The 56,437-nt window shown below is 37.6% G+C and overlaps 7 protein-coding genes and 1 pseudogene across 10 annotated transcripts in view; 4 read left to right on the top strand and 4 right to left on the bottom strand.

Annotated features, from left to right (window-relative positions):
* Positions 1-3,333: 3,333 nt before the first annotated feature.
* On the bottom strand, positions 3,334-15,857 carry LOC107595275 (interferon-induced very large GTPase 1-like). 2 transcript variants are annotated; one of them, XM_016285624.1, is made up of 6 exons: positions 15,791-15,857; positions 9,652-9,712; positions 9,381-9,486; positions 8,720-8,977; positions 8,348-8,608; positions 3,334-8,228 (listed from the first exon to the last, which is right to left on the bottom strand). In XM_016285624.1, the coding sequence occupies exons 2-6, from the start codon at positions 9,673-9,675 to the stop codon at positions 3,547-3,549; spliced, it is 5,331 nt and encodes a 1,776-aa protein (XP_016141110.1). In that variant the 5' UTR covers positions 9,676-9,712; positions 15,791-15,857; the 3' UTR covers positions 3,334-3,546. The 2 variants fall into 2 exon arrangements, with proteins under 2 accessions (XP_016141110.1, XP_016141109.1); XM_016285623.1 differs by lacking the exon at positions 15,791-15,857 and having other exon boundaries at positions 9,652-10,054.
* LOC107595320 (tyrosine-protein phosphatase Lar-like) lies at positions 9,843-12,995 on the bottom strand. The gene is made up of 5 exons (XM_016285690.1): positions 11,980-12,995; positions 11,709-11,814; positions 10,247-10,504; positions 10,097-10,135; positions 9,843-9,991 (listed from the first exon to the last, which is right to left on the bottom strand). The coding sequence occupies exons 1-5, from the start codon at positions 12,070-12,072 to the stop codon at positions 9,843-9,845; spliced, it is 645 nt and encodes a 214-aa protein (XP_016141176.1). The 5' UTR covers positions 12,073-12,995.
* A 3,226-nt stretch (positions 15,858-19,083) lies between the features above and the next one.
* Positions 19,084-20,315, top strand: LOC107595321 (endonuclease domain-containing 1 protein-like; annotated as a pseudogene).
* Positions 20,316-21,693: 1,378 nt separating this feature from the next.
* LOC107595334 (endonuclease domain-containing 1 protein-like) lies at positions 21,694-23,182 on the top strand. Its single transcript, XM_016285703.1, has 2 exons — positions 21,694-22,011; positions 22,601-23,182. Exons 1-2 carry the CDS (start codon positions 21,694-21,696, stop codon positions 23,180-23,182), a joined length of 900 nt encoding a protein of 299 aa, XP_016141189.1.
* Positions 23,183-24,034: 852 nt separating this feature from the next.
* LOC107595335 (ufm1-specific protease 1-like) lies at positions 24,035-25,134 on the bottom strand. Its single transcript, XM_016285704.1, has one exon. It carries the CDS (start codon positions 24,841-24,843, stop codon positions 24,091-24,093), a length of 753 nt encoding a protein of 250 aa, XP_016141190.1. The 5' UTR covers positions 24,844-25,134; the 3' UTR covers positions 24,035-24,090.
* Positions 25,135-34,430: 9,296 nt separating this feature from the next.
* On the top strand, positions 34,431-45,305 carry LOC107595276 (erythropoietin). The gene is made up of 5 exons (XM_016285625.1): positions 34,431-34,505; positions 39,438-39,568; positions 40,193-40,279; positions 40,409-40,573; positions 44,906-45,305. The coding sequence occupies exons 1-5, from the start codon at positions 34,490-34,492 to the stop codon at positions 45,056-45,058; spliced, it is 552 nt and encodes a 183-aa protein (XP_016141111.1). The 5' UTR covers positions 34,431-34,489; the 3' UTR covers positions 45,059-45,305.
* A 2,646-nt stretch (positions 45,306-47,951) lies between these two features.
* Positions 47,952-49,242, bottom strand: LOC107595279 (ribonuclease P protein subunit p20-like). Its single transcript, XM_016285629.1, has 2 exons — positions 49,101-49,242; positions 47,952-48,456 (listed from the first exon to the last, which is right to left on the bottom strand). Exon 2 carries the CDS (start codon positions 48,434-48,436, stop codon positions 47,990-47,992), a length of 447 nt encoding a protein of 148 aa, XP_016141115.1. The 5' UTR covers positions 48,437-48,456; positions 49,101-49,242; the 3' UTR covers positions 47,952-47,989.
* LOC107595277 (N6-adenosine-methyltransferase subunit METTL3) overlaps positions 48,493-56,437 on the top strand; it is a 10,157-nt gene continuing 2,212 nt past the window's right edge. Inside the window, exons 1-12 of one of the 3 annotated variants that reach the window (XM_016285628.1) lie at positions 48,493-48,578; positions 49,529-49,644; positions 49,966-50,153; positions 50,384-50,839; positions 50,928-51,103; positions 51,344-51,557; positions 53,052-53,239; positions 53,562-53,600; positions 53,699-53,807; positions 55,131-55,196; positions 56,031-56,143; positions 56,280-56,424. In XM_016285628.1, the coding sequence (XP_016141114.1) occupies positions 49,542-49,644; positions 49,966-50,153; positions 50,384-50,839; positions 50,928-51,103; positions 51,344-51,557; positions 53,052-53,239; positions 53,562-53,600; positions 53,699-53,807; positions 55,131-55,196; positions 56,031-56,143; positions 56,280-56,391 (1,764 nt within the window). In that variant the 5' untranslated portion in view covers positions 48,493-48,578; positions 49,529-49,541 and the 3' untranslated portion in view covers positions 56,392-56,424. Of the gene's footprint in view, positions 48,579-48,780; positions 48,932-49,528; positions 49,645-49,965; positions 50,154-50,383; positions 50,840-50,927; positions 51,104-51,343; positions 51,558-53,051; positions 53,240-53,561; positions 53,601-53,698; positions 53,808-55,130; positions 55,197-56,030; positions 56,144-56,279; positions 56,425-56,437 lie in introns of those variants that run through there. The other 2 variants (XM_016285627.1, XM_016285626.1) reach the window with 2 other exon arrangements.

Below are 56,437 nucleotides of genomic sequence, written 5' to 3' on the forward strand. Positions count from 1 at the left end.
GTTTTTGACAACCAAATTTAATAAGCATCTTTTTTGTGTATTTGTGCGTGTGCACACATAAAGAGTGTGTTTTCTAGGCAATAGCTAGGTGTCCTGTACATTTGTGTTAATGTGAATGTGTGAGATAAGAGACTATGAGACGGAGAGGCACAACAGGAGAGAGAAATGCAGACTTCTTAGTTTGTTCAATCCTCATAACACAGAAATCTCCTTCCTCTGTGGCCCTCTACCATTCAGGAAAACCTACCTGGCCATTTTACATACAAAATAGTTAGGAATAGGCTGGAAGCACTGCTAATATGTTTACGCCCACATCTCTACATATCTCACATCTGTCTGCACTGCACACTTGACCTTTTTGACAAGGTTATGACAAGCACAGCAAATAGTGGTGGTGGCAAACCAGATCTATATATGGACAAATCTTACAGATTGTTTCTTCAGAATACATGTTCAGGTTAAAGAACGAATGGCTCAGAATCACTGGACAGTAACTGCGGGATAAACATGATCACTTACGTTCTCTTCATGCCTTGTTAGTCATATTTTTCTGCCACTGCTGTGTGTCACGGGAGGATGACGGTTTGTCTCACTGTTGGCTCCGTTTGCCAGTGTATTGTGAGATGCCCAGGACCATCACGATGGAGCAAGAACTAACGCCAGAATGCTGCACAATGTACTAAACATGAACAGACTCTAATAGCATTGCTAAGCAAACATGCTGGAGTTTCAGTCATGAAAACAGAACTTTCTTCTGCGGTGTGGACTGAAAACAACAACAACTGGACAATAAACACACTTCAGTTGCAGATACATTCTGGAGATCTGAGAGTGTAGGTTGGACCTGTGGATATGTACCATCTGTGGACTTTTGTGTGGTTGTAGGTATAACTGAACTCCGTTTTAAACAAACTATAAGGAGTTGACTAGAGCTACGTACAAAACAACCTCAGTTCTAATAATACTGTTTTAAGAGATGAGTTCAGACTCTTTTGTTATTTCTCTTGTTTGATTTTGTACGCTCAACCACTAGAGTGTGATGTTGTGGTACATACAGAATAAAAACTCTACATCCATTACGAGCCATTCATTGGGTATTCAGTTAGGGGTACAGTGAGAGAAGGATAAATAGAAATTAACTGTACATTTTTAAGTGTAAGAACGAATCAACTGAAAATATTTGTAAATATTCAGTTACTTGTTTAATGTTTTGTTTTTTTCTGGTCTAATGAAATCTGAAATACTTTGTGACCAGGACAACAGGTGCAAGTTCTAATTGTGCCACCAGCAAAATTGATGAATCTCATTTGTTAAATTCACTTTCTGCTGCTTCATTTAGTTTTGAGATCTGTGGATGGAGATGATGTATTGCTCTTATATTTGAGCATAAAGAGATTGTGTATTATGTAGCTTACCAATATCACTTGAATCATCAGCTAGTCATATTTCTGCACAAGTATGATTAGCTGGTCGTTTTAGATACAAAGTCTGCCAGTTTTCAAAAATCTTTGATATGGAGATGGACTGGAATGTCCAGTTTATTTAAGCAAAGGAAGCACTGGAAACCATGGAGGTTATGAGAAGTCTTTCATCTACCATGAACTTGTAGCATTGAATTCTTACCAAAAGGTGGTAGAGATTTCATGAAACATCTGAAATAGGGGAAACGTATTGTTTTATGGTCAGATTTGTACACTTAAGTATACATTTTATTATTTTTGAAGGAATTAAGCATCTAGCGAAATAATACCAAATTAAAGATGGCATAAAGAGCGCGCAAGGATCTCAATATGTCAAGGCTGATGGTTTAAAGAAAACTGAATAAATGAAGCACATGTTATTCCACTAAGAAAATAATTTTTACTGGGTCCTAAAGCAAATTTACACCTGTTGCCCTGTTTTACTATACATGTTCAGAATCAGAACGCCACACTTGATGAAAAATAAACATAATAATGGGATTTTTTTAAAAGTAAAGTAAAAATATATAATTAAGGTGATGATATTTCTCTTTATTTAGAAGTTATTACACACTGTATGCTGTGACTCTGGGGAACATTAAAGAAATGCATAGCCAGACATCAGACTCTGTTTCCTTTTAATCAAACTACCAGTCATTTAAGTGACTCATTTGATTGGAAGTAATACTTGGATTAACTGCAATAAATTGCTATACCTGGTGTATTTCCCAACAACAACTTTGATGGAAATGTCCTCTTTGACCAACAAGCATTACTGTACATATTAGTCTTGCTTTCATTAACAGAATTGTCAACACTATCAAGAGATCAACATGTTCTATCCATCACTGGTGATTCACTTGTGTGCAAATAAGAAGCAAGGTTATTAGGAAAATGTTATTATAATAATCATTAAAGAAATTCATAGCTAGACATCAAACTGTTTATTGAGTTAAACTATTGATGTAGTCCACAGATTCTGAACAAAAAATTTTATTTTAGTGATTTGAAAAAAATCTTATACTAGGCCATTAAACAAAATATGTAATTTACTAGAGGTTCTGACATGTTCTTTGTTTCAGTCTATTTAAAGTCTATTTAAAATCCAAAATGAATCTGTTTTTGAACAGTTTGATTGAATGAATGATTCAGACTCGTCTCGTCTAAAAACTATATGCTTCCCTGAACATTCAAAGTACACCAGTGTGACCGTAAGCTACATAACCTGGGTTGCCGTAACGGGGGGGAGGTTATGATGATTCCAAGGGCCCAATTAGGTTCAAACACTGAATATGAGGGAGAGGGGGCCCGGAATGCGATTTTTACAGAGGGGGCCTCTCCCACCCCAGAACGCCATCACGGAGGGTGTCTGAGTCAATATGCTGTTCAGGGAGCCCAGAAACCATAGCGACGCCCCTGTATATAACAAAGGGTTAATAGAAATACAGTAGCTGAATCATTGTCATTTAGGAATCAGAAGTCAAAGTGTTTGGATTGAGATCAGGATCTTTTAACAAATAATTGTGCAGTTCAGTGCATAGGATAACACATATAACATTTGCATTTATTTATTTAGCCACCACCTAATTGGTTACATCAAGTATTCAAAAACGGCAATAAATTAATACCAATACATACATATTTAAAACAATATTTTTTTTATTAATGGTTTAGAATTCTGCTTCCAAGAATCACAAAGGTATTAATCAAGTATATATTTTCTGTAGTATATCATTATAAAGAGATACATTTGATTAAAGTTGATTATTTTGACCAAAAAAAAAAACAGGAAAATAAGAACATATTTTCACCAAATAACAAACTTGCAAAAAATGATAACTAACCTATAAAACATTTCACCATTGTACTGTATTTTGCACATTGCAATATGGCATTTTTCTTTCATGTAGTTAAACTGTCTTTCACATTGATTAACTCATATTCATTACCAATTCCTATATGCAAGTATTATTGTTGGTTACTGGAACACAGCTGAAACCATTTGGAAGTAATCAATGGCATTTTTCAATCAATGTGAGAGTGCTGCCAAATCACTGAATCTACGGTTGTGATAGAAAATAATCGTTTATTTGATGCTAAAAGACTCTTTTAAACTGTTCTCTGCTTGCTGCTTGGTGATGGATTTCCAGGTTAAGGGTATGTCAGCAGGACGAGCATTGTTTTCTTCAGCAAACATAGTGTTGAACCGGGCCATCACGTATTTCCAGTAATCTGAGGCCTGTATGCTAGCATCAGCTGGGATGTGCCAGTCAGGAAAGATTTCTCTGTATCTTTTGTAAGGATGAGGATTATAGTTAGTCTGGAAACACTTAAAATTTACTTCACTGTGGACATATGTTGAGCAGATATTAGTCACTAATTTGTTATTGTTTTCATATATATATCTGCCAAGTCCCTGAGGTCTGTGAACTGAAGCACAGTGATCAGTGTGGGCTTCTCCACCAGCCTCACAAGGAGCACTGCAGAATGGACACTGTTGCCCACATCCAAACACACGCTTGAAGAGCTCATCCTGGGGTTTCATTTTGAGCATGCAGAGTTTACCCTGTATGTCGACTTTCTTCAGTTGTTCCATCATTGTGTGTTCCATCTCCTCTACAGATTTGGTTAGCCAGCATGCAAATGGCTCTTGAGAAGCATTGTTAAAGACCATTACTGTTTCTAGAGCATCTTTGGGAATTATTAGCTTTTGTCCAAGCTTCCTGCATATGCAATGTATGAATCCTTTGATGCCATCTTCATTTGTTTCATTCTGTGCCATTTTGACAGCTTCTAGTATCTCCTTGGTGATTCCTCTAAGGTGGCGCTCCTCCAACTCAGACACTTCGTGGTGATTCGAAAACTGTTTGGTGATTTGATCTAATATCCAGCCCTTAACAAAACCTTCATAGGATCTAATGTATTTCACATACTGTTCAAACTTATCTTCATTCACAAGTTGCTTTAAGAGTGAGTACTGGAAAAATGCACGAGTGCTGAATTGAAATGCATTTTTTCCCTGAAGCATTTTGTCAACGATGTCTGGGCCCAGGGATCTGTAGATGAATGTCTCAACTGCAGGAATCAAGCACAGTGTGGTGAATTCTTCAGCCTTTCTCTGACACTGATCGCGATCATGGAACAGGTCCTTGAAATCATCACGATATTTGTCTTTATACTGATCAAGGCATCTACGTGGGTCATTCTCCTTGATGAAACGGTCATGCATGTCTTGAAATGCTCTTGCAGAAAACCCACAAATGTACAATTTCAAGGACAGTTCAAATTCAACTGAAAACCCCATATTCTTGTTGGACTTCAATCTGTTATCAGTTATGTGTAGGATCTCCTGGATGTAAGCATCATGGTAATCCGAAGTCTTGTCCAAAACTAACTGAGAGCATGTCTGAATGATATTATCTGCCAAATCCTGTAGTTTCATTGCAGAATTGTCATTCATTATGCGTTTAAACAACCTTTTGAGAAAGATTTCATTGGTGGCTTTGAACACCCCTGTTCCATAATTCATCAGATTCACTGTAATTAATTGTTCAGCAACAGAACTCCCCTTCTGTTTCATGTTTTCTCGAAGTTGCCAGAAAACAGAATCAAATATATTTCTTTGCTTCAATCCAGTAAACGACAGCTCATTTATGGTTTTTTGCCATATTTGTTCAAAAAAACTGTCAAGCTGCTTGTCAGTTATATGGGCATCACACTTTGAGCTGTTGTTTTTGCGTAACTCCTCCAGTAGGCCCAGCACTTTTTTCTCCATTGTATCAGTGAATGTTTTCTTGATGTTATCCAGATTGTTCATTCCTCTCCTAATGCCCACTGTTGCCTCAAGCTGTGTCAGCAATGAGCTCTCGGTTTCCCTCCTGAGAGATTTTACACTGCTCACAAAGTCTTCTTTGTACTTTTCCACAAGATAGACATGGCCCTCTGTTTGTTCAAAGTATTTGGAAAGGTTTTCCATTGTGATCTTTTCCAAGGTGTCAAGCTTTGTGACAGCTTCTTGTTTCAGTTTGCATAAAAGATCTTTCAGATCTGACTTGTCTGATTTCAGTTTGACTGTCTCAAAATTTGACACTCTGGTTTCAGCTACTGTTAACCAAGAGTGCATATGCTTCTTGAAAGACCATTCCCATTTATGAAATTCTGTGCACAGTCTCATGTATGCATCAGCCACCAAGCTGTTCCTGAAGCTAAATATGAAATTTTCATATTTGACTGCATTCCACAAGCTTTTTGTCCACTCCAAAAATTCTGATATGTTGTTTCCAGACGTTTTTTGTTTGCATTTTCCAATTACATCAATCATGTTCTTTTTAAGGTCATAGATAGCCTCAGAGTAGCCAGCGTTTACTGGTGCCATTGGAGGATTTCCATGCCACAGTCCAGGGATATACCAATTGCAAGTCTCCGGGTCATACTCCATCACATCAGTAAACATTTTATAGTCCTCCTTGTTCTCCATTTTAGCTGCAGCCTCTGTCATCTCATTCAGTTGCTCCAGCAGCAGCTTTCGATCTCTCATGTTCTTGTCATGGGCTGATACATCAGCAACGTTTTGGTGGACAAATTGGCAACTGGGTTTTTTCCCTATTTCCTTCATTCTGAGGAAAGCATGGACCACAATCTGCAAAATGTCCTTCATCTCTGTGGAATTCTCCATTGCGATGTTGATGATTGTAATGTCACTCAATCCAACAACAAGTGTGGCTAATTCATTGTCATGTTCGTGGCTATCATCTAGTTTTGCCAGCTCTGGGGATTTCAGACCTTCAGTGTCAATTATCACTAAATAATCACAGCCAAGTTCTTTCTTGATGTCCTCTTTGACTTTGATCAGCTGCATAAAAGCTCCTCTGGTGCATCTTCCACTGCTGACTGCAAACTGAACTCCAAACATGGTGTTCAGCAAGGTGGACTTCCCTGTGCTCTGGACTCCCAAAACTGTGACCACCATGATTTTATTATTTGGCTGCACCAAAGAGTTCAAATACAGAAGCACATCACTAACCCATCTGAGAGGAATATTTGATGCATCTCCATCAACCAGTTCCAGAGGGAAGCCATCCAACATCAGCTCAGCACATAGCCGGGGTAAGTGTAGCATTTGTTGACGAGATTGTACGTTTTCTGGAAGCGATACCGCAGCTTCATAGAGTTGGCCCATTTCACGCAGGAAGTGCTCTATTCCTAAAGAACTGTTTGAGATCTGTTGGTCAAGCTGTGCAATTTCCTCTTTGTTTTCTGAAAATTGCTGACACTTTTCTTTGTACTGTTCTCTGAGGCTAGAGAGGCTTTTTCGGGAGAGATTGTCAAGGTTCATCCGCATCCACTTCAAGAAGTAGGACCTCTCCTGGTTTGAGCTTGATAATGCACTAACAAAACAGGACATGGCCTCTGAGATATCATATTTACTCTGCTGTTTCCTGAGTTCAGTCTTTTTAATCCGGAGATCACTCTTGTATGTCTCTATGTTTTGATCACCAGCTTTCCGGAGTCTGCATTCCTCTTTCTCCAGTTTTGCCAAATCTTTCCATATTTTACCCTGAAGGCGAAGCTGATTCTCTTTGAACTGCAGTGTGTCTTGTATACTTTTCGTCAAGACATGCGCATTATTTTTTGCTTTCTGACATTCCTGGATGTTTTCGTCAACTAAAATTCCGAGTTCATGTGCTATAGTGTCCATTCCCTCCAGACGTGCTTTGTTGGAATGATTTGTAATTATGTGATTTACTGAAGAATGCAGATTTTTAACAAAATTTGCATCATTTTGATTGGTCTTCAGAATTACATTGTTTTTCTTCAAACCCATTTCAAAAGCTGTCCTTTTCAGCTGCTCCAAATCAAATGCCTTGTTTTGTACATTGCCCACTAAAAAAAACTGTGCTTTAGCATGTTGGTTGGTGAGCAACTTGTAGTTTGTGTCCAGATTGTCAAAAAACACGAAAACTGCAGTGGAGGTCTGGCATAAGAAGGAGTACTGTGTTTCAAAGGTCGTGATGTTGCCTCTCAAGTTTGCAACAGCCACTGGTTCAGGAAAAACATCAATGTTTTTGTTTCCACAGGGCAGATACCAACTCATCTCCAATAATCCATTTGATATCTTTCTTGGAATGTCTCCACAATCCATATCACGATGTACAAAAGTGTCATGATACTGTTGGGGGTTGCTGAGCAATTTGTTTAAGATCTGAGATTTAGAAATGCTGCAATCACCAAGTCTAACAAAGGATACTAGGGGGAGCTCAAAGTGAACAATTCTCTCCTCCACAAAGCCTCTTGGGTCTGACAAGGAATGAGGTCTACATTTTTTCACAATATCTCTCATGGCCCAAAGCATTAACATGCACTGGTGAGTGTCACAGTTTGGAAGAAGCAAAGGAACAGAGAACTGACACATTGACATTTTTGAGACCATTTCCTGTTGGAGGAAACCATCTGAACAAAGGAAAAGGGCGGACACTATGTCTAAAGGGTTCACACTGCTGTTCTGATCATTCAGAAAATCAAATGTTTCATTGTATAAATCTAAGCTTGACAAATCCTCACTCTCATCGAATGAATATTTTACACTTCTTGCAGTCACATTCACCATCATCAGTTTCTTCAGGAATAGCCATGGTAAAGATGACAGAGACAGGGCTGGCTCATCTGTCACTGACCTCTTCTCAATCTGTAGCACATCGCTGAGTGAGAGTTTGTTAGGGTAGTACTGCTCCAACCCCAAATCCTGTAAAAGGCTCTGGATGTTTGTTTCTGTTGAAAAAAAAACAATTTGTTTCTGCTCAATTCACATTTTTTTAAATAAATGTTATCAAAGTCTATAAAATGAGACATATTAATGTTTGTAATAAAGTTTGCTATATTATACTAACTGGTTTGAGCATATGTGACTGCTTCTTTACTTCTGTTGCCATTTGGAAGCACTTTAATAATGTGAAAAGAGTACTTCTTTCCAGGACTTAGGTCACGGAAAGTCACAGTTCTTGAAATTGTTATCTCTTCCTGAAAGCTCCCTCCATTGTGGCTGCAAACAACATGAAACTTGTTCTCCTCACAGCCAGATGCATCCCAAATAAGAGAAACTGATGTGGTGCCCACACTCTCAACCTTGACGTTTTCTGGTGGTACTGGCCCTGCAATGAAAACAATAAAAATAATTGTTATTTCTATTTTAATCACTTTTAAAGACACACTGTAATACAATTCTAAGTTTATACTGCATAGACAGACTGAAAGGCAATTACTGGTGCACGCAGTCACTTTAACTCCCACACTGCATTCTCCATTGTCTGATACTGAAACAAGGTTGAAAGTGTACTCAGTCCCTGGACACAGATCTTCCACCTCTATGGTTGAGGCATTTGTGATAGTAGAGGTATTTGTAGATGTGAGACTGTAGTAGGTCAACTCAAATGTAGATATGTTGTCTGGACTATCCCAAGCAAGAATAACAGAACTGGTACCAATAAGCTGCACTAAAATTTCATTTGGAGCAGGGATATCTGTGGAAAAAGTACTGATTGGTTTATCAGTCAGATCACATCACATATCACATGTCATTCAACATCAACACAGATGTTTAAGAGATACAAACAGTTCTCTCTGCCTGTCAGATGCAAGGTTAGTTGTTTTCTTATTTGTAATAATATGCACTGATGCATTATGTACAATAAGACCAAAAATGTGATTGAAAGAAAACAGGGTTCATTTTGATTTCAGTCAGAAAGTATTAAAATGTCTTCTTCTTGGCATCAAGTCATCCAAATCCACATTTAAAACAAACTATAATAATGAAAAAAGTTGCTAACATTTGTATAAAGTAAACATTAATTTAAATTGTGGTAAACATCCCAATCTCAAAGATACATAGGCTATATGCTCCTGATACAAGGGTAATTTTGTTACCTTGTAACTTGGAAACATCTTCCTTTTGATATGTCTCAACAGCATGTGCTCCTGAAGTAAATGCTTGCTGTTCGTCTTCAGGGTATTCACTAGCATCTGCAAATTCCTTAATTTGAAAGTTTTTAAAGCATTAGTGGCATGCAAACTCAGGTTTGCCAAGACTAAATTTGACTTAAAGAGTATTTAGTGTATGCAACTCTCAATTACTAATCTAATACACATCATTTGAAAACAAATCTGCCTTGTGAAACAAAGAGGAAAAGATGCTTACTTCCTCCTCACTGGGGCAGTCCATTCCAACTGCTTGTCGGTTGACTGAGACTAAAAGAAAACTGATTATATGAATTAGTAGACTATAAATCATTCAGTAATTGTTAAGTGATTAATGGTGGCTTCATTTATTTACATTAAATAATTTCACACTTTACTTTTCAAAGCTTTATTAAGGTAAATTTCCATTTGCTATGGACACGTCCATGCCCGTAGCCAGCTATGGCCCTGTCCCAACTGGAACATTTCATGTGCACTTGGTCTTATGGACTTACACGTGGCCGCCATGTGCGCGTGTCCGTTAAATCCATGAGAACGTAGGGTGCCATTTGGGACAGGGCCTATGAGGTCACAAATTTTTCATGTTCAAAAATAAAATTTGTTCTCTAAATGACTAATCTGCTGTTTAAAGCTCCTCATATAAGTGTCTGCATGTATAATTGTGCCCACACTCTCAACCTTGACGTTTTCTGGTGGTACTGGCCCTGCAATGAAAACAATAAAAATAATTGTTATTTCTATTTTAATCAATTTTAAAGACACACTGTAATACAATTCTAAGTTTATACTGCATAGACAGACTGAAAGGCAATTACTGGTGCACGCAGTCACTTTAACTCCCACACTGCATTCTCCATTGTCTGATACTGAAACAAGGTTGAAAGTGTACTCAGTCCCTGGACACAGATCTTCCACCTCTATGGTTGAGGCATTTGTGATAGTAGAGGTATTTGTAGATGTGAGACTGTAGTAGGTCAACTCAAATGTAGATATGTTGTCTGGACTATCCCAAGCAAGAATAACAGAACTGGTACCAATAAGCTGCACTAAAATTTCATTTGGAGCAGGGATATCTGTGGAAAAAGTACTGATTGGTTTATCAGTCAGATCACATCACATATCACATGTCATTCAACATCAACACAGATGTTTAAGAGATACAAACAGTTCTCTCTGCCTGTCAGATGCAAGGTTAGTTGTTTTCTTATTTGTAATAATATGCACTGATGCATTATGTACAATAAGACCAAAAATGTGATTGAAAGAAAACAGGGTTCATTTTGATTTCAGTCAGAAAGTATTAAAATGTCGTCTTCTTCAATTAAGTTTAGACAGTTTGCAAGAATGTTTAGTGCCCGTGGTATGAAAATGATCGCAGCCAGACGCTGGCGGAGTGAACGAGGTTTGAGAGAGTTGTGAGTGAGGGCGCGGGCGCACCGTGTTACCAGATCCAGTTATTATAAGCGTCTTTGGACTTGTCTTTTCTTCTTAATTTGACACTTTAGAAAGTAAATAGAGCAGTTGCAATTTAAGGTTAGCAATATCTTTATCTTTGTCATGTTCCATAGTTTATAACGCGAGTAAAAAGCACACAAACACCCTTGGACTCCCAACTAGCATTGCATTTATTCTACTGACTCAACAAAAAAAATAATCAGGAATCAAACCATGTAAAATATTGGCATGTAGTTTCACTACATAGATTATCCCACAATCTTATTTTATTTGCAAAAGATTTTAACTCATTTCGGTTTATTTATTTTTCGGTTTTTATTTGTTTTCAAAGTAATATGGGTATTCTCAGAGCCGTTGAGAAACAGACTTGCGACACTCCCATAGGCTTCCATAGGAACTGAGGAACGCGGAAGTAAAGCGTGTCATGGAGCAGCCAATAGATCACAGTCAGATCACATAACATATCACATGTCATTCAACATCAACACAGATGTTTAAGAGATACAAACAGTTCTTTCTGCCTGTCAGATCCAAGGTTAGTTGTTTTCTTATTTGTAATAATATGCACTGATGCATTGTGTACAATAAGACCAAAAATGTGATTGAAAGAAAATGGTTAATTTTGATTTCAGTCAGAAAGTATTAAAATGTCGTCTTCTTCCAAGTCATCAAGTCATCCAAATCCGCATTTAAAACAAACTATAATAATGAAAAAAGTTGCTAACATTTGTATAAAGTAAACATTAATTTAAATTGTGGTAAACATCCCAATCTCAAAGATACATAGGCTATATGCTCCTGATACAAGGGTAATTTTGTTACCTTGTAACTTGGAAACATCTTCCTTTTGATATGACTCAACAGCATGTGCTCCTGAAGTAAATGCTTGTTGTTCGTCTTCAGGGTATTCACTAGCATCTGCAAATTCCTTAATTTGAAAGTTTTTAAAGCATTAGTGGCATGCAAACTCAGGTTTGCCAAGACTAAATTTGACTTAAAGAGTATTTAGTGTATGCAACTCTCAATGACTAATCTAATACACATCATTTGCAAACAAATCTGCCTTGTGAAAGAAAGAGGAAAAGATGCTTACTTCCTCCTCACTGGGGCAGTCCATTCCAGCTGCTTGTCGGTTGACCGAGACTAAAAGAAAACTGATTATATGAATTAGTAGACTATAAATCATTCAGTAATTGTTAAGTGATTAATGGTGGCTTCATTTATTTACATTAAATAATTTCACACTTTACTTTTCAAAGCTTTATTAAGGTAAATTTCCATTTGCTATGGACACATCCATGCCCGTAGCCAGCTATGGCCCTGTCCCAGCTGGAACATTTCATGTGCACTTGGTCTTATGGACTTACACGTGGCCGCCATGTGCGCGTGTCCGTTAAATCCACGAGAACGTAGGGTGCCATTTGGGACAGGGCCTATGAGGTCACAAATTTTTCATGTTCAAAAATAAAATTTGTTCTCTAAATGACTAATCTGCTGTTTAAAGCTCCTCATATAAGTGTCTGCATGTATAATTAAGTTTAGACAGTTTGCAAGAATGTTTAGTGCCCGTGGTATGAAAATGATTGCAGCCAGACGCTGGCGGAGTGAACAAGGTTTGAGAGAGTTGTGAGTGAGGGCGCGGGCGCACCGTGTTACCAGATCCAGTTATTATAAGCGTCTTTGGATTTGTCTTTTCTTCTTAATTTGACACTTTAGAAAGTAAATAGAGCAGTTGCAATTTAAGGTTAGCAATATCTTTATCTTTGTCGTGTTCCATAGTTTATAACGCGAGTAAAAAGCACACAAACACCCTTGGACTCCCAACTAGCATTGCATTTATTCTACTGACTCAACAAAAAAAATAATCAGGAATCAAACCATGTAAAATATTGGCATGTAGTTTCACTACATAGATTATCCCACAATCTTATCTTATTTACAAAGGATTTTAACTCATTTCGGTTTATTTATTTTTCGGTTTTTATTTGTTTTCAAAGTAATATGGGTATTCTCAGAGCCGTTGAGAAACAGACTTGCGACACTCCCATAGGCTTCCATAGGAACTGAGGAACGTGGAAGTAAAGCGTGTCATGGAGCAGCCAATAGTTCCAAACACTGATCTATAATAGAGAACTGGATTGCTCGTGACGTCATAAAAGTGAAGTCGCAGAGCCGCCATATTGGTATTCCCTAGTATTCCCATAAATTCTATTGAATGAATAAGAAATTGTATAATTTTAATGAGAAAACCACCTAACAAGTCAGCGTTTTTATATCTGAAGTATTCCTGTACATTCTTACAATGCAAACGTCCTGCATATAAGCGGTTATTTGTTTAGTGTTAGGAATTGTATTAAAAAGTTATGTTCATATACATTACAGTAGCGAATATCAGATAAACATGATGGACATCAGACGTTCAACATATGCATTACAAATGACAAAGTGCTCATTCTGAAATCTGAATAAAGACTTATGCTTTGTATACACGTATATACCTTAATTCGCCTTGTACAGTTATTTCACTGTTTATGTAATTTTGTTATAGTGTTTTTATTCATTTTATTATTTGACTGCAAATGTTTCAAAATGATTTCATTAACAGCATTCATTTTGAAGCAGATAATGATTTAAAAGTTTAATTAATTAATTAAATTAATGATTAATTCGACATATACTGCTAATAAAACGCCAAAGAATTAGCGCAGTTTTGGAGAGTCTGAAATAGATGTAGCTCAATCAGGACATTAAAAATATACACATAACTTATTCAGATAAATAACACTGACTACATACGGTACGGACTTATACCAGATATATATATTCATGTTTAATATTTCCTGCTTAATTGCATACAGAAATAGTCTATATTTTGTGTTGGTTCAGTTACCTGTGTTGGTAAGTGCGCAGCAGACACACCCACCTAAACGATTTCAATATCGCTTATCCTGCCCGAAAAGACCATAAACATTGCAGATAAAATCTGAAGTAACAATTAATTTACATACACATATCATAAAAACTAATCCCGTGTGATTGATATGCTTCAAATTTGGGGATTTTAGATCAAGATTTTTGCTGTCAGTCAATGATGCTCTCTGCCGGTAGGGAATAGTAAGATGGCGGCTCGGACACTTCCGGTGGCTTCACAGCCGAATGGAAGTTTAGAATGTAATGAGCGATCCAGTCAAATATATAGATCAGTGGTTCCAAACAACCAATAGTTCCAGTATTGAATCCCATTCATTTCAGTGCTTCTCAAACACACTCGCCAGAAAGTTGAGGAAATTGCAGCAGTTTTTGGCATTTTAACGCATTAGTTTACCTCTCGGAAATCTGGCCAGTAGTTGTATTTTATGAAACGCATTATAGTTAATGTTTAGTTTTAGATAATAGGCAGTTATGCTATATTTTCAGTTAGATAACGTGAGAAACACCTAATAGTGATCATAACCAGATGCTAGTTGTCATATTTTTAAGTTTTTAGTCTTTCTGCAATCTTTCTCTCCCTGTAGGAAGTTGAATGAGTTTCAGTGAAGACTACCCATGAAAGGAATACAAGGCCTTTTTTTAACATGCACTTATATTGTCTTCTTACATACATGTCATAAAATAATACTGGGATGTGAGTAATCTTTTTTAATTCAACATGCAGAAAAAATGCAAAACTTATAAACATTGAGTGTTTGGTAATGTCTAAATACACAATGCAAAACATAAAATAAATAAATAAGCAATTATGACCGGTAAAACCCTTTACAGTCAGCAACTAGAGTAGAGCAAAATATAGGCTATATTTATCAAACAGCCATACGGGCATCTAGTGGTTAAACCATGGCATTACATAGGAATATTATTTTTCTGGCCACCAAACGCCTCTAATTTGCCTCTTTGCACTGGAATTTAAAACCATTTTCTCTATTTTAACCCTAAATACTACGCTAACTGTAACATAAATAATAAGCATATTAGAAAAAATATTAATGCTGTCTCTTCATCACTCCCCAGAATAAAATGTGATTGTAAAACGTAGTCAGCATAGTTACCAATACACAATCAATGCACATGATGTGTTAATAATCACTAGAAATTGCTGCAAATATAGAGAAACTGCTGTCTATCCTACTTAAACACATTCAAACATATTGCCAACGCGGAGTTGTTTGGAACTATCAAAGAGTATAGTATAGACAAAAGTCGCTGCTGGTGTGAACGCAGCTTTAGGATGACAAAAAGTCTTAAAAGTTTTTAGGTTGTTTCGCCTCAGCGCTCGTAAATGATTGATAGCGAATCAAATCAGGCGGGCTTTACTCATCACAGAAAACAGCTCACTTGAATGAGTGCGTATCGGAGCGCGTAAAGCACGACACTAAGCAACGCCATGTTCGTGGATAGCAAGAACTGATTTAAAAAAATCACGTGTAGGCCCACCTTGAATGCAATGCAAGTCGCTTCGGATAAACAGTACAAATGTATTTCTTTAAAATAAATTCTAAAACAACAACCACGTGTGATACGTGTGTATAGCACATAGACTGTAAATGTATATCACCACATGTTTATAGCGACTCAGTTGCCTCATGATGGGATAGTGAAGTCAGAAAAATAACACTGAAGAGACTAGCATGCGCTCACTGGAGTTGCGCGGCAACGCAATGAAACACCAGCGGAGCAATGTTGTCTTTTACTAGGCTTTTAACGCCTGTATTAGCCTAACAGACATATTCTTTCTCCACTCTGAATGGTAGTCTATTATCATTACCTGGGTGTGTGGGGGGGGGTCTAGGCTATTGTCATATGAGAACGATTAAATTAGCTGAGGCTGAATTTACAATAACATATACTCTAGGCAAATAAAGACAGTGATTCAGCAAATCTGGTCGATTAATACTAAAAATACTTACAACTGGTTATCCACTTGTCAAGTGAAAGAAAACCTCTGCATTTCAAAGTTGTAGCCAGTCTTCTTTTAACTGAATCTAACCACGCCTGACACATTTGTACCCTGTAACGTGAGAGACTCAAAAGACTAAACCATTTAGGCAACTATTTCAAAAGCACTGCGACCGCGTTTACTGTTAGTGTAAGTGCTTTACAAAAACATTTGCTTAGATTTTCGTTGTCTCCGAAGTAACTGAAGGTTACATTACATTTCATTTCAATTCGCGCATAAACGTAACAATAACATATTTTTCAGTGGTTTAGTCCTAACGCCAAAAATGAAACTATGATTTACATCTAAAACGAAACTCATAGGAGAACATAGCATTTCTGCGAAATACAGGGTAGAGTGTACCCCCCCCCCCCCCCCCCCCCCCCCCGGGTTTTAGCTGCTTGGAAAGGGAGAGTCTGGTTTTGCTGAGATGGTTCAATTTTTTGAACACTGACCAGTTGCAAACAATTCAATAATAAGAAATTAATATTGTGGTATACATTACACACGATATTGTCTGGTTCTGCTAAATTGTGTACGTGAAAATATTACCTATAAAGCCACAGAAGAACTGTTGTGCGTCTCCTAATATCATAATAGTAATATTAATATTAAGGCCTGTAGATAGGGAGTATTTAAGAAAAATATCATTATATTTTCAGAATGACAAAAAAAATGTCAAACCTAGTCTGTGGGATAAAGGGGGCATGGCTTAATTACTGTATTACTCTGTTCTAAACATCAAATCCTTAGTTTTTCCGTCAAATGTATTCTAACTAGGTTGGTTGAATAAAGATATTTGAACTTTATATTTAGCATCAGCTATAACAATATTTTTCAAATAGGCTATTATAATTTTGTAATTATTATTGATTATATATTTTTTTTATTTGAAGCTAAAACTGCCTGTACTCTGATTTTGCTGTAAATGTATAAAGCAAATTGCTTTCTCAGACTGGGGGCATTTTACCCCACCTGTGGGGCATAACACCCCTGGTATAAATTTTATTTTTGTTAAAAATCTAATAACATGAAAACTCACAAGACATTTTTCTTATGTGGTTTGTCATTGTCACTAAAATATACGACGGCGTTTTAGTGCCACGTTAAAAAAAAATCTAAATTTACGAAATTAAAGTCGTAATATTTCGAGAATAATGTTGAAATTACGAGAATAAAGTCGAAATATTTCGAGAATAAAGTCGAAATTACGAGAATAAAGTCGAAATATTTCGAGAATAAAGTCGAAATGTTTCGAGAATAAAGTCGAAATAGCCTACTACAAGAATAAAGTCGAAATATTTCGAGAATATTACGACTTTAATCTCGTAGTGGGGGGTATATCTACCCTATAATATTTAGATCACCCTCAAAAGAAGAAAGAAGATAAACAGAAAGAAGAATGCAAAATTTGGGCACTTGGCTACATCCCCTGCCTCAGTATTTCAATCACTAACAGCCGAACATTCTGAACGTGGCTTATAAAACATTGATGAGATCAAATTCAGTAGGCTATACATGAGATTGATTACATATACTATTTACAGGCAAGCAAATGAGCCCAGAAAATTAGCACAATGCTCTAAATTGCAGGTTAAGCTTTTTCTTTATTACTTTTTTTATGGGAAAATACTTAACGTGAAACTTCGAGCGTTGTGTTCATTGGGTTCATCTGCTTGCCTATATAGTTTGTTTTATTAATAAGGCTAAACTAAATAGTCTTAAATGCATTAAACCATATTAAGCATTTTCTTTATAATGGTTTCCTATGGGAAAACGTTTAGCGTGCATACATAGAATATATTAATAATCATAAAATAATATATTTCCTTGTAGAGAGAGTGGTAGAGAACGCGTTAAACTCGGAGCGCTCTTGCGGCTGTCTGACTGATCCGCCAGTGGAAGCGACAATAACCAAACCAGTTGGGATCACGGTCAGTTAAACACGCTAAAATCCTCTAAAACATCAATCATGTAAAAGTAAAGAACTGAACAGGTTCACAATAAGAAATTGCACAAAACACAAAATCTGCCGAAAATTTATGGTTGCTGAAACTTGTGAAGGCATACTGCCAGCCAGCCAGGCACTGACAGGTCACGTGACTTGCCACTGGCAGCTGCCACCAGCCACTGGCAGGTCACGTGACCTGTCAGTGGCGGCTATGAGATCAAATTCAGTAGGCTATCCATGAGATTGATTACATATACTATTTACAGGCAAGCAAATGAGCCCAGAAAATTAGCACAATGCTCTAAATTGCAGGTTAAGCTTTTTCTTTATTACTTTTTTTATGGGAAAATACTTAACGTGAAACTTCGAGCGTTGTGTTCATTGGGTTCATCTGCTTGTCTATATAGTTTGTTTTATTAATAAGGCTAAACTAAATAGTCTTAAATGCATTAAACCATATTAAGCATTTTCTTTATAATGGTTTCCTATGGGAAAACGTTTAACGTGCGTACATAGAATATATTAATAATCATAAAATAATATATTTCCTTGTAGAGAGAGTGGTAGAGAACGCGTTAAACTCGGAGCTGACTGATCCGCCAGTGGAAGCGACAATAACCAAACCAGTTGGGATCACGGTCAGTTAAACACGCTAAAATCCTCTAAAACATCAATCATGTAAAAGTAAAGAACTGAACAGGTTCACAATAAGAAATTGCACAAAACACAAAATCTGCCGAAAATTTATGGTTGCTGAAACTTGTGAAGGCATACTGCCAGCCAGCCAGGCACTGACAGGTCACGTGACTTGCCACTGGCAGCTGCCACCAGCCACTGGCAGGTCACGTGACCTGTCAGTAGCGGCTCCTGCCAGCCAGTTGAAGATTGAACCACTACTGGAGTGTAGGCCTATGCAAAAAAGTTGTATATTAAGTTTGGTATGTCAATATCACTGTCTTGGTACATTAGTACTTAGTACAATCCTGGTAAACTTAATTTAAAAAAATACTGGCAGGTATCATTTTGCCCATGTGACATCACATGAAAACTACGAATGCCATGATTATGCCAAGATGTATTCCAAAAACACATTGATGACAGAATATTGTATCCTCACTTCCTGTTTAAATATTATTAGACAATTTTAAATTATTGTGGGAGCAATGGGCTGTGCTTATATTTTATTTCAAGAGACATACCGTGATTGCCATAATTAAGCCAAATTCCTTTATGAGCTGAATCTGAGATTGTTCATTCTGTTCTCAAGACCTTCCGTTTTCTTCCATTGTTCCATTGGTCAAATAGGTTGACACATGGCAGGGTAAGAAAGATGATGCTTTGCATGTGGTGGCTTTCACTCTTCCAGGTTATCAGTCTGGCTTGGAACACCATGGAAGAACAGATGGATCTGCCTGTCTTTGCATTTAAAAACTGGAAATTTTGTTACAAACACTTATAACTTATGTTCTGTTTTTTTACTTTCTGATGGCTCTTTGTAAGATTTTTATCTTCAGGCTTCTTCTATTGACAGGTTTGTGTCTAGCAGGCGGCACGGTCTCTGACAGCTTTAAAGAATGCAGTCAGTTCTTTTACATGCATACAGCACCCACAGGTATCCGAGGGGGCAATCTGAAGAGGATATGCCAACGCTATGGAGATAAACTATGTTATGCCACACTGTATGACGGCAGTCGTCGACTGGCACTTTATTCGGCTTACACCTTCAAAAAGTCAGATGGACAGAGGAGGATGGACACACCCTGGATGTATGAACCACAGGTAGCAGATTACCTTAGTTTCTAAATCGTCTACATCATTTAAACAAAATAGTCTTTATTTTGACAACAGAGAAATCACCACATAACACTAATTGGTACTGTCCATATACTTGTATTGTTCTGTCAATATGAGCTTGTATATGGATTTCTTGTTCTTTTTTTCCCAGCTGGTTTCTGCTGACGAAAGCGGAAACATGAGAGAGTTGCCCTCTAGTGGTGAAACCGATCAACTGCTTGAGGAGAGCCAGGTTGTGCTAGCAGACTATGTTGATGCAGTGGAGTTTGAGCGTGGCCCACTTAACCCTGACCAGCACCAGGCAGACAACCAAGATAAAGCAGCTACCTATACACTCACAAATGTGGTGCCTCAGATCACAGACTTATTAGAGGGTCCTTGGGCCGTGTATATTGATACAGTGCGCCGCCGCCTGAATAACTTCTGTCGTGGTGCTGCCTATGTGGTGACTGGGGTGACTGTATCAGGGGTGACTATCAGAAGAGGAAGAGAGGACCGCATGGCCGTCCCAAAGCACTTGTGGTCCGCTTATTGCTGTCCACGGTTTGATCGAAATTCACCTTATGATGTACGGTACATGTTTCCCACTTATGCAGCATATGCTGTGAATGAGATAGTGGGACACAGTGTTACAGAAGTGCCTTTGAAAGCTTTAGAGACCTTCCTGAAAAATCAGACAGGCATGGACAAAAGCGTGAGCATCTTTTTCAAAGACTGTCTCACAGAAAATACACATATCAATAGGAAGTGAATGAAAGCTTCTCAACCCTGTAAAGTGTAAAGCCTTACATATGAAATAATTGTCCGAACATTTTGTTTATTTTAAATGGAAACGTTTATTGAATCTTTAGAAAAATTATGCAATTTATATATATGTGTGTCTGTGTATGTGTGAAAAACACCTCAATTTTATTCCCAAACTGAGCAAAAAGTTTCATTAGGTTTTGATCATGCTGATATATTTTAGTGTTAAGAAGAATTTGTGAACATTAAATTTAAGCATCTGTGCAATGATAATGAATTCAAGAGCCAGTCAAGAAAATAATGTAAATAAACTAATAAAAAATAATGTCCAGTGGGTGTGGCTTGCAGCAAATGCTGGCAAGAGAGCTAAGGAAATCCAGATTTAGCTTTAGGAAACTAAGTGCTCTATGCCTGTTCTGTAATATTTTTTATTTAAATTAAATGCAGTCAGTCAAGACTACACTATACCTGAGAAGAGAATAGAGTCACCTGTCAGACATTGTCCTATACTCTTAGATGATTTCCATATTATCATGCCACACTGCAGAGCATGATGTGATTGTGTCCATGACTTTACATAGCTTATAGCACTGTATTTAAATATCACTTTGTTGATATAGTGTGTATATGAGTGTGAATTTAAAGATGTTTTAACTGCTGAACAATTCAGTGGTGACTAATCATATAGTTACAGCCTGATCTACTGTTATTGTTGGAGTGTATGTGTAAGAGTATTTGTAATTTTTTACTGAACTGAGTACAATGGTGCAACATGGAAAGATAAGCCAATTAATATATAGTCCATGTAGCATTAGCAGTTTATTGTTCTCATATTTACGTAGATTATTGAGTGTTTCATTCAGATAATCACATGCGATTGTATATTACTCAAACGTTTGTCTTAAAGTAGCATTTAGTTCAATTTAAAGTCACTGTTCTTTTCTATCACATCCTATTCAGGCTCAGGTTGCTGGCTGACCGGAAAACTATATTCACCTTTAAGGAGCCAATGAACATTCGACAAGCAGTGAGCAAATTTACCTTGCTGATTTGCATGTTGATGAGGATAATGGCACACTGAAGTTCGTCTTATCAATTTTGAAGTTTGTATTATTGTAGATCAGACTTTCTGAACATGGTTTTGCATGTACTTTGTACTCTGCATTAGAAATTCAGTGGCTCTCATTTTATTCTCCACCTACCAGTGAAGAGTCAGTCAATTTTAAAAGAGATAAAGACAGTCCATTGGAGACAGTGAAGAAACCAGCCACAGAAAAGGGAGTTTTTTTTCCTGAAATTATTTCTCGTGATACTGTCCTGCCTAGGTCAGTCCAAAGAACATTTCACAAAGAAGAAAGACAACAATTTAAACTTTTTAGGACAACATGAATCTCACGGTCTATTGCTGGTCCTGGTTTGGAACCTTGCTGATCCCACTGATGTGTTTGATATTAAGATCACAAGCCGGAGTGGTGGACGACTTCTCCCAAGTAGATCGCTGTAAGGATTTCCTTTATATGGGCACTCCACCACGAGGTTACCTCAGTACATCCCTAAAAAAGATCTGCCAGCGCTATGTGGACAACCCTCGCTTTGTGACCCTCTACGACCCCAAAAAACACATCCCCATCTATTCAGCATACACCTTTAAGAAATCAGATGGGGAGAAACGGGTAGACATTCCCTGGATGTTTGAACCACAGGTGAGTGTGTGCTAAGAATAACATATTATATTTTCCACAATGATTTTAAGCAGCACAATAGATTTTAACAGTAATAATAATAATAATAAATGTTTTTTGAGCAAATCAGCATATTAGAATGATTTCTGAAAGATCATGTGACACTGAAGACTGGAATAATGGCTGCTGAAGATTCAGATTTGTCATCACAGGAATAAATTACACTTTAAAATATATTGAAATCAACTTTTACAAGCATTTCACAATATTTCTCTTATTTTAATCAAACCAAAGCCGCCTGGGTGTGCATTACAGACTGAAAAACACAATCTACCACCCAAACTTTTGAATTGTTACCTGACTTTGCAATCAATCAATCAATAATATGTTTCAATACTATATATATAGATATATATATGTATATATATATATATATATCTATATATATATATATATATATACAGAATTTGAATGTTTCTCTCCTGAAATGTTTGAATGTGATCTGGGTATTATAATCATTACATTTGACAAGGGTGTTTATTCTTCTTTCTCTTCATGCTTCTGGGAATCTAAATCCATCTTAATCACCTGCATTTTTCATTTTGCACAGCTGGCAACTGAGAAAGGAAGCAGTAACATGGAACCCTTTCCACAGGCTTCCTTAATGCACAAAAACTTTGAAGACACGCAGGCTGTGTTAGAAGACTACGCCGATGTGGTGCAATATGAACGTGGCCAAATTAACCCAGATGAGCATCAGGCAGACCCGCTGGACAAAGCTGCCACCTACACATTAACCAATGTAGTCCCCCTGATAAGGGAGTTCAATTTTGGTCCCTGGAGCACACAGGTAGAAGCTACCCGCAAACGGCTCAACAACTATTGTCACGGAAAGGCTTATGTGATCACTGGTGTGACAACATCAGGTAATATGATTCGACGTGATAACCTAGATCGTGTTGCCATCCCAGAATTCATGTGGACAGCCTATTGCTGCACAGATTACGATCACAACGCTCCCTACTCAGAGCGGTACAAGTTTCCGGTGTTCGGCGCCTACGGTCTTAATGATCGTGTGAACAACCACATGGTGGAGGTTCCCATCAAGAATCTGGAGAAGTTTCTCAAGGGCAAAATGGAGGTGGACAAGAACTTCCAGATCTTTTACAGTGACTGTGTGTCAGATGTGTAAAGATTAGAATTGGATAATGAACCAATCCAAGGGGTTCATTATCATCAGAATTGCAGATATTAAATTAAGATTAATATGAAGACATTTGCATTGCATTTGTAATGAATGGTAAAATTTAATGTTTTAATTCATTGAATTAAAGGGATAGTTCACCCAAAAATGAAAGTTCTGTCATCATTTACTCACCCTCATGCCATTCCAAACTTGTATTAGTTTATTTATTCTGTTGAACATAAAATATTTTTTAAAGAATGTAGGTAACTAGTCTCCTTTGACTTCCAGTTTTTTTTCCATACTATGGAAGTCAATGGGAACTAGCATTTGTTTGGTTACGCACATTCTTCAAAATATCTTCTTTTGTGTTCAGCAGAAAAAATAAACTCTTTTCATTTCTGCATCAACTATCCCTTTAAGGCATTTAAACCCCCTTCATCACACATTAAAATACATAATGATTTACTTATCTTTTTCTTTGGGAAAAAGCAGTTCAAAGATACATTTTAGAGATTAACAATATATGTGCTAAATATTCCAGCGAGACAACTGAGCTTTATTTCTGGTATGATCTTTACCTTTATTAGATGTTAACATGTTGTTTAACATTCTGTAAAGCTAAAGCACATTTTGGGTAAATGAATGAGATTAAATGTAAACACAACAGTGTGACAGACTTCAGTATGCTGTTAACACTTGCATGTCTCATCTGTGAAATAAATGTACAAATACAATTCAGTGTCTACTGTACAGTCGCATATTTCTGTTCATTTATCAGTTCGTTGTCATGGTTTGATATTCAAATATGCTCTTGCTGTGACAGCTTCGAGACACATGAAAGAAATGAGCATGAATGTCAATGCCATTTTTATTTAGTTATTATTTTAGTCAGTGATTGGGTGAAACAGCCACTGTCACTTCTTATCAGTAAGAGGGAGACAAAGATTGTAGAAAGAGCACTGATCCAAAGAACCAACTGCTTTCCATGAAACCCAACCTTGACTTTGCAATGACTTTTTATCCAAGGGACAGCCGAAGTAATGAGGGTCCATAACAAGAAAATAACTCCCCCATTTACCAGTGCACACACCTAAGATCCCCTTAGAGGAATTGTCCCTGTCTCCTCCCATCATAACTGGCGACCCACGGGTAAGGAAGTGGTCATGAAGATCTTCTACAGCTTGATCAAGCTTCTTGCCATATCGCACATGCAGTATGCGGCAGGGAACATCATAGAGCTGGTCAAGAACAAGACTTGCCTCAAATGTCCCAATCCACTCCCTAGAACCCAGGAATGAATCGGGTTTGTCCCCTATTTCCACCAAAGTGTGTTGTATTTCAGAAAGACTAGGCGGGTGTCTGCGGATCACAGTGAGAGGCTGATTAAGACACAGCCATGAAGCCATTGTCTGAATAGTCCTGTATCCACAACCCCAACCTCTGTCATCTTTGTCATCACAACCATAATGATAATAGAGACACTCTCCTAATATTACCGAGCATCTGTCACAGTCTGGAGACGGCTGAGGTAGTCCGTCATGGGCATTCATTACTAATATATCCTTCCGTGTTTCGTTATTGGCTGTTATCGGCGTTTGTCCACAAACTAGTCTACCCCAATCTATACACTCAGTTTTCTGTGTCCCTCTTTTTTCCGTATCTTCCATGTCAGTACGTGTATATCAGCGCCGATAGCTAGCGTTCACATACGAAAAAATACGAATAAACGTCTCATGTGGTCATGACAGCTCTCTCACACACGTCCATCTCTGAAACTCTTCCCTGTGGTGTATGAGCTCGTTCTAAAACAGTTCCGCCTCAAATTCGCGATCTTTTCTGTTTTACACACATAAAAGCGTGATAATAATGAACTTTTAATTAACAACGAATAGGGTCTATAATAGGGTGACCAGACGTCCCCGTTTTCCGGGGACAGTCCCGGTTTTGGGTGTCCTGTCCCCGACTGGAGCTGTCCCCGGAAATGTCCCAGTTTTACAGCACGTTCAAAACAACGATTACTTTCACCAACAGAGGGCGCTGCTACTCATTCTTGAGACATGGGACAAAACAGGTCCAGCAAGGGCAACTGCTATTAGGTTTAAAAATAAACATATTTTCAATTTTAAATGTCATGAGGGATTAATAATAGAATGTGTTTATAAAATGTTAAAAACATCTTGAACGCTGTTAAAGATAAAGTTGAAATTATATTACACAGTCCAAGGTAAAAAAGCACATTTTGTTAAAAAAGAGAAAAGCTGGGAGGTTGTATCAAAGCATAGCTCAGTAGCTTAGTACATATAAGATACATAAATGTAGTTTCATTTGTCTGAGTACAAGGTTTTTATTTTTTCAATTTTGCACCCTGGTTTGTCCCACTTCTCAAGAATGACTTGGGACTAGAGCAGAACGCTATTATTGTCAATTATCAAAAGAGACACACCGTTATTGGTTTCAGGGTAGTCACATACTAACTATATACATGTTAAAACAAGTAATACTGTTTGTGTGCACTTTATAACAAGGTAAGGCGGGATTTTTTTTTGCACACAGTATTAAACATTCATCTTCATTCAACTTCCGCCGTCACAACTCCGATATGAATAATAATAATATTAATTAATATAATAATAATAAATAAATAAATAAAATAAACAATTACACTTGCAGAAAGCACATCCTTTGTGGTCAAAATGAGCCTAAAATGCTAAATAAACCTGATTAGGGCTAGTAGATCAATTTCCAAAAATATTTGTTAAATACAGTTTTATTTATCATATGTTCTCATTTTTATTGTTTTATTTTTATTGTTTTTTTAAAAGTCATAATTGTGTTATAATCCTGTTTTGATCTGTTTACTATTTGAAATAGATGCTATTTACATTTCATAGTGTGATTTTTGGAGAATTGTAGTCCTATTACTAAACCAGGGTAAGCTTGATCCTTAAACATCATTGTAATTACTAATTATGATATTAATATTTGGAAACAAAAACAATAAATAAAAAAAACATACACAAATATATTGTCCCCGTTTTCTAATTTTGTAGATTATCACATGTGAGATTTCAGTGATATTTTGATCACTGAACTAGGCAATGTCCCCGGTTTTCATTTCAGAAATCTGGTCACCTTAGTCTATAAACACAGCTCTGGGTGTTGTAGAACTAATAAGTAGGCCTACTGTTGACACTCCTGACGTTTCAATTTAAACAGTTTGGATAAAAGATGCACTAAAATTAGGCTAGATGTAGGTCTATGAAACTACAGATAAAAAACAGGAACGCTCCGTAGGTTTTATCCTATAAATGTAAATTGTTTAAATTGTTATTTTCTCCCAATTTATTTACGATAAAGGCTAAATCTATATCAGCCGCTTTTCCACCATCTGGGCGGCAGAACGGTTTGTAGGCGTATACTTTGCCGAACCGAACCGAACCGAACCGAAGGGGCCTACTTTAAACGGAAAAGTGAATCTTTTATGTATTATGAACAACCAGTCACCAATTACACTGAAACAACTTCTGAAAGTAAAAGCCTTACGTTAAGTGAGTGCAATGTGGAAAAAGTAAGTGCTGAGTTCCTTTGGTAAAGGATTGACGGCCTGATCCAAACATGTAAACGATTTAATGAATGATTAATTAAAAGAACTGGACAATAAGTTTATATACTTGTTCGAATTTCAGTTCCGTGTGGTTGTTTTGCAGCTCACTGAAAGACGCTGTGCATGATCTTTTTCTCGTCACATTCACAACTCGGCTAAAATATTTCTTCCATCTTGAACGCTGTTAAAGATAAAGTTGAAATTATATTACACAGTCCAACGTTAAAAGCCTAACGTTAAGTGAGTGCAATGTGGAAAAAGTAAGTGCTGAGTTCCTTTGGTAAAGGATTGACGGCCTGATCCAAACATGTAAACGATTTAATGAATGATTAATTAAAAGAACTGGACAATAAGTTTATATACTTGTTCGAATTTCAGTTCCGTGTGGTTGTTTTGCAGCTCACTGAAAGACGCTGTGCATGATCTTTTTCTCGTCACATTCACAACTCGGCTAAAATATTTCTTCTGCTGTGCCGCTGTGAATATTCAGTGCTGATTTCCAACGGACAGTATACGTGCATGTCATATTGTTTAGCTTTCTCTTTTAATTCTTTAAAGCACTGGCTGTTATCAGGTAGCTGCAGGTAAATTATTGAAATTCGTCTTGCATGTTTAACAAAAAACCTCATCCCCTAATTACCCCCTAAAACAGGCACCATTACATTGCCACAAGTGTTTGGAGCGATATCGTCAGTGCGTCAGCAGGGGGAGCCAGTGCGTTTGGAGATAGCCTATATCCTTAGATCTATTCCACTCTGGCTTTGGAGAGCACTGCTTGCTTTGGCCAGTGCTATGAATAAGGTAAGCTACGTTCTGTTACACACTTTTATTAATTGATTATGCAATAAATGCCAACCTTGTGATCAGCATTATGTGCATTGCATTTGTTGTATTGTAATGCATCATGTTACAACTACTGAACTGATTGTTTAAAGATCACGTGTCTTGAATAATGCTTTAGGGAAAAATATATTTGACATTTTGATTGTTCCCCTTGTTGTGTGTTCTGTCGCTATCTTAAAAATTGATTGGAGCTTACAGTCTTTTTGTTTCTCGAAGTTGTTTCCTTATGGACAGAAACACAAATTTAGACTGCATCCTTCTATGTCAATTTCCCATACACATGAAGATAAACAAAAACCTCTGCAACCAGAGAAACAACACTGGCAGAAGTAATATCACTCTGCTAATAAAGGTTCCAAAGCAGATACAAACCCCAAAATATCTCTGGATAGACTGGATGTCATTGTCAGGGAAAAGAAAACAACCTGTATGAGTATAAACAAAGGGTTTGGTAAACAGTTTTCGACCCATTATGTAGGATTAGTCCTTGCATATTGCTATATGAGGCTTTTGCATGAGATGGCTTTTTGTTCTTTTAATCATTAAATTAAATGACTTGTTTTACATAGAAATGTCCTGTGCATTTACCATAAAAGCCTACTGTGAAATGGTAGAAAATAGAAGCTGTACAATCCAAACCAAATATTTATTTTTTAAATAAAATGCAGGGATTAAGGTAAAATTTGATGCTTTAAACATACGCCCCAATCATCTATTTAACATTTTCTGTGAAGTAAAAAAATAATTCCCCCAATAAATATATATTATGGTTTATTAACGGTTGGCTTTGGTGGATGGATAAGAGCCATTAAACTGAAAGGGATGTAAACCATTACTAAAACAAGGTCAAGACACAGCAGGTATAATAAAAATACAGAAAAAACATTAGCATGCACAAAACAGATCACAAGGTCAAAGAATAGACTACGATAAACAATGCATGATAAGGGATATGTGAATGCTGGCCTGAAATTGAATGTTTTGTCTTGAGATAGACAAAAGATGAACACTTAAGATTAGACAGAAATCTGGAGATGGAAGACATTCCAAAGTTATCCTAAATATCAAGCCTCTGATGCAAAATACAGTGATTAGAATGGGAAGAATAAAACCCTGTACCTAAAGAGGTCACACGGTTTGTGGGTGTGTAGTTATGATTGATGCTGGACACAAGACCGTACGGATAACTGTAGGTGAGTGGAGGTAGGCAGTGTTTCACCGAATTGCACAGTTATTGCTTCCAACTTTTTCTTGTTGAGTCCTTTTCTGAGATTTTATTGAGAATAATTATGTGTACTCTCTATTGTTTAAACATAGCATGCAAATAGTGTACAGGAATTACTAACTTGTGTTGCCACTTTTTGAAAATGTTTGTTGCCAAAACCTTACTAATCACACAGGTTTAACATTTTCGTTGATGTGTAATTGTGAACATTTAAGTAATATTATGTAAGACACTTTACTACGTTATTGGCTTCTCTGTTAGATTCAGCAGTTGTTTAAGTTCTTCTGTCTTCATTCATGAAATGACCTCAAGATTTCTTTTTGTCTGTTGGCAGGCTGTTGGTCATTCTCTGAATGGTTCAACTGAGAATTTGGCATAGTGAAATGATTAGCATGTATCTGCTGTATAAGACTGGTCACAGCCAGAACAAGGAGTACTGATCTAACAACAATAACTATGTCAGTGGTAGCGGATTACACGCAAGCCTATTAACTCATTTTAAAATGTACACTATGTGACTTTATGCACAGCATGTTTTTGACTAATGCTAAAACTGAAAGCTTTGGGGGGGGGGATTGGGGAATGTCCAGAGACTATTTGACAATTGCAGGAGTAAACTAATTTATAGCATTTTTTTGGATATAATCAGCATAGCTGTACAAAAGGCAAATAATATGCATTGGGGGGAAAAATTGTTAAGCTGGTGAAAGGTGGTTGTTTGATGTCATGTGAAATGACACTGAAATTTATTGAATATACATTTTGACTGAGTGAAGAAAAATAATGATTTAATTCTGAAATAAAGATTGTTATTCACTTTTGTTGAAGTGTCAAAGAGAATGAAGATTTCTATTGCTATTGTTTCTGCTGAAGAGAGCAAAGGCCAAAGCTAGAAATATCCTTATATGGCAGTCTATCATTGTAAAGTGCAGATTTTATCAGTAAATGAAGCTCTTTCCAGTCTATTAAAATCCCAACACCTCCCAAAGAGCAATATGATATTTATAGCTGAAGATGAAGGGGTGGGTAGCGGGGTCCAGGGCGAGAGGAAAGGGTCTTCCTGAAACAATAAGTCAGGTTGTTTAGAGCAGTAGGGCCACCAACAGGCTGTGTGTGGGAGAACACTGCCAAATAATCTGCAGGTTTCCTCTTTTGGCCCGCAGACCCTTATCTTGAAACAGAGTTAGAGCTTCACTTTGCAATACATCTCCATGTAAATTAAAGCCAGCTGAATTTTCAGCAGCCATTACTCTTAAATGTCACATGATCTTTCAGATATAATTCTAATATGTTGATTTGGTGCTCAATTATCAATTATTATTCATAGTTTTTATTATTATTGCTGCTTAATATTTTTGAGGAAACCGTACTAAATTATTTTCAAGATTCTTTAATCAATAGAAAGTTCAAAAGAACAGCATTCATTTTATATAATCGTTTGAAACATTATAAATGTCTTTACAGTCACTTTTCATCAATGTAACGTGACTTCGCTTAATGTAAAACTATTCATTTCTTTTCTCTTCTTTACCCCAATCTGTGGTGAAAGTGAATGGTTGTATATCACAAAAAATTGTAACGTTTCTTGAACACCAAATCAGCATATTAGAATAATTTCTGAAGGATCATGTGACACTAAAAACTGGAGTAATGGCTGCTGAAAATTCAACTTTGCCATCACAGGAATAAATTATATTTTTAAATATATGAAAACAGAAAACAGTTATTTTAAATTGTAAGAATATTTCATAATATTACTGTTTTTTGTTGTATTTTTGATCAGTTTACTGCATTTATTTGACCAAAAATAAGTTATAAATTATTACAGTTTGAAATAACATTTCTATTTTATTTTATTTTAATATATTTTAAAATGTGATTTATTCCTAAAATGGCAAAGCTGAATTTTCAGCAGATTTTACACCAGTCTTTAGTGTCAATCTCTTGGATTACCCTTTTGCATGTGTTTTCTGCCTTGTTGCTTGTTTGGATTGTTGCCTGTGTATTGACCTGTTGCCTGTATTTTGGATTAAGTTTCTGGATTGTCCCAATAAAAGCTGCATTTGGATTTCCAAACTTTCAAGTCTAGGAACAGTACGTAACAGTGTGTTTATATACCGTATATACCATGTATACCCTATGGAGTATAAAGAGAATCACTAACAGGGCAAACAATCTGAAAGGAAGCTTTACCCATTGAACTCACGATTATTAATTCTGGAAGCCTCTTATTCAGAAACAATAACTTCCGACAGGCCACCTTAGTGGCTCCGACCTCCCCGTCCCCTATTCTTTTATGTAAGTTTCCTGTCTTGTGGCGCGCCACTGGACTTCAAACAAGGAGCCTGATCTGGCTCTCTTTCCATTCAGGAATCAAGACAGTCATTCTCTATTTACTATGCAGATCTCCCTCTTATTCTCTCACTCTCTCTCCTCATCTCTGCATCACCAGCTTCTGGCTGTCTTTGTTTACTAGTATAAAGGGGAGGCTTCCTCCCACACATAACCCCTGTCTTTTTTTAATCATCCCAATTTCAATGCCAGGGTCCAAGCCTCGGAGTCACTATGCCGAGACTCCCCCGCCCTCGCCCCCTCCCCAGCCATCACACATGTTCCACAGCACGTACCTTGTCTCTCTTTGCTCTCAGTTTGGCTCAAGCAGAGCAAACAGTAGTTTGATCAAACAAGGCAACAAATGATTTGGAAAGATTTAGAGCCATGACAACAAACATGGTGTCTGTAGGCAATACAGAACTTGTCTACGTGTGTGCAAACACCTTATTATTGTGGTGTTTACTAAAACAGAGGAAATAATATACAGCGATATCCAAACTGTTTTTCTAGTTTTGTGAGCTGCAGAGGCATAACATCTAACACAAAGAGTCTAAGCGATACAGAACTTGGGTGTGTGTGTGCGTAAACAACTTATAATTCTGATGAAACAGATGAAATATTATTCAGTGATTGTGTCTAATATCTCCTGCAAACAGGTAAAGATATTAGAAGTAAATATAGAGAGATAGATATTAAAAGTAAAACAGCAAAGAGGTTTGTGGTGATTATATTTTATAAACAAGAAACAAATATATCAGCAGAAGCATTTAAGCAGAGAGATTTTTTTTATTGATTATCCTTAGAACTGAAAGGAGTTGGGCCTCATGAGTACATGTATACTTGGAAATAAATACATTGTACAACTGTTGCCCAAACAACCTCTATTCTGTCATCCTTCAACAAACAGACCTGCCTGAAAAAGCACGTGAAGTATACAACTGCACGTGAAAAATTTAACTTACTCAAGACTCACTACTGAAACTGACACGTAATTCAGCCACAGCAAAGAGGTTTGTGGTGATTATATTTTATAAACAAGAAACAAATATATCTGCAGAAGCATTTAAGCAGAGATTTTTTTTATTGATTATCCTTAGAACTGAAAGGAGTTGGGCCTCATGAGTACATGTATACTTGGAAATAAATACATTGTACAACTGTTGCCCAAACAACCTCTATTCTGTCATCCTTCAACAAACAGACCTGCCTGAAAAAGCACGTGAAGTATACAACTGCACGTGAAAAATTTAACTTACTCAAGACTCACTACTGAAACTGACACGTAATTCAGCCTAGTATTTTTGGCTGTAAGTATTCTGGACAAAAAAAAAAGCCACACAAGTAAGCTTTGTGCCAAATTATGACAAAACCCATAGAGATTCTCTCTTGTGAATGCCCTCTAGAGATGTACAGATAATTTGTATTGATCCCTGAGGGTAAATTCAGCAGCTTTGAACTCCGTACACTCTTTGCCTTCTCAGTGACCCAGTATGTTTTCCTGGATAGACTCACTTTACCTTCCTGGATTACACTATTCTGTGCCAATTACATTTAAACACATTTGACATGTAATATTCCTAATGCTTTTTGTCAATTTACCAGACAATATAAAGTAGTTCTGGTACATTTTCTCCTTGATTTTAGATTACACTTCAAGAGCCTGGTAAGAGTTATTCAAAGGCTATACAAAGTTCATCCATTAGTTCAACTCCAAATGGTATCCGGAACAATTTCCAGAGATTCACAATTTGGTCTACAAATAAAGTTCACTCTTAAATATCAAGGTTTTAAAAATGGTTTTTCACAGCGATGCCATAAAAGAACCATTTTGGGTTCCCCAAAAAAACTTTCATTGAATAGTTCTTTAAAAAAAAAATTCTTAGTGTAAGGAACATTTTAATTATCCAAAGAACCTTTTATGGAATGGAAAGTTTCCATGAATGTTAAAGGGTCTTCATGGAACCATAGATGCAGACAAAGAACCTTTATGTTCCTCTAGTATTCGTGGAGAGTAATGAAAGTAAACAGATTTCACGCTTCATAGTGGAGGGTGACGTTTAAGTTCCCCTACTTAATTAATATAAATATAAGAAATAAGGGTGGGTGTGGTGGGGAGATGCTGCTTATAAAGTGACAGATATATCCTTAAGATGTGAATGACAGGATTAGATGAACCAAACGTATAACATAACTTATAACTTAATTTTAAAGTGGCAAAATAACCTCTAAATGTTGTTTTTACCTGAAATGTACCTATTTATACTACTTGTTTTTTTAACATCTGTGTGGATAGTTCCCCTGGAGCATCTTGGATGGTTGCAAAACTGAAGTCTAAGTCATTCGTTTGACTTACCTCGTTGGCTTAAGATCTCCAAGGTGCTAGGTTACCACTGGCATACAATCTATATTCAAACTGCATATATGTAAACAGGACCTATAATTCTTGCACATTTAAAGGTTTGCTGAATGAATATGAAGAACTGCTTCCAACCTGGGGTACTAGCAAGCATACAGGGATGCATAGTTGTATTGTTTCATTTCTTTGTGTTACCACCCTTGTCTGGAAGTATACAGTGGAAAATGCAGTTAAAGGATCATTGTAAATTGCCTTGAGAGGAAGCCGTGCTAACTTTTTTTGGTGCGCTATTTACTTTGAGAAAACAGATATTATGTGAGTAACAATGAAACACTAGTCCCTTCCAAAACAGGAAGTTGATCTGATAACTATCACGAGACTGTAATATTTTATTTTTATTTTCAAAGTCATGGATTGAAAATAAATAAATAAATAAGCATTACGGAACCGATGAGTGCTGACAATACCTTAAAAGCTTCGGTTGCAATTAACGGGCAATAGACGGAGCTATGGACGAAACGGAGAGGATCCTGTGAGGACTAGATTCTGAGATGCAGATAACCAGTGAGTAAATTAAACGGCCTCAGCCTTTTTATCCCGCCTGAGGTTTAACATTTTGTAGCTGTTTCAAGGGTGACAAGTCCATTCTCCACCTCTTTCTGAACATTGATGAGAGAGGTCCACCTTTTCTCCTTAGTCGCGGTGCGCTTTCGTGGAGTGAGGGGGAATTTACATTCATAGAAAGCTTGCCAATAGGGTGCTGCAAAGCCGAACGGATCGCAGTATGTGCCTCATGGGAAGGAACGGTGTCATTGTATTTGATCGCGTGTGCGTCCCACAGAGTACTTGGAAGCAGCCTATCCATGTCTTTAGTGCCACCAGTTCAGCTGTCCTTGCGCGATATTTGTCATATTTAATCATGTGTTTGAAAAATGCCAAGTTGTTTTGCGAATGTTTCACGGTTCAGGTAAGATAATTACGCTTTTATAAAATTGATTCTTACTGTCTTAACGTGTATTTAGCAACACAAGTGGAAAACTGTGTTTTTGTTGTTTTGTCGAGTAAAATTCGTGCAGTGAAAAGCAAGCAATACGTTAAACGTTTACTAACTTGGGACGAGAGACAAAATGCAAATTGCCACAAATCATATTATTTTGACACTACGAAAGTGAACATGACATAGGCTACGCGAAAGTGTTTTGGGGCAATTTATCTCTGCAATTATAATAGTGCATTTAGAAATCAAAACTAATAAATTAATTTAAAACTCTGATTCCCATAGTGATCAATCACATCACTTTTTATTATTATTTTTTAAATCAGAAAACAAAGGTATTATTCACATAGAAAGTCAGGGGGATTATTTTGAGCTCTCGGCATTACTAACTTGCAATCAGAGGCGGACAAAGTACTCAACTCCATTACTTGAGTGAAAGTACAGAGACTGCTTGTCAAATATTACTCCATTACAAGTAAAAGTTGTAAAGACAGATTTTTACTTAAGTAAAAGTACAGAATTTTTTTTAATGTATTTGTTTATTTGCTTTTCAGATGCTTCTTATATAAATCTTGTTCTTTTTTCCAGGTCATAATGCTGGTATGACTGTTTTTTTTTGATGATCTTATTTATTGGCTTGTTTACCTAGTTTTTTACAGTCATTGATTTATTTGTCTTGACAGAGAATGCAATCAAATGGCTATTTACAGCATGCACATCATAAAAATCGATCCCATTTACAAATAAAGACATGTAGAGCAAGAAGCAACAGAGTGACACTTAATCTGGAAGTCATAAAGTATTAAGGCCCATTCATACTTTTGCAACTGGTCAGTGTTCAAAAATGCAGGGAAATCACTTAATGTAGCCTTACAAGTGTGATTACTGATAAACTGTCTGAAAAAAAGAAAGTCACGTTTTAGAGAAGAAGAAATCACCTACTGACTTTCAAAGCTGCTGCATAGTAACGACTTTCTACTTCGAGGACCTTGATAGAAATGTAGTGGAGTGAAAAGTACAATATTTGTCTTTCAAATGTAGTGAAGTTAAAGTCATAAGTTCCCAGAAAAAATAATACTCAAGTAAAGTACAGATACTCAAAAAGTGTACTTAAGTACAATACTCAAGTAAATGTACTTAGTTACTGTCCGCCTCTGCTTGCAATCTATTTGTGTTGGACTTTCCCATGCATGACCTGGCATCTTTATTAAGCATGAGTTTTACATTACTGTACTGAGAGCTGACTCACTGTAAAATTGCTGCGTCATCGAAAGTTGACAATGGACTAGTAAATTCTGTTCTGAAAATGAGACAGTGACTTTGCAGAAAGTAAAAAAAACTCAAACGCAGATCATGGGATAATCACAAATGACTTCTCCAGAGATTTTTCCTGTAAGAAAAAAATAATGCTATGAGAATTATTGTAGATCAGATTTAATTGTAGTTTCCTGTTGAGCTTTGTTGTGTTAAAGCTTCAGTGAATTCCTATAGCCAAAATACACTTATTGCTGTTTTAATGATGTAGTGTATATGTTCACATTCAAATTATACATGCTGAAATGTATCAAATTTATACTTTCAGAGTCAAAGTCCTTGGTTTTATAGAAGGTTAGACTTGCCTCTGTGACAGTGCTCTCTCTTACAAGGCAAAAAATAGACACTAGTTGTTGGCATTTAATGTTGGCACTTTCTCTGTTACCTTTAACATTGGCTAAGATCCTAACTTCAAGCCCTTAAACTCATAGACACTCAATGTAGTTGGCTGTTCCCTCTGCTGGAGAGTAAGGCATGGGATATAGTCTCTCCCCCTCTTCCTATCATTTACTCATTCAGAGGGGTAAGGTCAAGTGTATGTGTTTGTGCAAGGTTATGTAGAGTTAGCACATGCTTCATTGAATGACTTTGAGGTTGATTCTCTTAAAATCAACATACTGCCTCAAGACTGTTTGAATCTGAGACCCTGCAAGTGAATAATTACGTTTATTGTCTTTTCATTGCCTAATGATCACAAATGACTTCTCCAGAGATTTTTCCTGTAAGAAAAAAATAATGCTATGAGAATTATTGTAGATCAGGTTTAATTGTAGTTTCCTGTTGAGCTTTGTTGTGTTAAAGCTTCAGTGAATTCCTATAGCCAAAATACACTTATTGCTGTTTTAATGATGTAGTGTATATGTTCACATTCAAATTATACATGCTGAAATGTATCAAATTTATACTTTCAGAGTCAAAGTCCTTGGTTTTATAGAAGGTTAGACTTGCCTCTGTGACAGTGCTCTCTCTTACAAGGCAAAAAATAGACACTAGTTGTTGGCATTTAATGTTGGCACTTTCTCTGTTACCTTTAACATTGGCTAAGATCCTAACTTCAAGCCCTTAAACTCATAGACACTCAATGTAGTTGGCTGTTCCCTCTGCTGGAGAGTAAGGCATGGGATATAGTCTCTCCCCCTCTTCCTATCATTTACTCATTCAGAGGGGTAAGGTCAAGTGTATGTGTTTGTGCAAGGTTATGTAGAGTTAGCACATGCTTCATTGAATGACTTTGAGGTTGATTCTCTTAAAATCAACATACTGCCTCAAGACTGTTTGAATCTGAGACCCTGCAAGTGAATAATTACGTTTATTGTCTTTTCATTGCCTAATTGTTGTAATTCAAGAAGTATGAAAACATAATCAACTTCAGTTCTTTTATCGTCTAAAAGTCTTTAGTATATAGATTAAGAAAATAAATAACATTTTAACTGAGCAAGAGTACATACAATTGATCAAAAGTGACAGTAACGACTTCTTACATTGTTGCAGAAATTTTCAATTTCACAAAAATTTATATTTGTGTTACACGAAATATCCTGGAAAAAATGTATCACAATCTATACAAAAATATTATTAGCACAGCTGTTTTTAAACTGTGATAATAATAAGAAACGCACTAAATCAGCGTTTTTACAATGATGTTTGAAGGATCATGTGACACTGAAGACTGGTGTAATGGCTACTGAAAATTAAACTATAAAATTAAACTGAATTTTTTTTGCTATAGTTTCAATCAAATAAATGCAGTCTTGGTGAGCATTAAAGACTTCTTTCAACAAAAAAAAAATCGAATTGATGCCCAAACTTTTGAACGGAAGTATAACTACAACAAATGTATCTATGGGTGAAGGTAACAGCATCCATGCATGGTGGTCTCTAAGTGACCTTGTAGTAGCTGGGTCACTGTAACTGAATGAGAGATGGAGGGCTGCCTAAAATAAATAGAGCTCTATGCTCATATTTTTAAGTGTAGGAGGCCACACTTAATTACATTTTGTGTCTTGGTCAAAAAAAATATAGGTCTAGTTCCTGGAAAAGCTGTTAGAGATGGTCTGATTACATGGTGGACGTGCATTCTGTAGCATTCAGACAGTTTTTGATTTTTCATTGGGTCATGGTGTCAACAGAACTTCTGTTGCCTTCGTGACAAGACACCACTCTTTGCCAAGAAGTAAAGGGATTTGTCAAGCTGAGGCCAAAAGAGGAATCACATCCTTTCTTATCTCAAAGTCTGAAGAAAATTCTGATCATTGATGTTCTACTCTAAATTTTGACCCAACCTGGAGTTCTTCATAACATGTGCTCAACATCAGAGCATCTCCAGAGGGTACATCTGCTTTGATAATAGTCCTATTTGCGTCATCATAGCCTGCTAAAGCTGAAAGACGGCATTCAAAATTTTCCAACAAGAAGTAAATGCTAGAATATCACATGACTAGTTACATAGGATGAATACTTATCACGCAGTACTTATCTGCCCTAAAGTACACCAGCAGTACAGATGTAGAACCTCCTGGCTTAGGAAGCAATAGGAAAAGATTAGAATTACCATTTGTTGCCACTGCAAATATGTATTTTTATTGTTTCCTTTTTGCTTGAACTCCGACGTTAGGTTTCACACAGTCTGACACGCATGTGATAGAGGATTAGATGGTGCAGACCAGACATACACAAACACTCTTTCTGTGTAATCTGTCTCTTTATTCCAGAAAGACAGAAGATTCAGCATTGTGTGGGTGTGTCTCCATTGTTTCGTGTGTTGTCTTTTTCTTAATGAATAGAAACTTTAAACCGCATAAACACATTTCATTACACCAAATACACAAAATAATGTTCTTTTTAGCAGCATCATATGACCCCTTTAAAATATGTTGTTGACCAGTCGCTTGTGTTTTTCCTCATTTGTAAGTTTTGAATAAAAGCCTTTTCTAAATCCATAGATGTAATGAAGTAAATGTCAGTAAACTGCAAACAATAAATTAGACTGTATTTTACACAGTTATGGATATATACACTAAGTGGCGTTATGTATTGTATTCAGTGAGTATATACACCTGTAGTTATTTAATAATGTCAAACTAATATTAAATCCATTACAACCCATGTTATTAAACATACAGCATAGTTAACCTTTAATCACACTAACTTAATATTTGTTAATTTATTACAATTCAAAGTAATTTTACTGGTTTTATTAATTCAACTTTAAATGTTTAATATTAAACTATTTTATGCATGATACTGTAAATTACGCTCACCTTTTAATTTGTATGATATTGTTAATATTTGTTTCTCTTATATTTGCTCTCCTGGTACAGTTTTGCTTTTTCTGCCTATTATATTAAGAGTCTTGAAGTCACTGCTGGTGTCCGTATAACAATGACTATGGCAGGAAGGGGATTTAGAGAGTGGGTTGTATTAAATCTGACAGCCTGTGGAAAGAAACTGTTCAGGATTCTGGTTGTTCTGGCTAGTGCTGCTAGTCTTTGTTAGATAGCAGAAGTGTAAAACTGGTGTTTAGTTTTTAATCTCATCCAAAGATTGAGTTGGTTTTAAACTGATCTTCATTTGTTCTGTGTCTGCCAGGACTCTTTGCCTTACTGCTGATGGTGCTGGAGTGGACCCATCCAGGCCTGTCCTCCCCATTACGCCCCATCTGCGACCTGCGCGTCCTAGACCATTTCATTAAGGAGGCATGGGATGCAGAAGCTGCTTTGGTGAGTGACATGCACATGATGGCTGAAGCTGTGATTTTATAAACACTTTTAATTGGAATACTAAGGCCTTCAGTTTCTTGAATTTCATCTATGCAATTGCAAACATCTTTGCAATGTCAGGTTAAAGATGACACGTGTTCTTCTCATGTGCTAGATAATGTCCTGTGTGAACAACCCCTGAAATAATTCTCACTGAACATCACATGACTCTGAACTGAATTCAGCAGTGACAATTGTCTTCTGCTTTATAGCTGATTTGAATTTGTTTCATAATCGATACTGTTATTGAAATTAATTGAATCAACACTGACCTGACTTGAGATGAATAATGACACTGCTGCTTCTGTAGAGCTGTTTATAGATGAATTAAGCTTGTTTCATAATTTAATGAAGCAATACTGAACTAAAGTGAGCTGAATAATTATACTATTGTCTTTTTAGAGCTACTTTACAGCTGAAATTGTATTTCATTTCATTGATTCACTGATATCATATTTCATTTTTGAAGAAGTTTGCAACATTAATACTGTTAGTTTCTTGTGTCATACTATGAAGCTGCTTTGAATCTCTATTGTGTATAGTGCTATATTAATAAATCTGACTTGAATTTTTCTGCAATCACAGAGAGCTTGTAAGGATGCTTGCAGCGTTGCAACAAACTTCACTGTTCCCCTGACCAGAGTAGATTATGATGTCTGGGAAGCGATGAATGTAAGTTTTCCTGCATATTCCTGTTGTAAAGTTTATAATATAATATAGACGGTACCCAAATTAATACCACATGTTTAACACATTTAGTATGAACATTCCTTTATGAATATATTCTTTGTGTCACTTCAGATAGAGGAGCGAGCTCAAGAGGTCCAGTCAGGCATACATGTGCTGAACGAGGCCATCAGCTCACTACAGGCATCTAATCAGACTGATGTGCTACAGTCCCACATAGATGCCAGTATTAGCAACATTGCCAGCATCAGACAAGTGCTGCGAAGTCTCAGCATACCGGTGAGTTACACAGGTCCCTTGGGGAACGTTTCAAATAATATTTCAACATACAAATTGCCGTTCAAAAGTTTGGGACCTGTGAGGTTTTTAAAAGTCTTTATAGAAGTATTTTATGCTCACCAGGGCTGCATTTATTTGATCAAAAATATAATAAAAAGTCATAATAATAAATGTTATTACAGTTTAATATAACAGTTTATTTTAATATGTTATTTATTCCTGTGATGGCAAAGCTGAATTTCTAGCAGTTATTTCTCCAGTCTTCAGTGTCACATGATCCTTCAGAATCATTCTCGTATGCTGATTTGCTGCTCAAGTAACATTTATCGATGTTGAAAACAGTGGAAACCGTGATTTTTCTTCTAGTTTCCTTGTTGAAAAAAAGTTACACACAACAACAATTACTTTGACAATTACTTGAAATAGATGTCTTTTGAAAAAAAATTAATGTGTCCTTGCTGAATAAAATTTAATTTCAAAACAACAAATTCTTACTGACCAAACTTTTTAACCGTAGTGTAAATTGTGAAATTATATTATTCATTAGCATAATGTTAAGAAAATACACTTAGAACTGAATTAATATGAATTTGGCAGACCCTTTTATCCAAAGCAATTGTACACTCAAGCTGTTCATTACATTCAGTATACTGTACATACTGTCACGTAATGTCCAAGGAATACAAATTAATAAATAACTCACTCAAGACAGTTGTGTATAACACAAACAATACCAGACAAAATCAAGAGTGAGACAGAGCAACATAAATACAAGGCAAATGAGGAAACTAATGAATAACACCTTTGATGATTAAATGAATTTCCATGACAACAAAAGAGTGGCAGGAAAACTGAATAAAAGGAAGACAGAAAACTAGAGAAAACAAACTAAAAGTCCATGAAGAATCTAAAAGAACATAATTGTGACAGTACACCCCCTCTGGCAAGGCGTGACCTCGCGTTGTAACAAATGAGAAGAGGGTTTTGGAGGGGGTTTTAGAGTTGGACGAGGATGTGGTGGAGGGCTGGTGATAGCCTGGAGAACAAAGGAGACTGGCCTGATGATGGGCAGAGCAGTGACCGGTGGCAGACGACGACGACAAGACCCCTGCGGCTAAGATGGAGAATGCCTACTGCCCAGGACCCAGAGAGATGCAGGTGTATCAGCCCCCAGCGGAGTGAGAGGGAGGAGCCATGGTGGAGGTAAGGCTGATGACAGCAGGGGGCCGACTGATGAAGAAGAGGCCAATGGAAGAGGAGCCCAGGGCGGAGACGGAGCCGAAGAGCCAGGGTGACTCCATGGGTCCGGAGGGCCAAGGCAGAGTCGACGGCTCCCGTGACTGAGGCGGAGGCAGGGATCTGGAAGACCACAGCGGAGCTGGAGCGACTGTGGACCCATGAGGATCTGTAGGGAAGGAGGAGCCCGACGGAGCCAGAGGGATGGAGGGACGAGGCGAAGCCAGAGGAATGGAATCCCATAACAAAGGAGGGTCGACGACTAACTAAGGTGAAGCCAGAAGGACGAGGGAACCCGGTGAAGCCAGTGAGATGATGGGCCATGGTGGAGATGAGGAAGCAAGGATCCAAGGTGGAGCTGATGGGTCGAAGGGCCGAGGTGGAGTCCAGGAGTCGAAGGCTGGAGTTGGAGACAGGGGATCCTCACGCCGAGGCAGAGCTGGAGAATGAAGCCCCGAGGCGAAACAAGGCTCCAGGATGGTGCTGACTGAGGGTGAGCTAAGGTGCTTACAGGAACCAGCGGAGACAGGGCAGCAGAACCGGCAGAAATATAGAGATGAGGTGATAGAGGAAGGCTGGAAGGGAACACAGGAGACTCCATACTCCACTAATACTCCCTCCGGCACGTGCAGTGTTGTAGGCTCACACACCTGGTCAGACTCTGGTTAATCAGTTCAGGCTTCAGGGCGATGACAGGCTCAGTCGCTTCTTCTCACGCTGGCTCTTCAGTCGCGGTGGGCTCTGGCAGATGCTCCATGCAGCGTGTTGATGGTTGGCTGGGCTGTGGGACTGGCGGTGCTCTGGATCAGGGAAAGATGCTCTCCAGACACCTAATGACGGGCTCCTTCCAGTCAAGTCCTGTTGTGTCTGGAAGGTCTACGGGATAATGGTAATTCATCCCAATCCAAAGCAGTCTGATATTCTGTCACAATGTCCAAGGAAGACGAAGATGAATATAAAGCAATACAAAGTTTAATAAATTACTCAGAAGATCAGCCACATGCAAGACAGTTGTGTATAATGCCGGGTTCAGGCTACACAAAATTTTTGTCGGTCACGATAGTCACTGTGTCAGATTATACGATTTTGACTACTAAAATCTTGTCGTGTCGTGGACATGAAACATGTCAGACTACACATTGCTTCCCGACCATTCATCGTTAAAGCCCGTCGTTAAAGACGGCATGCGTGATGTCATCGAGAAGGCGGAACTAGCGACTGACTTCTGAAAACAAGAATGTAAACATTGCTGAAGCGCTTCCACTATAGTTTGCCAGCATTTTTCTTTCTTTGTTCTGTCGTGGTAGTCCCTCGATGACACATCATACAGGCAGGAGTACTGTTGCCACAGCTCCACGAACCTTTCCTCCATCTCATAATTCCACCTAGCAGCACCATCATCTCTCTTGCGTTTTGCCATGTTTGAAACCCGTGTATGAAAGGGCTTCTGTGCTGCTATTGGTCAACGTCACCAATGTGACAGAACTCGTCGTGGACGACGGGAAAAAAATTAAACATGCTAGTCTTTCTGTCGTGGAATCGGTTGTCGTCCACTATGACACACTACACATGCAGAAACGATGGAATCTTGCGTCCCGACACCCATTGTCGTTTACGAATCCCCACGACACTCTACGTCAAGCAAATTGTGGCAAAAACGGGCTAAAATCGTGACAACTAAAGAGTGGCGGGAAAACTGAACAAGGAAGATAGGAACCTAGAGAAAAACTAAAAGTCCACGATGATGAAACTAAAAGAACATTTTGACACATACATTACATCAGCTAATCTGTTGTCTGGGAATCAAATCCCGTGACCTTGGCATTGCTAGCGTCATGTTCAACCACTCAAGCTACAGGAACAGGAAAATGGATGTTATGCTAATCAAGAGCAGTATGCTACAAACTTATGTCAACTTCAGGAAGACAACATGTTTGTCACTTTATGGTGATTGTGTAATTGTGTCGTAGTGCTAAAACAAACAGCGGCTATGAGACTACATTCTTTAAAAAATAGGGTCCAATATACAGTGCCAATATGAAGGAATTTTCTTTATTGAGTTTTCACAGGTGTTTTTGCCATATTTTGAAATGATGCATTGTATTGTATTATGTTTAAGGGTTAAAGGAATAGTTTACTCAAAAATGAAAATTTGCTGAAAATGTACTCACCCTCAGCCCATCCAAGATATCAATGACTTTGTTTCTTCATTGGAACAGATTTGGAAAAATGTAGCTTTGCATCACTTGCTCACCAATGGATCCTCTGCAGTGAATGTGTGTCATCAGAATGAGAGTTCAAACAAATGATCACAATAATCCACGAGTAATCATCAATTAACAATTTAATGAAAAAAAGTGGAAAGCAACAAATCCAGTGTTTTAAGCATAATCCATAATAAGGCTTCCTCCAGTGAAAATGTCCATCCTCTGTTGTCCTCTCACATCAAAATGCACCAACATATTTGTTTAGAACGTTTTGGACTGTTTTCACTTGTAAACTGTATTTGATCTGTGCATATTTCTCTCCTGATTCAAACGTGATGACTTTTTGACCCGAGAAAGCAATATTATAGATAGATGACTCGTATTTTAGCTGGAAGCAATGGTTTGAAGTTAAAAACTTAAATCTTAATAAAGAATTATGTATTTAAGTTTATTACAAAACATTCACACAAGACATTCATTGGTGGACTGGATTACTTGTGGATTATTGTGATGTTTTTATCAGCTTTTTGAATTCATTCTGACGGCACCCATTCACTGCAGAGGATCCATTGGTGAGCAAGTGATGGAATGCTAAATTTCTCCAAATCTGTTCTGATGAAGAAACAAACTCATTTACATCTTGGATGGTCTGAGGGTGAGTACATATTCAGCAAATTTTCATTTTTAAAATGAAAGGAAATGCCCTGAAACTTAATGGAAAATGTTCCAGCATAAAAGTACAAGTACTTTTTCTGTTTTTCTACAGATTTTTTTCTTACAGCCAATACAAATGTAAAAGCATGAATTATGTGCGTCTAAAACATAAAGCTGTTACAGACTATTAGTTGCACTGCATATTTACTCTTTAACTAATTTACCTGTCTCTCAGGAATATGTACCTCCAACCAGTGGTGGAGAAGACAAAGAGATGCAGAAAGTATTCTCAATCTCAGAGCTGTTTCAGGTCCACATCAACTTCCTGCGGGGAAAAGTACGTCTTCTGCTCGCCAATGCACCTGTCTGCCATCAAGGTGTCAGCTGATAGACAATTCTGGGCAAGGGCCAAACTAATTGGAGCTCCTCATATCAGGAGGCAGGATATGGCCTATTACAAAGGATATGTCGCCGAAGTTTGAATGTCTGGGAGTCATAGCACTTTGAAAGATTTACTCACAAAGGGAAAAGAAGACATCCTCTCAGAATGCTAAGCGCCTCCTATGGCTGTCTACTCTCTGTGTGTTGAGCATTTGCAAACTCATCTGCGTTACCTGGCTAAATCAACCAGATGCGAACATCTCCTCTTACCCAGTATGACTGATGGCACTTGCCCAGCTCAACTGGGAAGGTTTATCTGGGATTCTTTAAAATTGTTTTGTATTGCTTATGAAATTGTCATTATTTATATAGATGATATATTTCTTAGAGCTGGCATCACTGGCTTTTGCAGATTCTTTTCTGAAGCTGTTCAAGTGAAGACCTCTCTTCGGCCTCAAGCAGCTCCAAACTTTGAAATGTTGATAGAGAAAACTATTTATCAATATTAATTATGCACTGTAGGTTTTATATTCATTTCAGTGTTAAGTGTATGTGTGTGACTTTTGTGAATGCTGCAGGGAATGTTTCAAGCATCAGGGGAGGAAGGTTGTAATGCTGGATTCTTACGGGTCAGTTGGGGTGAACGGGAAGCAGGACTAGATTGCTGCTTGCGTCTGGGGAATTGGAAGCTTTCGTGAGACCTGATGAGGCTGTGTTAGCTCATGTCTGAATTACGCGGTCTTGTCCAGATAACGCCGCTGCCAGGAAAAATATTGATTAGTGTGTGTAATTACGAACATCCTGGCCTGCTTCCACTTCACGCACGATGCTGCATATTTGCCTATGGGTAATGATTGTAAGGTTGACATCTTGTTTCTCTTTTTCTGTGTAACTTGTTTGTGTTTTTCGTAAATAGACTGACAGATGTAAAAAAAACAGGCTCTGTCTAGATACAACAAAGTATGTTTGTAGATGTTTATTTCCTGTTATTTTGCCGTTGTGTGGTTCTTTCATCACATTGTCATTTGGTATTCAAATACAAAGTATTATTCTTAGCTAAAAAAAAATAGAACTGTAAAAACAAGGAGAGAGGAAGTTTTTCTTCTTGTCTTATGAAGCATCTCTGCTGAGAATGTCAATACACTGCTCACAATTCTGTAAATACATGCGATTCCAATGTGAATTTTCGAAGAATTAGATGTGAAAACAAGTACTTTTTTTAGATATGAGAGAGAGAACTAGGCATACATCATGCCTAAGGCTTAACCGGATTATAAAATAAGTACTGCATTTTTGTCACGTTTCCACTGAAGGAATTTAGTCACACCACTAAATATTTTTGAACACTCCTTTGTGTCATTCCTTTTCACCATACTTACCACCAATATTTCTGTTCTTTTAGTTTGGTCAAGAATGGCTGGACAAACATTTCGATCCAGTTTACTTATTGAAAGAAGATCTGATTTATTACTGATCAGCCATCAGACGTCAACCCTCTGACAAACCAGGCTCCTCTTTGAGTAATATTTAAGATTAGCTGTTCATCCCAACCTTGCTAACATGCCATCTCCATTTCCCACACGTTAGGTAATATATATTGCAATTATTATGACATTTGTGCCCCATGTTATAGCCACAGACTTGAGATCAGCGATATGCAGTTTAGCAGGTGAAAGCAGACCCTTGTCAAATCTGTCATTATTACCCAAGTAGTTAACAGAGGTATTATTTTTATTCTTAAATTATATTAATGTTAAATATATTTATAATCATATAATTTAATGTTTATTAAAGCATTTACTATTATTATTACTATGAAATAAAATAAATTATCCTTAAAATAGGCTATAACTATAAATACAGGAAGAGAAAAAAACACCAGGTAGGTCTAACAATGTCTTTTTACTTTCCATTTAACTGAGCTTTAAATCACAACTGCTGCATCATCTTTTGGTAATGAATTTACTATACACAATAAAACAATTACATAAACTGATTTAGGTTTCTGAAAGTGGAAAAACATTATATGGCACATTTCCTTTCTACTTCTTGTTTTTCAAATGAAAAACATTCAAGAACACCACAGCAATTAATTAATAAATGAGCAAAGCCAGTGCAAGACTTAAGAGTTTTAGCTTCAGGCTGAACCAGAACAGAAGTCATACAAAATAAAACAGGCATCGGCTTTAAAGGCACAATATGTAAGTTTCGCCGCTAGAGGGCGCGTATTCAAAATAAACAGAGGCAAAGTGCCGTGACTGGGTGTAGAATCATGGGAGTTGTGGTCTTCATCCCCACAGCCGAAGCAATCGGACAGGACTCGGGCAGAAATCATGTTCATGGATGAGCTAAAGAGTTATTAGCGTAGTAGAATGAAGCAGGGTGAGGCTGGAAGCCTTGAAGTGAAACGAGGCCGCTGAACGAGCGTGACACACGGCTCGAAAGCAGTGGAGCTGTTATTATGCCACAGTCGACCGCTTCCACTCCTTCCGGTCGTGCGTATGTGGGGTAAAGCAGCGCTGTTTTATCATACAAGATACATTTGAAAGTTCTGTTATAATGCTACTCTGTGCGGTCGTCACCTGTCTATTAAAACGCACAACATATTAAAGCGTCTTTGGTGTTTTCATATTTTCTACAAAACAAAACCGGAAACCGAGGGGTTCTGACGTCATTGGCAGGCGACACAATGACGCTATGGACACGGTCCGTGTCACTAGTTAAAATTGCTTATTTCTCTGGATTTAAGCATTCTTCGAAACATTTGGGATAACGCAAGTACACAAGTCAGCAAAATATATAACACCGTTCTAGTGGTTTTTGGATATTTTAATAAAACAATCTTACATATTGTGCCTTTAAACAACTCATACACACCACGAACTTTACATGAATGTTTATGAAGTCGCCATTTATTGTGTTAATACTGATACTGGCTCTATGGTTTGGGATAAAACACCTTGATGTGGATTGCGGAGTTATTCCGGGTGCGTGTCAGCGGCTCTCCCGCCTCGTCCGGATCCTCGGGCTCCAGATCATCTATGAGCTCTACGGTGGATGTGTTGGCCGCCAGCTGCAACGCACCCTGGCTGGACGTCTGAAGCTGCAGGGCGATGTTAATGGCCCGGTTGATGGCCAGTCCCAGACCGTGGATGCAGATTTCCCTATGAGCGTCCAGGAGTTTCTGACACCTCGCCAGCTGGGCCTTGAAGTCTGTTTTCATATTGACGTAGACGTCGTTCCGTCGTTTGGGCAGTTTGCGGGGCAGACGCTTGCGGAGGGTGTACTCCATCGGGTCCATCTCAAGGGTCGAGCCCTCCGGGGTGGGCAACACCATCGGATTGTGGGGTACAGATGCGGATACCGGGCTGCGTGGCTCGGCCATGTCAAATCACTGGAAAAGCACTGTACAAACAAAACAAGACATCCGTTAATGAACGTTTAATGATGATCTGGGTTTTTTTCAGCGAGGGAAAATGACACAGCAGACCTGTCCGCGCTCATAAATGTTCTAAATTGGCACTAAGGTTAGCAATTGAATACATTCATTATTTATGTTGGATTTTATACAATATTAATGATATTATGATCATATATCTAGGAGTACAAAATAGCTAAATTAATGGCGACTAATTCATGAGCGTTTTTGATTCACTTAAAAGAACCGGTTCATATTAGTGAATCGGTTCATGAATCGGACTATGTTATTGATTCACTAAAAAGAACCGACTCATATGAGTCATCGTTCGTGAAACGTTATATACTGGTCGCGCTGTATGCTCAAAGTCCCTTATTCTATTGTCTTTGGTATGGTTCACTCTATCGTTGCGGCGAAATAAGAAAAGAAGGAAAGGCTTAACTACTACTGCGTTCCGTTCAGGTAGCATTTTTCGTTGTCGAATTGTACTACCCACTGTTTTAATGGGAGGTAGCACAAATCGACAGACCACTGATATATTATGCATGGAAGTTGATGGAACCTGTTCTCGGTTGCTACGTCTATGTCATTACCGTCATTATCGACATGCTACATTAAGCATGAGTAGTACCTTGAAGTAGATGAGCTTGTTTTTCAGCTGCACTCTTAACTAGCTGGTAAATAAATGAATTCGCGTATTTGCAGGTTCGTCTTCTCTCCTCAAGTACCGGAAGACCTCTCACTTACACAGGAACTGATACTTAAGTTGCTCTGTTTGATTACATAATACATACTGCTCTTTTCTTCGATGAAACTTTTTTTTTTAATTTCGCATATTATATAATTATAAATTAAGTCAAATAAAATAAACTGTTTCTATGTGTCTAAGTTGCCAATTTGAAACTGAACATTGCTAAAATGTCGATTATTGCGCTTGGAGGGGCTTTTATTTTGAAGTTCAACCAGTTTAGAGGCGTAGTGTGTTTGGAGAGCACACTCACTGAACTTTATAAAATATCTGTCTTATTTGTCCGGTCTTTTAATTCACTGTTTATCTAGTTTCATTTAAGCCATGTCGGACACATGGAGCCACATCCAGGCGCACAAAAAGCAGCTGGATTCCCTGCGAGAGAGGCTGCAGAGGAGAAGAAAAGACACAAATCAACTGGGCATCGGTGTGTTGAGTAAATACATGCTGTGAGATCTGCAAAACTATTAACTGTACCTTAAATGGCATTTAAAATACTACCCAGATATGTAATGAGAGTCACCATTGCAAGCCATGTTGCTCATACAGTCAGCTTTATTTACTTGATATCTAATGCTGAATATTGAGACCACACAGGATACTGTCAGAAGTGTGGCATCATGATGCTGAAACTTTAAATGCATGCCAAAAGAAGAATGAATCCGGATTCAATCAGATTTTATTTTTGCAACAGTGAGTTTAGTGGGTCTGTGGTGCCAGCTACTATATTAGATCTTGTTTTTAACAGAGATTGGAGGTGTTGAGGGTGGATCCGTAAGGAGCGACAGCCCTGGACCGGCACTACAGAGTCCTCCGCAAGTGGAAGTTGAGCAGCCTCCAGACCCGGAACTAGAGAAGAGGCTGCTGGGATACCTGTCTGAACTGAGTCTTTCTCTGCCAATTGATTCCCTAGCCATCACCAACCAGTTAAACACAGTAAGACCTGTGTGCATGCTTGTGTACACAACCAGTCAAAAACCTGAACATGTACTCATTATTACTATTTCCTGCATTTTAGATAAAAAAAAAAAAAGTTTTTAAAACTGTGAAGTACATGGATAATGTGAATCATAAAAAAGCTTATTGTGATTACTCTAGAAACGCTCATATCTATGTTTTTGTCTTTCTGTTCTTCTCACCCTCCCTCATTTGCAACTTTGACTCAGTCTGAGTCTGCAGTTTCCCATGCCTGCATCCAAAGTCTCCTCCTCAAATTTTCTGCCCAAGAACTTATTGAAGTTCGGCAGCCATCCATCACTGCCTCCTCGTCCTCTTCCTCCTCCACCCTTGTCACTTCAGTCGACCACACCAAACTATGGCCTATGATTGGCAGCACAGCTCAGCCACAGAGAACTGCCATTAAAAGAAAAACAGATGAAATCATCCATCAAAAAAGAGCCCCAGGCTCCTCCCCTTTGCTTCAAGCACCATCTTCACCTCCAAAGAAATCCTCTGCCTCACTGGGTCCTGCCTCAAACTCGCAGCTTACTGGATCCTCTGGGGTTGGAGGGTGTGGACCTGAGAAAAAAGGGCGGAACAGTAAGGTGCAAGCATCTCATCTGGACATGGAAATTGAGAGTCTACTGAGCCAGCAGTCCACTAAGGAACAGCAAAGCAAAAAGGTATAATAACTAAGTAGCAAGTCAGCAAAGGCCTTGTGTATTTCTGTGAATGTGGAGTCTGATGAATGTATGTATGCTTGTGCCTCAGGTGAGCCAAGAGATCCTAGAGCTGTTGAACACCAGTTCGGCAAAGGAACAGTCGATTGTGGAGAAGTTTCGCTCACGAGGCAGAGCTCAAGTACAGGAGTTCTGTGATCATGGGACGAAAGAAGAGTGTGTGCAGTCGGGGGACACTCCTCAGCCCTGCACCAAGTTACACTTCAGGTCAGTTCACACTCACACACTTTAAACATTATTTTATTAAAATAGATAACAACCATATATAATGTATATAAGTTAAATAATAATAGTATATGAATTAACTATATAATTATACATTTAGAAATTGTAATACTAATCATTTTATTATTATTGATTAGAATAATATTATCTGAATATATTATGATCAAATAATTTAGCCATTTTTCACTTTTCATTTGTTGAATTATAATGTAACTTTCCAAGGCGAATCATCAACAAACACACAGACGAGAGCCTTGGTGACTGCTCCTTTCTGAATACTTGTTTCCACATGGACACTTGTAAATATGTTCACTATGAGATTGACAGCCCTCCTGAAGCAGAGGGTGACACATTGGGTCCCCAGGCAGGGGCCACTGAGCTTGGACTGCACTCCACTGTGGGAGACAGCAACGTTGGCAAGTTGTTTCCTTCACAGGTAAAATATCGTAAGAATTGACCTGTTCCACAGCTTCGATCAAGCTATAATATACAGTAGTTGACTTGAAGCTGAAATTCACCAAAACCACTATAATATAGGAATATAGAATTAGGCATGGTCTCTTGGGTAAGGTTGCACCAGTTCGTAAGTTCCTGCTCCTACTGGAATGTAAAGTACACACTAGAGGCTTAGTAAATACTAGTTAGCATGAAACTAACTCAGTACTTTATTCGTTTGCACCATTTGTTCTTAAGGCAGAATTGTGACCCTGGACCACAAAACCAGTCTTAAGTGTCAATTTTTTTAAATTGAGATTTATACACCATCTGAAAGCTGAATAAATAAGCTTTCCATTGATGTATGGTTTGTTAGGATAAGACAATATTTGGCCGAGATACAACTATCTGGAAAACCTGGAATCTGAGGGTGCAAAAAAATCAAAATATTGAGAAAATCGCCTTTAAAGTTATCCAAATTAAGTCCTCAGCAATGCATATTACTAATCAAAAATTAAGTTTTGATATATTTACGGTAAGAGATTTGCAAAATATATGCATGGAACATCTTTACTTAATATCCTAATGATTTTTGGCATAAAAGAAAAATTTATAATTTTGACCCATACAATGTATTTATGGCTATTGCTAGAAATATACCCCAGCGTCTTAAGACTGGTTTTGTGGTCCAGGGTCACAATTTAGCTAATAGGTTGTAAGCTCTGGAAAATAATGTATAGTCAGATAATATGACTTGTACCCTCAGTGATCTAATAGCAGCCTTCAAATACGTGAGCAGAAGTTGTGTTGCAATGCCATACATTTCTGTTTATCATTGATTTGAACTTATTTTGCCTCATGTAACTTACTATACAATACATTTCCATTGTAATAAGATACTACTTACTCAAGATTTATTTATTTCACTTGCACAACATGGACCCATGTCCACGAATGCACTCTGAGTTTGTGTTGAAGAGCCGCTAACAAAGTAATTAATTCACATAATGTTCTCTCTCTCTCAAATTCTAAACAAGTGTAAATGTCAACGTTAACCTCTATGTCTAAATGATTGAAGTCTGTCAGGTTAAACAAGAGCTTACTGAGGTAATTCCGTCAATATGCAATTTTTTTTTTCAACCGTTACACCTGGTTGTAAGCTTCCGTTAATATGCAGTGTATATGTAGAGTTACATTTGAACTAAGTTTATTGGTGCAACACAAATGTAGTAGTAATGCGTAAGTTGTAACTTAGTGCCCCTTTACATCAAAAATAGTTGTAACTTATGTACAGCTGGTGCAACTGGCCCTAGTATGTGTTTCTGACCTGTAATTGCAATCTTCTCTCATTCTCTCCTTTGCTGTTGCTGTTCTTGTATTTGTCTACATATTTGAAAACTAATTTTTATTATGATTTCAAAGGTAAAAACTGTGATTGGCATTTTTATTTTAGGACATAACAGATATATGCCCTCTGACTTTATTCCCATCTCAGTGGATTTGCTGTGACATCCGTTATCTGGATGTGTCCATCCTGGGGAAGTTTGCAGTGGTGATGGCCGACCCACCTTGGGACATTCACATGGAGCTTCCATATGGAACACTCACAGACGACGAGATGAGGAAACTCAACATTCCTATTCTGCAGGATGACGGTTTCCTCTTCCTCTGGGTGACAGGAAGGTAGGGGCTCTGGGGAATGACTGAACACAAAGCTTCTTGAGACCCTTTTATCTCAGTGTAACAAGATTTTGCATCACTTTTACCACACTGATAAATGTAAACTTAATACCAAATAAAATCATCCTGTAATAAAATTTGTGATTATAACACGGATGTTTTTGATATTCCAGAGTTACATTTTCCAAAAGCTTCTTTATTTTGCATGCCATTAGAAAAGTTATCTATGAATAAATGACATGAAAAATTGAAAGGAGGTTATGTAATGCTAACTTGGCAACAGTCCAAATGCAGGTCAACAATAGTTCATTTTCTGTCTTCACAGAGCTATGGAGCTGGGCAGAGAGTGTCTAAGCTTATGGGGGTAGGTGATTTTACATGTGGAAAATGTAAAGTGAGTGATCTCTTTAAATATAACTGAATCTGTAAACTAAATCTTTTTGTTTTCTGTCACTCGATTAGCTATGAGCGTGTAGATGAGATTATTTGGGTGAAGACTAACCAGCTTCAGAGAATCATTCGTACCGGAAGGACTGGACATTGGCTAAATCATGGCAAAGAACATTGCTTTGTATGTGTGAGAATATACTCTACCGTTTGAAATTTTGGGGTCAGAAATATATATTTTTTGGTGGTTTTTAAAAGTCTGTTTATTTTCACCAAGGCTGCATATATTTGATCAAAAAATACAGTCAAACAAAACTAATATAATGTAAAATATTATTACAATTTAAAATGACTGTTTTCTAAATTTAATGAATTTTAAAATGTATTTTATTCCTGAGATGGCAAAGCTGAATTTTCAGCAGCCATTAAAGGGTTAGTTCACCCAAATATGAAAACTAGGCTGCGTTTTACTCACCCCCGATGCATCCTAGGTGTATATGACTTTCTTCTTTCAGACAAATCCAGTCGGAGTTATATTAAAAAAATTATCTTTCAAGCTCTATCGTTGCACTCAGCGGGTGTTGCATTGCTTCTGTCCAAAAGACGTGAAATAAAAAGCACCATTCCATAAAAAAAAGTGTCTCACACAGCTCCGGGGGGTGAACAAAGGCCTCCTGTAGCGAATCGATGCGTTTTTGTAAGAATAATATCCATATTCAAAACGTAATAATCACTTGAATCTAGCTTGCGCTCACTGTTGTAAATCAGAAGCAGTTCCGGGGGAATGACGTATGAGGTCAGCTTTGTGCATGCGCCGCTCAGAAGTGACGCACGCGGAGAGATCGAAACAAAACAACGGTCACTAATTAGAAGTACAAAACGAGGATTTGTAAAGAAGAATGTCGTAGGATTTCGATATAAGCCAAGAGGAGACTTGTTTTACTTTGCTAACGTAAGGAAACTTTGCTTCTTTTGATCCTGTAAACAAACGTTGGTTTTCACGAGACTCACAGGCGCATGCCCAACGCTGAACTCATACGTCATCTGCCCCGGAGCTGCTTGCGTTTTTACAACAGTGAGCGCAAACTAGATTGGTAAAATGCAGCCTAATTTTCATTTTTGGGTGAACTAACCCTTTAATGCAGTCTTCAGTGTCACATGATCCATCATACTAATAGGCTGATTTGGTTCTTATCACAGTTGAAAACAGCTTCTTAATTTTTGTGAAAACTGTGGTGCATTTTTTTTTCAGGATTCTTTGATTAATAGAAGGTTCAAAAGAACAGGATTTATTTGTTTTTTAAGTGTTAAAGTTTTTGTCACTTTAGATTAATTTAATGGATCCTTGCTGAATAAAAGTATACATTTATTTAAAAAAAAAAAGTTACTGACCCCAGACTTTTGAATGTTAGTGTATAAGCAGAATTTTGTAACCATTTCGCAATGAAAGAATATTACATATATTCTCTTTTTCTCTCTCTCTCTCTCTCTCTGTTTGTTTGTTCAGGTGGGAGTAAAAGGAAACCCACAAGGTTTTAACAGAGGCCTTGATTGTGATGTAATAGTGGCAGAGGTCAGTCATAACCATTATAACTGATAAAGCAGTGATGAATTTAAAGGGGTCATATGATGCGATTTCATGTTTTCCTTTGTCTTTGAAGTGTTAAAAGCTGTTCGTGCATACAGAAGATCCGTAAAGTTGCAAAGATTAAAGTCTCAAACCCAAAGAGATATTCTTTATAAACGTGAACGCTCAGCCACGCCTACCTAAAACACCTTGTTCAAACACACCCCCACACCCCCACATCACAGTGTGGGAAGATTTGCATAACACTGCCCAGATGTTCACGCAAAGAAAGAAGGCGTAACTTTTATTCTTTTATTCGTATTGCTGCCGCCGCCGCCATGTCGTGGAGACGCTGTGTGTTTCGTTGCGAAAGCCAAACAACTTTTGTTTGGCCTTCCAAAAGAGGACACGACTAGAAATCAGTGGTTAAGTTGTATTTACAACACTGTTCCAGAACAGTTTAACCCAAATATTCAGATGTGTCCAGCGCATTTTACGGAGGAAAGTTTCCTGAACCTAGTAAAGAGCATAACATTTCCGTCACATGCTTGAGGTATTCGGCCAATCACAACACACTAGATAGCTGGCCAATCAGAGCACACCTCGCTTTTCAGACCGATGAGCTTTGTAAAAATCTACACGTTTCAGAAAGGCGGGGCATAGAGGAGCAACAATAATGTATGTTATGTGGAAAATAATGTGTTTTTTAAACCTTAAACCGCATGAACACATTACATTACAGCAAATACACAAAATAATGTTCTTTTTACCAACGTCATATGACCCCTTTTAAAGTCAGTGATGATCAGTGCACTAAAAGAACATCTGTCTACACAAAAGGTCCGCTCCACTAGTCATAAACCAGATGAAATCTATGGAATGATTGAGCGTTTGTCACCAGGTACACGAAAGATTGAATTGTTTGGGAGACCACACAATGTGCAGCCTAACTGGTGAGACTTTTTTGATTTCCAAATCACTTTACGTGACTAAGTACATTTTTGAAGTAATCAGATGTGCTGTTCTCTTTATTACTAACTTGCTTGTTTTCTCTGATCGCTCTCATTCGCACCCTGTTTTGTTTTCCAGGATAACTCTTGGTAATCAATTGGATGGTATTCATCTTTTAGACCCTGAAGTAGTTGCCCGTTTTAAGAAGCGCTACCCTGACGGAGTCATCTCTAAACTTAAAAACATGTGAGGACTGGGCTAGTGAGAGAATGTACAGCTATTGGTTGAACTCTGCC

This window comes from Sinocyclocheilus grahami, unplaced genomic scaffold (genome assembly GCF_001515645.1).
Source record: "Sinocyclocheilus grahami isolate Dianchi unplaced genomic scaffold, SAMN03320097.WGS_v1.1 scaffold200.1, whole genome shotgun sequence".
Taxonomy (NCBI): domain Eukaryota; kingdom Metazoa; phylum Chordata; class Actinopteri; order Cypriniformes; family Cyprinidae; genus Sinocyclocheilus; species Sinocyclocheilus grahami.

Coding starts and splice junctions, on each gene's coding strand:
- LOC107595275 (XM_016285623.1), bottom strand. CDS start 9,744: ATGATTTATAGTCTACTAATTCATATAATCAGTTTTCTTTTAGTCTCA. Junction 9,487..9,651: donor ACTGCCCCAGTGAGGAGGAA/GTAAGCATCTTT, acceptor TTTCAAATTAAG/GAATTTGCAGATGCTAGTGA. Junction 8,609..8,719: donor TAAAGTGACTGCGTGCACCA/GTAATTGCCTTT, acceptor TTTTCATTGCAG/GGCCAGTACCACCAGAAAAC.
- LOC107595320 (XM_016285690.1), bottom strand. CDS start 12,072: ATGATTTATAGTCTACTAATTCATATAATCAGTTTTCTTTTAGTCTCG. Junction 10,136..10,246: donor TAAAGTGACTGCGTGCACCA/GTAATTGCCTTT, acceptor TTTTCATTGCAG/GGCCAGTACCACCAGAAAAC. Junction 9,992..10,096: donor CGTCAAGGTTGAGAGTGTGG/GCACAATTATAC, acceptor GTGACCTCATAG/GCCCTGTCCCAAATGGCACC.
- LOC107595334 (XM_016285703.1), top strand. CDS start 21,694: ATGAATCTCACGGTCTATTGCTGGTCCTGGTTTGGAACCTTGCTGATC. Junction 22,012..22,600: donor CCTGGATGTTTGAACCACAG/GTGAGTGTGTGC, acceptor CATTTTGCACAG/CTGGCAACTGAGAAAGGAAG.
- LOC107595335 (XM_016285704.1), bottom strand. CDS start 24,843: ATGGAAGATACGGAAAAAAGAGGGACACAGAAAACTGAGTGTATAGAT.
- LOC107595276 (XM_016285625.1), top strand. Junction 39,569..40,192: donor GGGATGCAGAAGCTGCTTTG/GTGAGTGACATG, acceptor CTGCAATCACAG/AGAGCTTGTAAGGATGCTTG. Junction 40,280..40,408: donor ATGTCTGGGAAGCGATGAAT/GTAAGTTTTCCT, acceptor GTGTCACTTCAG/ATAGAGGAGCGAGCTCAAGA.
- LOC107595279 (XM_016285629.1), bottom strand. CDS start 48,436: ATGGCCGAGCCACGCAGCCCGGTATCCGCATCTGTACCCCACAATCCG.